This window comes from Dromiciops gliroides, chromosome 3 (assembly GCF_019393635.1).
Source record: "Dromiciops gliroides isolate mDroGli1 chromosome 3, mDroGli1.pri, whole genome shotgun sequence".
NCBI lineage: Eukaryota > Metazoa > Chordata > Mammalia > Microbiotheria > Microbiotheriidae > Dromiciops > Dromiciops gliroides.
In genome coordinates, this window is record NC_057863.1 from 350,798,033 (window position 1) to 350,858,980 (window position 60,948).

General features: G+C 36.8%; 2 protein-coding genes across 2 annotated transcripts; both read left to right on the forward strand.

Moving 5' to 3' along the window:
- The first annotated feature begins 14,214 nt into the window (after nt 1–14,214).
- Nucleotides 14,215–60,384, forward strand: SLC25A36 (solute carrier family 25 member 36). Its single transcript, XM_043992979.1, has 7 exons — nt 14,215–14,568; nt 25,087–25,257; nt 28,200–28,277; nt 41,077–41,177; nt 51,707–51,773; nt 54,882–55,171; nt 56,301–60,384. Exons 1-7 carry the CDS (start codon nt 14,528–14,530, stop codon nt 56,492–56,494), a joined length of 942 nt encoding a protein of 313 aa, XP_043848914.1. The 5' UTR covers nt 14,215–14,527; the 3' UTR covers nt 56,495–60,384.
- Nucleotides 22,406–22,947, forward strand: LOC122746897 (small ubiquitin-related modifier 2-like). The gene is made up of 2 exons (XM_043992980.1): nt 22,406–22,559; nt 22,617–22,947. Exons 1-2 carry the CDS (start codon nt 22,406–22,408, stop codon nt 22,691–22,693), a joined length of 231 nt encoding a protein of 76 aa, XP_043848915.1. The 3' UTR covers nt 22,694–22,947.
- Nucleotides 60,385–60,948: the final 564 nt, after the last annotated feature.

Sequence of the window (60,948 nt, forward strand, 5' to 3'; positions counted from 1 at the left end):
ATATATACTTATTGAACTGTTCGTGAAATTCAAACATCTTCCCTTTCTCAAAATCTGGCCCAAATTTAACAAAATGTGACACAATTCAGTTTGTTAGCACTCATCTCCTCCAAAAAGGTCTCCTAAATTAATTCTACCTGATTATAACACTGTGCTGATTACTACTCTACAGGTCTCAGAATCTACATATTTAAGTGCTACAGATGCCCATCACTTTATAGAAATGTCTTTAAAAGTTGGCTAAAGCTCTTTTAGTGGTGGCAAAGAATAGGAAATTGAGGGTATTTTCATCAGTTAGGGAATGGCTGAACAAGTTGTGGTATATGATTATAGAGGAATACTATTGTGCTGTAAGAAATGAAGAGCAGGCTGATTTCAGAAAAACCTGGAAAATGTTACATGAACTGATGCAAAGTGAAGTAAGCAGAATCAGGAGAACACTGTACACAGTAACAACAATACTGTATGATGATCATCTATGAATAAGTTAGCTTTTCTCAGCATTACAACGATCCAAAACAATTCCAAAGGACTCATGATGAAAAAATGCTATTCACCTCCAGAGAAAGGAGTCTGAATGCAGATCAAAGCATACCATTTTTCACTTTTGGGGGTTTTTGTGTTTTCTTTCACATGACAAAGATGTGACATGGGGGTTGAGAAACTGGCCAACTAGCTATTAGGATGGACACACCTAAGAAATAGGGGGAGATTAAATTCTATAGCAAGAAAGTCAGTTAGGCATGGCTACTACCTGAGCTAGGAGACAGAGATAACTCCGGAGGTCAGGACTACCGTTCCAAAAGAAAATCCCCCTGACTCTCTGGAAGCTTTCCTCACCTCCAAAGGGAACTTTCCATTGTCAGGTGATGGTTACCCCCATCTGAGGTCTATAAAAGCTTTTGTCTTTCTTCTGTACAAGGAGAAACATGTCTCAGAGAATCGTGTCTCTGTGCCATATTCTTCCCTTGAGGGAAGTCTTTGACTTCCTTCTTGGCCCTTTTCTCTAGTGCCTAAATAAAATTATTATTCAATTATTCTAATTGAATTGTGTGCAAGAGGGTATAATTCTTTAAAGAGGAATACCTAAGGATCCTTCACTACCTATTTTCCCCATGACATATTGAAATGTGTTTTGCATGATTGCACATGTATGACCTATATCAAATTGCTTATTATCTTAGGGAGAGGGAGAAGAAAGACGGTGGAAGGGAATTTGGAATTCAAAATTTTTTAATGTTATGGGGCAGCTAGGTGGTGCAGTGGGTAAAGCACTGACCCCTGGATTCAGGAGTACCTGAGTTCAAATCTGGCCTCAGACACTTGACACTTACTAGCTGTGTGACCCTGGGCAAGTCACTTAACCCCCATCGCCCCACACACACACAAAAAAAGTTGAAAACTTTTACATGTCATTGAGAAATAATAAAGTATTTTTAATTGGTTAAAAGAATTTATATAATATAAAAACCACTTTTCCACTAACTTCCATTTTTAAAATTTTGTAAATATTAAATTCTATATAATGGGGTTTCTTAAAGTAAGGCATTCTTCTATATTAATTAGTACTTGTTTTAATGTCACCTTGTTTCTAAATTCTCATATGTATTTTCCATCTTCCTTCAAGTAGTTCTCTGAGCAGCTAGGTGGCACATTAGATAGAGCACTAGCCCTGAAGTTGAGAGGACCTGAGTTCAAATCTTACCTCAGACATTTACTAGCCGTGTGACCCTGGGCAAGTCACTTAACCCCAACTGCCTTAAACATTTGGGGTCATATCCAGTCATCCTGATATATATCTTGCCACTGGACCCAGATGGCTCTGGAGAAGCGAGTGAGGCTAGTGACTTTGCACAGCTCTTTCTCGCTTAAATCCAATTTGCTGTAAGTCATGACATCACCTCCCAATGTCATGGTCTTCTTCAAGAATGAAGGACAAACAACAAGCTCTCTGAGATAACTGAACAATCTGAAGGACTGAAATTTCCACTGTATACTGCAAGTTTCTCAGGAGAGAGGATCCAGCTTTCCTTTTATACTGGGAGTTTCCTGAAAGGAGGAGTTGTATCTCCTTCCTAAGAATTGGGACATCATGAAGTAGGTATCTATTTGATTAGATTAGCAAGACCCTGAAAGTATAGCTGATGTTCCCCTGTCAGATGTAAGACTATTTTGGGGTAAGGCATCATTTTTACTCCATTAGTCTCAAAGTTCCTGAGGGGCAAAGGAAATATTTCTTTAATCAGACCATGGCTTCTTCAAGAACAGGAAACCCATTATACTAGGAGCTCCACACAGGTCAAAAGAGATATTTTATTTTTCTTCTATAAATATGTATACATATACATATACATAACTTTTCATAATATATGTACATTTCTATAGCTATATTTTATCTGCTTCTTATATCATCCAATATAGCAGTCTACATACAGCAGTCACCTAATACATAATGTTATTTGACTATCTTTCAGTTCCCAAGTAAATGTATGGTTCCGGACACTGGTGTTCTATATAGAGGAGATGGCAACATTTATTACATCAAAAGTAAAAAATAGCAACATGCTCTGTTCAGTGTGCAGAGATGACATTATTCTTTCCAGCTTAAGTGCTAATCCTCCAATGTTGATCCTGGCCAGAGAGAATCAGTTAGGGACTGTGGTGAATCATAGGAATTCAGGGTGTGTTTGGATTGACCCACTTGGTGGTAATTTGCTTCCTTCAGCACAAAGATAGCCTATTATGGAGCTAAGCCTTTCCCATTGCACAATAGTATGGTGTACACAAACATTCTCCTTATACCAAAATGAAGCATTCAGGGCAGCTACCGCTGACCCCAATCTCTCCTCATATACCCCAAATTTCTGAGTTGCCAAATTCCCCTTTTCCCATTATAGGTTTCTTTCTTCCTTTCCCTTCAACCCTAGATGGATGATAGATATATAAACAGACAGACAGACAGATAGATATGTTTGTATACATTATATACACGAATATACATACACACATTTCTTTGGGTCTCAATGTGTATGTATGTGTATTTAAATATATATACATATATTTATTTTTGAAATTTACAGTGGATTTTCTTAGAAAATTAGAGATTAGAAAAAGGAAGAATGGATAAAATGCTTTGGGTAAAGGTATATTATCTGTAGTGGAAGACAGTGAGGGGAATTCAATTCATAATATGAAGGGACTGGGAAACAAATTGTAGAGCAGCAGCTTAAAGATGGGCCATAAACCAAAGCTATTCAATGCTGCCAACTTTGTCTTAGCAAAAGTTCATGATTAATATTTCATGGAGAAAGAATTAATAAAACATGCAATTAAATGTTTCATTTTAGTAATTGCATCTTATTAAGAGCCACATGAATAATGTGGGCCTTGTTCTGTGGTATTAAGCTCCCACTGCTTTATAGACTCTAGATCAGGGAGATCAATTATTTCATCAACATAGAGGAGGCTGGTGGCACAAATCAGACTGAGTCATTTACCAGCATGATTCTTTTAACCAGATTAATCATTATTTCAGTGCCAGTAATTTATTCCTGGAAAAGGTTCATATTTTAGAATCTTCTTGTTGTCTTTGCTGACCAGCTGTTTGTAATTGGAATCAGTTATGGTGAAAGGTCTTTCTTGTACATATCCTGTACATATCTGCTGATCATCCACCCACCTACTATCTCCATTCCCATTATATCACTTATGCACAATGCATTCTCTCTTGCCCACCCTCCAACACAACCAACAAATGTTTATTGAACAACTAATGTAGAGGAACCCTACAGGAGATGCTTCTTTATCAGCATAAAATTGAGGAGGGAAGAACTGAATCACCAAAAATTACCACTGTATAAGAGATGAAATTCCATGAAATGAACCATTATGTCTCCAATATAAACTGCTCCCCTTAAGAAAATGTTTTCTGACTCACTCTGTGTTGACTCTTCCAGCTTGGAACCACTGCTTTAAGCTCCTTCTCATACCTACCTAGTCCTTGGACTTGCTTACCTATGATTCTGGACTGACATCCTTATTACTCTTCTAGATCACAATATAGACCACATACTCTTTCTCCAAGAAAGTTGAGCCCTGTTAATTGCCCTTAATCACTAGCAAATCCTGCTCAATCTGCTCTAGTAATTGGAGATCTGATAACTATGTTTAGGGTATTGTACTAGGCACTATGAGGAAATAAAATAGAAGAATAAGGCATAATTTTTCAGGAGCTTAAAATCTAGTTAGGGAAACTACTTATACATATATAGGAGGTAGCTAGCTACATGACACAGTGGATTTGGGCCTTCCGTCAGGAAGACCAGAGTTCAAATCTATCTTCAGACATTTACTATGTTACCTTGAGCAAGTGACTTAACCTCTCTTTGCCTCAGTTTTCCAATCTGGAAAAAAGGGATATTATGAGCACTCCCCCCCTCAGGTTTGTTGTGAGGATCAAATCAAATGAGATAATAATTGTAAAGCACTTAGCACAGTACCTAGCACTTAATAAGCCCTATATAAATGTTAGCTATTGTTATAATTATTATCATTAATATTACTATTTACATGTACATATATTCACATATACATACATGTATGTATATAAGTATATATGCGTGTGCACATATCTTTTTGTATTATAATGATTGGAATGATGCCACCTACTGGAGACTTGCTGTGGGAAAGCTCCACCATGAGGAAAATGCCTCAGAGGCATTGTGGCTTTTCCTTGGCGTCAGGAAATGATTTTTGCTCATGGGTGCTGTCTATCAAGGCTACCAGCCAATCAATTTGAGGAGCCTCCTATGGTCTGGGAGGAGACAGGAAGGAGGAAAGGGAGCCTGCACGGAGAGCTCTCGGGCTTTTTGGGTTCCTGACTGGATGGTGGTGGCGGTAGAGGACTTCACAGGAAATTTGAAGAAAGATAGGAATGCCAGGCTGTTGGAATTCTGTTCTCAATCTTTTTCTTTCTATTTTCCAATAAACCCTTAAAAACCTAAACTCGTTTTATCAGTGATTTTAGTCAGTTTCCCCCAAAACTGGGGGAACAGATTAGAATCCACATTTAGAATCTTAAATTACACAGTATCTATATGTGCTTATGTGTATATCTACATGCATATATGCATGTGTATCAATATAGACAGATAAACGGAGACAAAAATATCTCAAGCAATACAAGGCAGCATACAGTTAGTGCCAAATGAGTTAGGAAAATGATATGAAGCAATGTTAAAAGATGAGAATGAATCTGGCACTTGTGAAAGATAGAAATTCTATTACTAGGCAATACAGGGCTTTATGCAGAGGAGGCACTTAATAGACATAGGTAATAAAGATCATGTGCAAAGTAAAAAAATAAATTCTACCAAATTCTACATATCTCTATGAAGTACTCGCTCTTTGCAAGGACTTATACCTTAGAATTGGAGAGATAAAGATGAAAGATGAAGGTCTTACCCTCAAGAAGCTTTCCTTTTCCTAGAGGGGCTATGATATGTACACTGCTAAGTTTGATTCAAAACAGAGCATGATTGGGGCAGCTAGGTGGTGCAGTGGATAAAGCACCAGCACTGGAGTCAAGAGGACTTGGGTTCAAATGTGGCCTCAGACACTTGACACTTACTAGCTGTGTGACCCTGGGCAAGTCACTTAACCCTCATTGCCCCACCAAATAAATAAATAAACAAAATAGAGCATGACCAAGCATTTCTTAAGCACCTATTATTCTGTTAAGCACTATACTATGATGGGCAAAGAGATCTAGGAAAATTTAAGGAGTAAGAGAATATTTTCAGCTAGTAGGGGGAGATAAGAAATCAGGGAATGTGATTCAGAGCTAACCTGTCAACACTAAGGGCTATTAGAATTCAAAGATCATACATGCAGGAGAGGATTTTGGTCAAGCCCATAGAGAAAATGGCTTGCTTGGTTACAAAGAGTTCACATTTCTTTTTTTTTTCTTTCTTTCTTTTTTTTCTTCAGGGCAATGGGGGTTAAGTGACTTGCCCAGGGTCACACAGCTAGCAGGTGTAAAGTGTCCAAGGTCGAATTTGAGCCCAGGTCCTCCTGACTCCAGGGCCAGTGCTTTATCTACTGCACCACCTAGTTGCCCTCAATAGTTCACATTTCTTAAAGCATTTTTTTTTAGTGAGGCAATTGGGGTTAAGTGACTTGCCCAAGGTCACACAGCTAGTAAGTGTCACGTGTCTGAGGTCAGATTTTAATTCAGGTCCTCCTGACTCCGGGCTGGTGTTCTATCCACTGCGCCACCTAGCTGCCCCCTCTTAAAGCATTTTTGAGTTTTATAAAGTGCTTTCCTCAGCAACCCTGTGAGAAAATAATGCCCCTTTTATAAATGACAACTTTTGCCCGTGGTAACACAGCTAATAAATGTCAAAGCCAGGGGACTTCATGGTGCCCACCTTGGCTTCCTTGTGATGAGGAAGGAGCAATCACTAGAAAATTGCTAGGCAACCTCTGCCCTGCCTAACAAACCTGCATTCTATGTTCTCAGATGCCAAGAAGATTGATGGAACTCCCATAAAACAGGACATTCTAGAACACTCTAATATCAGTGAGGGGCAGGATTTGGGATGGTGGCATAAATAGGTGAGATGTAATCAAAGAGTGTTCTAAGGCAGGAAGGGTTTGAGTTGGGAGAAAACTAGGAAAGAAAGAAATTAGGGGAAAGAGCTATCACCTCAACAGGGTGATAATTAAATAATAATAATGATTTACTAACACTTGAAAGACTCTGCTGGCATCAGTGAATGCCCCAGGATGAAAAGATTGAAAACCTTTTCTTCCCTATGGTATTTTTAGGTAGAGACGTGTTTTAACACCCACACACACCCACAGGTTTGAATTCCTTAAGTGTATAGCCAGGAAATGGTATCTCCTACAACTGAACTCACCTCATTCTGTAGCTCTATGTGGGCAAATTGTGACTGGTTTTGTGTTAGCTACAGGCTTTGTATTAAATCTTTACCAAGCAACCTCAGCCCTGGCACCACATTTATTTGAGTATCAGCAAAGACAAGTACCATTCTCCCAGGCACCCTGGCTTGAAATCTCAGAGTAATCTTTGACATCTTCTGTAACAACTCATTTATATGATTTTTTTTTTTTGGTCAGGCAATTGGGGTTAAGTGACTTGCCCAGGGTCACACAGCTAGTAAGCGTTAAGTGTCTGAGGCCAGATTTGAACTCAGGTACTCCTGACTCCAGGACCGGTGCTCTATCCACTGCGCCACCTAGCTGCCCCTATATGATATTTTAAAGTTACAAGGTGGTTAGCTCATTTAAAAAAATCTGTGGAGTAAGTAGTACAGTTATTACTATCTCCATTTTTAGATGCAGAAACTGACATTCACTGAGGCAAATATGGAGTTAAATTGCCTGGAGTTGGTTATGCAGCTGGTAGAGTGACAGAGTTAGGACTCAAAATCTGAGAAAGTTGCATCTGCACTTCAGGGAGATCACTTTGACAACTAAGAGACTTGAAGCAAGACTTGAGTCCAAGAGACCAACCAGAAAGGCAATTTCATTAGTGTCTAGCACACAGTAAGCATTTAATAATTGCTTGTTGATTGATTGCTTCTAAGGTCAATTTTGAGTTCTTGTTTTGCATTCAAAGCCATTCCCAACCTGGCCCCAACCTACCTTTCCACTAAATATACTTATTACACATTCCTCTCCTTCAAGCACTTGGGTCTAGCCAAACAGGCCTTCTGGCTATTTCTCACACATGAATGTCCATCTTTGTCTCCCTGCCTTTTCACAGACTCAGTGTCTAGAATGAATTCCTTCCCCACCTTCTACTCCTAGAATCCCTAGTTGACTTCCTACTACTTAATAAAGCCTTTCCTGATCATCCCAGCTGCTAGGGCCATCCCACAACAAAACTAACCTCATTTTCATCTTGCTTTTACTTACAAATACACATGTTGTCTCCCCATTATAATATAAATTCCTCCTTGGCAGGGACATTTTCATCTCTGCTTTGAATCCCCAGTACCTAATAGAGTGTTTGGTGGAGGTCACTTGATACAATGGAGGGAGCACTAGGCTTAGAATCACAAGGTCAGAGTTCCTATCCTACCTCAGATATCTATTACCTAAGTGAACTGAGACACTTAGAACCTAGAACTTCCCTGGGTCTCCATTACCTTAATTATAAAATGAGGGAATCCAACTGAATGGCCTTTGAGAGTCCTTCTAGTCCTTACATCTATGATTCTAAAGTAGGCACCTGATAGTTATTGAGGGGCAGCTAGGTGGTACAATGGATGGAGTGCCAAGCCTGGAGTCAGGAAGACTCATTTTTGTGAGTTCAAATCTGGCTTCAGACACTTACTAGCTGTGTGATCTTGGCTAGGTCACTTAACCCTTTTGCTTCAGTTTCCTCATCTATAAAACGAGCAAGAGAAGGAAATGTCAAACCACTCCAGTAACCTTGCCAAGAAAACCCCAGATGGGGTCACAGAGAGTCAAACATGACTGGAAACAAGAACAAAAATACTTAGTGATTAAACAATTTAAGAGAATAGAACCATGGGATATCAGAACTGGAAAGGATCTCAGAGATCATACAATTTATCTCCTTTATTTTACAGATGAGGACAATGAAGTTCAGAGAGATAATGACTTGTTCAAGGTCATAGAGGTAGTCAGGAGGCAAAGCAGGCATTCAAACATAGGTCCTTTGACTTGAAAACTAACATCAACAATAACAGATGACATAAGTAACACAGGTCTAGAGACAACTATCCCAACTTCTACTCACAGTGATGAGTTTGGGTTCACAAAGCTTGGTTAGCTACATCTCCCCTTAGAGTTCCAGGGTTATTTACTAAGGTCACATAGTTGGTACAAAACATTTCCCCAAGTCTGTAACATACTCTTTACAGTACACACCCTTTCCAGGGAACATGGGCTTCAGTTTAGATAGCACACGTGGCAAAAGAGTAACAACTCACAAGTTCTGAGAGTCTTTTTTGCTATATTCCTCAAAATGTTTCCTTGAGATCTAGGGTAGTAGCCTTTACACTAGGTTCTTTGTAGAGCCTTGAATCTGTTTTCCTCATCACAACCAGTCTGTTCTTGGCTCCGATGCAGATATTGCTGTCATTGCATCATTCTGCTACTAGGATACTGAAGAAAAAGGCCAAATTCCCCAGACCTTTTTAATGGAATGCTCTCTCTTCTCTGCCAAAAGAGACCTGATTCCCTTGGTTCCAATTAGCTCAGTGGTTCTATACAGGCCCCAGAAGATGTCACCAAGTCCCTGCATCAGTCTGAACAGATTTCATATCTAGACCTTGTTCACACCTAGCCAATAATCAAGATATATTCTGACTTAATAAATGTCTCAGGCCTAAGTGGGGACTGTGATTTTGATCTTCCACGTTTTAATATTCACTGTCTTATGTGAGATTTAAAATTGGATATTAGATCATAAATCTCCCCTACTTAACCTTTCCCTTAATTTATCTCCCAAACTAGTAAATGGAAGAAGCTTTTGGTTTTCTAGATAGACCTTTTTATTTATAGTTATGATAGTCACAAGGTGATGTTGATTAGAAGGATAGGAAAGTAGAAACACAATACAAATCATCTTAAGTCTAAGCTCAGTCTATATTCCTTATAAAAACTCACCAAACCGAAAAGGCCACCTTTGGAGAGAGAGAGTCTGTGCCGCGCCCGAGTCCCGCCAAGCAGGCAAAAGGCCTACTCTCGTTCTCTCCACCCCGGAAGTCAAAAACCCGGCAGGCAGTCTGACATGCGCAGCAGGCGGACTGTTCATCTCCTCCCCAAAAGGGTGGTCCTTGAAAAACTGGCGTCTTTCAGTTATCCTAACCAACTGTTAAAAACTTTCATATTTTACCACACTTAGCAATTCTACTAGAGTGTGTTTGACAAAGTCCATAGTGCCAAATCCTGGATAACTCTTAGTGACTTTAGTAAGTTTAACACTTGCTTTTTAAATGTCTTATCTAGTGTTTTGTACTAGGGAAAACCTTGGGGAAAGTATGTAGGACAATTCATAATCAAATCCTACAAAGTAACATTCTTTTATACTTCCAAAAGGATGGTGATACAGTTTAATAAGCCAATACCATTTTACAAAGTTCTAATAGGTTATGTTCATCTTGTTGCAAAGAAAAAAGATGAGAAATCAAACCTCCCTTCTCGGAGGGAAAGCCTGATCCCTTATAGAATTACTTAAGAGTGTAGGAGGCAGGTAGGTAGCACAGTGGATAGAGCAGAGTATTAGACCTGGAATCAGGAGGACCCAAGTTCAAATTTAGCCACAGATACTTACTAGCTGTGTGACCCTGGGCAAGTCACTTAACCCTCATTGAGAAGGAAATGGCAAACCACTCCAGTATCTTTGCTAAAAAAAAACAAAAAAAAAAACAAAAAACAAATGGGGTCTCCAAGAGTCAGACAAGACCGAAGAGCATTAACAAAGCATATAGGGCTCTTCCTACAGGGATTTGGGACTTTGGATTAAGGGGAAGACATCTGATCTTTCGATTGAGAATCTAAACCTATTTGGCTTGGTGCTTGAACACTGGGGAGGAGGGTGCGGCCAGGGAGTCCTCATTCTCTCATTTTCTCAAAAAGGGACCTCTCTTCTCTGGACCCACACACTTAGGCCAGATTTCATCAATGATTAGCTTTAAAAGGAAAAAAAAAATTAAGCTTCCTATATAAGAAGGGAAGATTAGTCCCTACAGACATCCTAGAGCAAGTAGCTTTCCCCCCATGCATTAGGGACCTGAAGCAACTGGAAACCACCTTCACCCACAAGTGAGCATCCAAACCAATTTGTCTAGATGCTGGCAACCTAGCTCTGGGCCTGGAGATAGGAAGGGAGTGAGAAGACAGGGGCACTTTGCCCTTTCTCTCTTCCACTAAGTTGCCCTCCACCTCCCACCTTCCCACCCCCTGCAACTCAGTTGTCATTGTTTGTCCCTCATTCTCGAATAAGACCATGACATCAGGTGATGTCATGACTTGTACTAAATTGTTCTCCAGAGTCATCTGGGTCCACTGGCAAGATAGATAAAGAGACAGACAGACAGACAGACAGACATGGATATCAGGAGGAGTGATGCCCCCAGATGTTTAAGGCAATTGGGGTTAAGTGACTTGCCCAGGGTCACACAACTAGTAAATATATGAGATGATGCCACCTAGCTGCCCTCCAACTCAGTATTCATACTAACAGAAAATATTTAATGTCGAAAAATTCCTCTGGGTCCCTGAAACATAGGGCTTCCTAATTTTCTCCAGGAATCCCTGAAGCATATAATCCATTAGTGCCCCTTTCTACACATGTAGGCCCAAATTTTTCCAGGGGTCCCTGTACCACGCAGAACTTTTCCCAACAGATCCCTGACACTATCCAAATTGAGTTTCTAATTCACCTTTCATAAGGATAAATAGGTTAACCTTTAAAAAAAAAAATGGGGAAAAGTCCTCAAAGAGTTGTGGAACTCCCAAAAGGGGATTAAGCACTGGATACTTTGGGGAGGGGGATTCACAAATAGGAGAGAGGGAATTTTCTAAGCAAGCAGCCAAATCTTTTTCCTAAAAAGGAACAGTCCATAAAGAACTCAGACAAGTTGTCTGGATAGAGGTCACAATAAGAAGAGCATTTTAGATCTGACTAAAAGTAAAAAAGAAAAAAAGTAAATATTTTTGAGCTATCATAGCATGCTCTAGATGAACTTCTAGGCACTAGTATTTCAGGGATACAAAATCCATACTCATAAAGGTAAAGCGATACAGATATTAAAATTTAAATAGCCAAATAGCCAAAGGTTATCTCAAAAGAACTGAGCCTATTTTAAAGAAAACATATTGGAAACACTAACTGTAAAATACATTTTTAAAAATGCTAACTCTTCTTTAGTTGACCTTGAAAACTAGGGTATCCAATAGCAAAAGAGTTCAGATGGAGAATCTCTCAGTGGGTCTTCAAAAATGTATACAATTCAGTGTTTATCTTGCATGATTCCCCCACATACAGCTTATCCTCTGGAGGTACTCTCTCAGCCCCAGGTCCAAGTCTCTGTCCCACCTAGTGAATAATTGAATTATATTCTCACCCAAAAAATATTAAAAGGCTGAGAGGTCTAGACATATTACGGCTGGTGTGAGATGGATTCCCACTCTACATATATATGATTGCTTAAAAATAGCCTAAACTTTGTTCACACATAGGCTGTCATTCTTTTTTTTAATTTAGTATTTTATTTTCCCCAATTACAGTTAAAAACAATTTTTAGCAGCCATTTTAAAAACGTTCTGTTCCAAATTCTCTTCCTTCCTCCCTCCCCATTCACCCTCTTTAAGAAGGCAAGCAATTCAATATAATTTATACATGTGTAGTCATGCAAAACATTTCCATATTAGTCAGGTTGTGAAAGAAAACACAAAAAACCTCAAGAAAAATAAACTAAAAAAAATTATGATTCAATCTGTATTCAGTTCTTTCCATGGAGATGGATCACATTTTGTACTGCTGAGAATAGCCAAATTATTCACAACTGAACATCTTACAATACTGCTGTTACTTTGTACGCAATATATTTCATTTTGCATCAGCTCATGTAAGTCTTTCTAGGTTTTTCTGAGAGCATGCTGCTCATCATTTCTTATAGCACAATAGTAGTGCTCCATCATAATCTCATCCCACAATTTATCCAGCCATTCCCCAACTGATGGGCATGACCTTGATTTCGAATTCTTTGCCAACAGAAAAGAGCTGCCACAAATATTTTTTGTACATATAGGTCCTTTAACTTTTTGGTTTTTATCTCTTTTTGGATACCAACCTAGTAGTGTTATTACTAGGTCAAAGAGAATACATGGTTTTATAGCCCTTTTGGCCATAGTTCCAAATTGCTCTACAGAATGTTTGAATCAGTTTACAACTCTACCAATAGTGTATTAGTGACTCATTTTCCCCACATCCCTTACATTTGTCATTTTCCTCTGCTGTCCAATCCAATAGGTATGAGGTAGTATCCCAGAATTGTTTTGATTTACATCTTTCTAATCAATTGTGAGTTAGAGCATTTTTTTTATATGGCCTATAGATAGCTTTGATTATTTCACCTGAAAACTTTCTATCTTTTGATCATTTATCAATTGGGGAATGATTCTGATTTTAGTATTTTAATTTGACTCAGTTCTCTACTTTTTGAGAAATAAGGCCTTTATCAGACGAACTTGCTTCGAAAAAATTTTTCAGTTACTGTTGCTATTTCCCTCCTCCTATTCCCTCCCCATACCATTTACATTATTCTCCTTTCACTCTTTTCCTCCTCAAAAGTGTTTTACTGGGGCGGCTAGGTGGCGAAGTGGATAGAGCACCGGCCCTGGTTCAGGAGGACCTGAGTTCAAATACGACCTCAGACCCTTGACACTTACTAGCTGTGTGGCCCTGGGCAAGTCACTTAACCCCAATTGCCTCACCAAAAAAAAATAAAAAAGAATAAATGGAGCTAAGTGGTTTTAACTCTGCTCTTCCAGAAAAAAAATGGAAAAAAGATCCGGGAGTTTTAAAACGTTTTTAGTTGCCCCGAGAGTTTTCTGACCCCCTCTTCGGAGGGTGGTTTTGGTTTTTATTCTCCCTAGCCTTTCCGTTTTTAAAGTGTAATAGCCATTAGACCCCAGGAGTCAGTGAAGTCAGATGGAGCAAGGTCAACGTGAGAATAACCCACTGCCCAGACTTCACCCAGCCCTGCTAAAATGTAGGGCACGGGAAGGACACCAGACGTTCACTGTGCCACTGTGCTTACAACCTTCCCCTCCAGCTCCCCCCCCCCCTCCCTTTTGCGCTTAGCTGCCAGGGCTTCCAGGCTCCGGATCTGTGGCCGCCATCCAGCCTCTGGCGTGAAGAACCTGGATCGGCGCCTGCCCCAGAGGCACGCGCTCTCCCACCCGTAGGCCACCTCGGTCCCCACCACCCTCCTGCTTCCCTCCCGACGCCGCTTTCATTGAGAAGACGCTTAATGATCACGTGAAAGTGGCGTGCGGGCGGTGTGACGCCAATGGAGGACACGAGCCAATAGGAGCCTCTGTTTATGTCGGGGTTATTTGAATATTCAAGATTGGGGGGGGGGGGAACGTTCCGCCCGCCAGCTTTCCCTGAGGTCCGCTTTCCGGGGCCCCAAGCCAACCTGGAGGGAGGCGGCGGTGGCAGCGGCGGCGGCGGCGGTAGCTGCAGAGGTAGCGGCGAAGGCGGAGAGGGCGTAGGGGCTGCGGGCGCTGGGAGCCGGGGAGCCGAGGAGCCGAAGTGCGGGCTGGGGGAAGCAGCCGCGTTGCGGTTGCCTTGAGCCCCCACCCCCCACACTCCCCGCGGCCACCCTTCTGCTACCCCCTCCCCCCACACCTTCTTGACGTCTGAGCTGCGCAGCTCGGGCCTGCCTGGGGAGCCAAGCCAAGCCGCCGCCGCCGCTTCCCCGTCCAGCCTTCTGCTCTCGGGGGACATGCGGGAGAGAGAATGAACCAGAGCGACACGTTGGTGCATCTCTTTGCTGGAGGGTACGGACCGGGCCGGAAGAGGGGGGTAGGGGGAAACGGAGGAAAAGAAAGGAAGAGGGGTGGGGAGGTTGGGGGGGATACAGAGCCGGGGAAGGAGGGGTTGGGGGAGAGGGACGGCTTGGAGACGCCGTGGGGCGGGGGGGTTGTTTGAGGCTAGAGAAGTCACCCAGTCGGAAGGGATGGGGGAGTGGGGTGTGGAGCGCGCGGCGGGATTGAAATTTTAAAAGACCCCCCAAAATAACAATAATGAACAACTTGTCTACTACGCTTTGTCAAAATGCTCCCAGCGCATTCCCTCATCTGAGATCCGGGGTGCTGGGGGATAGGGTGGAGTGGAGGATGGGGGTCTTGGTGGACCCTAGGAGCAGGAGGAGGGAGGACGAAGAGGCAGGGGCCAGGCCTCGCTCCCGGGGCCGCCTGGCCTCCTGTAGGCTCCGAGGCCTGGCAAGTGACGACTCTTGGAGGGAGAGGAGGATGAAGAAGAGAGGGGAAGGAAAGCCCAGAAACTGCGGGGCTGAGGAGAAAACGGGTGCCCTTGGGGCGGCCCGAGGCCTCCGGACCTGCCGAGGCTCCCCGCCTCGCCTGGTCTGGGTCCCGAGGAGGCTCTACGACCAGCACTAGGGGAAAGGCCTCGGATTCTAGCCTCAGCCAGGCTGCTGCAGACTCACTCTGTGATTATGGATGGGGAGAAATACTTAAGAGCCTACTGTGTGCGTGACCTGGGGCAGAGCTGAGACCCTAAAGTTGGAAGCAACCCACCACCGTCTCCACCTCCTCCTTGGGCCCAAATGTATTACCTAATGGAAAAATCGTAATGAATTTCTCTGTAGATAGGTTACGTTCCCTTTTGTTTTAATGGAGTAACTGGGGGCTGGAGAATATGCCAGTAGTTTGCCCGTGTTTACAGAAACTGGGACTGAAATCTCAGGCTTTTGATGGTCTCTCCACCTTGTCCGTTATCTAACGAATCTTACTATAATGTCATAGAAGACTATAAGTAAGGCCCTTTTGCATATTACTTCTTTCCTTAAACTAAATTCCTTTAGACAGGGTCAGAGAGTCTTTTATGCTAAGTTGTATGCCACATAATTATACAGTTAAGACTCTATGTTGTCAGCTTCATAAGGTTAGAACACTATTTAATTAACTCTTTGTACAATGCTTAACACAGTTAAGCACCTTAAAATGCCCTTTGCTTAGTTCACTTTAACCTGGGGTATTATGTTTTCTGTATCAATTGGAAGTAATAAAACTTTTTAACATTTATTTTGGCCAAGAATTTTCCCCCAAAGAAATGTGTTGGGTTAGAGAGAGGCACTGAATTGTCAATTAGACCCCAAAATAACCTGAGGACATTTTTCCTTTTAGCTAGTTAAACCTATATATGATCTTAGCATCATAAATTTAGAACTGGAAAAGACCTTGGAAATCATTTTACAGATGAGGGTGAAATTAATTGCCCAAATCTAGTCACATTGTAAGCTGTGGAGCTATGATTTGAACCTAAACAGTTTAATATTATCTAATTCTCTTTTCACTAAACTTGTGCCTCCCTTTTTGCAGGATCTATGAGTTTCAAAGAAACAAATTCTTAAGAATCTATTATCTTGATAACATCAGTCATTTCAAATAAATTAGATTCTGAGTTCATTTTAGCTTAGGATCACGGGTCAGTTGTTTTGTCTCTATAAAGAAAAATCCTTCACAGTTGTTTTTTGTTTTGTTTTTTTTTTTAATTTGGGGATGGGGTTTCTACACTTCTAGTTTTATCATTGTGAGGTCTCCTTTTACATCATGTATATTTTTTAGAGTCCCATGGAGACAATGAAAGAGTTAAGTGACTTGTTAGAAACAGGATTTGAAATCAAGTCTTCCTGATTTCAAGACTGGTCTTTTCTCATACAAACTTTTTTTTTTTAAGACCTAGAATTGGAATCTAACAGATTTTTCAGGAATCAGAATTGTAGGAATAGAAGCAGGGTAGTACATTGTAAAAACATACTAGGAGTAAAATGATCTAGATTTTAGACCCAACTCAGCCATTAAAACACCTTAGACAAATCCTTTAACAAACTCATTGAGCCTCAGTTTTATAGAATCATTGACCTGCTGGACATTAGGCAAGTCTTTAACTTTCTTTCTATGCTTCCTGTGTTATCATTACAAAGTGAGATAATCAAATTCAATATCCTCACTATGCAACTACAACCTGGAAGACTAAAGAGACTGAAAGAGATGCCCAATATTGAGGAGTTCAAGTTGGACCTAATAATTTTGATTTCATGGCTGTTGAACACTAAAGAAATGATTTATAAATCCTTTATGGGAGAGTGGATTTAAATTTCATTCTTTTTATATTCTGATGAAAATGTGATGATATAAATTTGGACTTGGGAATTCTGAGATCTAATTCTTCTTTTCACACTAACCACATAGGGAAAAGGAGAAATGTATCACTATTCTTATGGTCCAGGGTTTAGTAAGTTGGTGGTTAAAATTGTGCTGACCAGCTTAATTTTGTAGGGTACAAACTGATATCCCTACTGTGGGGGAGTCCTAGTGTTGAAACTTCCCCCACTGGTTTCTGTCAACAACCTCTTTGTTAAGTTACAGTCTTAGTTACCTGGGACCCTGAGAGGTTTGAGGGACTGCTCGAGGTGACACAACCAGTATATGTCAGAACCAGAACTTGAACTGAGGACTGCTTCTAACCACTACACAGAGGTGCTGTGGTTATCATATGGATTAAATTATTAAAGGTCATACATAAATGGTGTTTTTTGTTGAGTTGGGTTTTTGGTGTGTTTTTTTTTTTAAGTGGACAGGGGCTAAATTTTATGGATAAGGTAATATTTCACAGTAATGTTGAATTTTATCATCAAGGAAATTTTAACATTGGAGTTTTCAAACTGCTTGATGCTGTATTTTGTGTGTGTGTGTGTGTGTGTGTATACATATGCTTATCAGTATCACAAATTCAAAGATTTCTAGTAACAAGCAACATTGTTAAATAAGAAACATTTGAAAGCTGGCACTGTACCTTGTATTCATCTGACTTACTCACATGCATACCCCGTGCTTCCAATAAGACACCCTTTGGTCTCATTTATTGGCAGAGTTAATATTCAGAGTTGTTTGTAAGATCTGTCTGCGTTATTCCAGTTTTAGAGACAATTGACTATAAATTAACTGTTACTGCCCCCCCCCCAAAAAAAGATGTGACTGATACAGGCTTCACTATAATTCAAATTTCGTGTCACTTTTGCAGTTTTTATACAAAAAAAATAAAAGAAACTATTACATAAACTAAAATGGTCTTTAAAATTTTTAAGAGTCAAAGTTCTAGTAGTTACTATGATATTGACTGTGCCTAGCTTTACATCATTTAACATGAATGGGAAGAGGAATTTTCCATACTGGAAGAGTTTGAAAAGAAACCAAAAATTTTGTGGCATATTTTAAAATTTGGTAAGCTATTTCCATTTTTCTATATAGTTTTTTCCTATATTGAAAGAACTTTATAAACGTTAACAATATAAGATATTTCTTCATGATGAACTCTTTGGGGGGGGGCAATGAGGGTTAAAGTGACTCGCCCAGGGTCACACAGCTAGCAAGTGTCTAAGGTTGGATTTGAACTCAGGACCTCCTGAATCCAGGGCTGTTGCTTTATCCACTGTGCCACCTAGCTGCCCCTATAATGAACTCTTTTTTTTTTTTTTTTTTTTTTTTTAGTGAGGCAATTGGGGTTAAGTGACTTGCCCAGGGTCACACAGCTAGTAAGTGTTAAGTGTCTGAGGCCGGATTTGAACTCAGGTACTCCTGACTCCGGGGCCGGTGCTCTATCCACTGCACCACCTAGCTGCCCCTATGATGAATTCTTAAGGAATTATCCAAATTATATGACTATTATTATAATGTTATTATATCAGAAACTGCTCTATTAAAAGAGTCATCTTAGGAATTGAAAATTCTGGTTGTGCTAATATTTTCATATGAATATGTGTTATGAAGCTCTATATCTTGTAAATACACAGAGTATTCTGGCATTTATGGTAATTTTTACATTCTTCCATTTCCTCTTTAATCTCCCTTTAATCTCTTTATTTTTCTCCTTTGCTTACTTCTTTTCCCTTCTAAGTCCTTTTCTTTCTCCTTTTTCTATCAGCCCTTGAAAGAACAATTTTATTCTTTAGCACCATTCATTGATAGTACTTAGGACTGAAAAGGTTGCTGACCTTGTAGAGTTTTTATAGAAAGATCATTTTTTTTTTAAAGTGAGGCAATTGGGGTTAAGTGACTTGCCCAGGGTCACACAGCTAGTAAGTGTTAAGTGTCTGAGGTCGGATTTGAACTCAGGTACTCCTGACTCCAGGGCTGGTGCTCTATCCACTGTGCCACCTAGCTGCCCCGAAAGATCATTTCTTAATTGTGGTACATTAAAAATAATAACCAGTGGATATTTGTCATTATTAATATAAACGTATAAATATTCTCAATCGCAGTCTTTATAGACATTCACTGAATCTATGATGTTACTATGTGGATATTATATTTCCTTCATTAGTGCAGATTGCATCTCATCTGTACCTTCTGAAGCATCCTGTGCCATTCTTGTCCATGTTATCCTTCATAGAGTATCTGCCCCACATGTTGGAGGGTACCTAAGAATAGCATATTTTTTAGACAGTCTACAAACATTTATATACATTTTTAAAAAACTGAAATAAGTATGTTTGTGTTGTTTTGCTCTAGTAAAATTGTAAAAAAAACAACAACATTAAAACAGCCTTAAAAATAAGAATATACCTGAAGAAAATTGGACAAGAGGTACAAAAAATATGTTTTTGCCTGTATTGTAATCTGTGTAATTTTTTTAGGTTATGTTTGGAGGAATGAATTATGACCATATTTAACTACAGGTAGGCAGTCATTTCCTTAACATAGTGATGTTGGGAGAACAATAAGTAGTGATAAGTCTACTAGGAAAGTGTATAAATACAAAAAAGTGTAAAGGCTAAAATTCTAGCTGTGGTATTTAAAATCTAATGTGTGGGGGCAGCTAGGTGGCGCAGTGGATAGAGCACCGGCCCTGGATTCAGGAGGACCTGAGTTCAAATCCGGCCTCAGACACTTAACACTTACTAGCTGTGTGACCCTGGGCAAGTCACTTAACCCCAATTGCCTCACTAAAAAAAAAAAAATCTAATGTGTGGTCACCTGACCTGACCCCAGTGTGGTGGGATAAACTAGCTAAGATTTACTGATCAATTCAGCAAGGGTCAGTTTAGGCTTTTAAGTATTTATTAAAGTGTATTGAAGTTAGTGAAGAGAGCGAGAGAGGAAAAGCCGATTTTACCTATCTAAGAGCGGAAAAAATGCCTCCCACCAACAGCCAGTTCTCAAACCAAAAGACCCAGATTCTTAGCTGCTTCTCCCAGAAGCCCCCTGTGAAACAGGAAGCAGGGCCATCCTCAGACACAGCTCCAAGCTAATTGACGAGTAGCACTGATTCACAGGACCCACAAGTGTTAGACACAACTTCCAAGCGCCATTCCAACCTTCGAAACCCCAGAAAGGTCACTTCTAGATGTCGAAGTCATGTTTTCTTTTCAGGCCTGATTCTCACAAAAATATATAAATATAAAAGATTATGAAATGGTAGTGCTAAAAGGAACCTTACAGATCATCTGATAAAGTCTTCATTTTTCACATTGACACTAAAGTAGATTGACACCAGTGAAAATTTTGTGTGTGGGAAGATTATTTTGAAAACTCAATCTAAGACTTCCTTTTTTTCCCTTTAAATATAAAATTTTCTGTCTCTAATGTTACTGGGGATAATTTGGTTCTTACTGTACTTTTGTTAGCTATCCAGAACCACAGAATGGCATGTCTTTAGATTTTGTCTTTGATTCTCTATCCCCCATTCACCCTCATTTCTCTTCTGATGCATCCCAGGACAGATCCAGTCCTGCAGCTTTGGATTCTACTTAAAGACAAAAACTCTTGAAAAGACCAATCAAATTCATTGCCTGCTGATCACATCTTATGATTTTGGCCCCTGCATGGGCCAAGAAGCTTAGAGTAATAGTAAAGCTCAAAGCCACTTACCTTGTACATGCCCAATAATCATTTTTGCACATGAAATTCTGACACTTTTTCATCACTGAAGCATATCTTTCCTGCCATATAATTCTTTTAGAATTACTAAACAACTCAACCAATTACATTTGAAAGCTTCCTCCTGGCTAAATAAACTTCAAGAAAACAAGCAGTCCTATTGGTCATCAATGTTCATCTACAATTCTTTATTCCAGTAGTAAATAGCTCTAAGAGACCATGTTTTTCGCATAAGTGGGCAGCTAGGTGGTGCAGTGGATAGAGCACCAGCCCTGGAGTCATTAGGATCTGAGTTCAAATCCAGCATCAGATGCTTGACACTTACTAGCTGTATGACCCTGGGCAAGTCACTTAGCCTCAATTGCCTCACACACAAAAATAATAAAATAAAAATTCCCAGGCAGCTAGGTGGTGAAGTGGATAAAGTACCAGCCCTGGATTCAGGAGGACCTGAGTTCAAATCCGGCCTCAGACATTTGACACTTACTAGCTGTGAGACCCTGGGCAAGTCACTTAACCCTAATTGCCTCACCCAAAAAAAAAAATTTTTTTTAATAATAAGTAAAGGAAACAGTTCAAAACCGATAGGGGGGGGGCTTATCTTTACTCTTTCATCAAGCCTCCAAACTGTCATTAAACATTTCTTATTTTACATGGGGATAGTGAAGAAATTTTCATTCTCTACTATTAATAGATCACAAATGACCATGAATTCCAGTGTACTAAACAGGGATTGTAGAGTCTTGTATATAGGGCCATCTTTGGAGTTTAGATGACCTAGGTTCATATTCTACCTCTAACAGATCATGAACATGGCCTCACTGGCTATGTGACCCAGGGCAAGTTATTTAACCTCTCATGGTCTCAGGCAACTTTCCAAGATTATAAATTGCTGAACAGTTGCCAGTTTACATTGGTAGAGAGTTTATTAACCTAGAAATCATAAGACCAAAAAAAAAAAATAGGTAGCTGGCAGGTATAGAAAAGTCAGACTACCTATCACAAATTAGGTTGCTTCAGGAAAGTGACAACCATTCCAGAGTCCAGTTTCCTTTAAATTCTAGGACTTATGTGATGCCAGATGATTCCTCTTAACTTCAAAATGCTAAAAACCTTATAGTCAGGTCTTTAAACAGACAGACAGATATTTTGTTAACTCATAGCCAGAATAAATCTTCTACTTTAGGCAATGATCAATACAATATTAGTATTTAATCTACTGTTATATTATGCATATTTTACAGGTGAACTGGTCATAGGACAAGACCTGTAGCTTCCTTTTCTATTTAAATGTCTCCCCAGACTGTACAACATAGATAATATTTGATTTTGTACAACTATATTTTTCATGTACTTAGCTGTTAGACTATATAAAAGCATAACCTTTTATGCAAGTAAATGTTTACTAAACACTATTCAAAGATAAGAGGGAAGCTATAATTAGGATGTACATTTGAAGAATGAGATATAGGATCAAAAAGCACAATTGATTATATTCTCCCTACAAATGGTTGAGCTAGACAATACTTAGAGTTTTAGGAGGATATATTTTTTTTAAGTTGGTTTTTACTTGTCGTCCTCCTCTTCCTCACCATCATCTTCCTCCTTCTCCTGCCACTGCTGCTTCTCTCCCCCCTCCCCCCAATTCCTTTGGAGCGGACCATCCTGGTGCCTCTTTTGTGAAGCAGCGGCTGAGGAGACCCCCGGACTCGCCATGGCCAACAAAAAGCTGAAGGAAGGAGTCCAGACTGAAAACAACGACCACATTAATTTGAAGGTGGCAGGACAAGATGGTTCGGTGATGCAATTTAAGATTAAGAGGCACACGCCGCTTAGTAAACTAATGAAAGCCTATTGTGAACGACAGGGTTTGTCAATGAGGCAGATCATATTCCAATTTGATGGGCAACCAATCAATGAAACAGACACACCTGCACAGTTGGAAATGGAGGATGAAGATACAATTGATGTATTCCAGCAGCAGACAGGTGGTGTTTACTAAAAAGAGAACCTGCAACTCTACTCCAGAACTGTGCTCCCAAGGAAAACAATACATTCACAATTAGAAAACCAAGATTTGGTTCATCCACATCCTGACTACTGCAGTATAGTTTTCTCTCTTCTTTGATTCCCTTCCCCCATTCCTTTATTATACATAAAGTAACTGGTGTATGTGCACAAGCATAATGCATATTTTCTTTTTTAACTAAATGGCCGATGGTATGTTTTGATCAACATCAAATGGAGATGGGGAGGGGGAAAACCAAACTGGTTCTGTGAAAATATCCTTTTTCTCCATTAGTGGCATGCTCATTCAACTTTTATCTTTATATTCCAGTAAGTTATTTTGCTCTCACTGTTTAACGACAACAAAAAAAAAAACACAAAAAAATCCTTGCATACCTTGCTTGATTGGATAATTTCAATGTTTTTCTTTTATCATTGTAAAACCAAGGACGATTTTATAACTTTTTTGTACATAGCTGTTACATGTAGGGCAATCTCTCAGTAGGGATAAATTACTATAAAGAAATTGATCCTAGATAGTTTTCCCTTCAAGTCAAACATCTTGTTGTTTAAATAAACTTCTTGTTTAAAATTTTAAAAAAAAAGTTGGTTTTTAATAATTAGTTGTAGTTGCTAGAATGGTCTTCTGTCCTGATATTGTAAAAAGCCAATAAGTATTCAAAATTGGCTGACATTTTTACCTCAGTTATTTTTACCTTAAAGCATACCTGAATAGAGTTATAAACACTGGTAAAGACAAAGTTTAACTAAAATAATGAGACTGGTTCAAAAAGCACCACAAATATGGTGTCTTTATTCCTCAATCTATATTAGACCATAGCAGTGTTCCTTGAAAATTCATGGCTGTGATTAAATCTACAATATTATAAATTGCAATGTGTAATTTATAGCCCATGTGAAATAAGCGGACAATTTGTAAATAGGCCTTTTCCAATTTTAAAAAGCTATTTAAACCTTTCATTCTTTATTGAACTAAAAGCAATAAAAATTTTTGAATGCCTATTTAGCAGAGCAGTTCCACTGTTTTCCTTTCTATTAAAATGGAGTTCTCATAACTTGAATGCCTCAAATGTCTTTTAATGAGTTTTATTTGCTATTTTGTTCTATATAATTCCAGTCATAGGTAACTTAGAAATCTTTCAAATAAACACTTAGTTGGTTTTGAATGGGCCCATGTTATTCCTTTGGCTGATGTACAGGGGCCTGTCTGGCCATTTTTAAGTAAACCAGTGTAGAAATTGGTGTATTTCCATACATGAGTCTAAATCTGTATTCTGGAAGTACTTGAATTGTAAGGAAATAAGTATAATTAGACCTGGAAATAATCATAGTTCACATTGTATATAGTACTTTGCTCTCAGTAGCCTTTTGAGGTAGATAGTACAACTCTTACTTTTACACAAGTGTGAGGAAGTTGAGGCCAACAGATTTAGGTGAATTTTCCATTGTCCTGCAACTTCTGTCAGAGCTCAGACTAAATCCCAGGTGTTCTTACATCATGGCTTATTACAGACACTTTCTTAAAAATCTGCACAGTGCAGTTCTTAATTCTTTACTATGTTCTATAAACTAATTGGGAGCTTTCATTTAATATCCTTATTGCAGATATTTGTACTATTTTTTTAATTGGTTTCTGTTTTATTCTATGTCCCCTTTAAATAACATTTCAAAAATACTGACTATAATTTGGGATTGTTTTTTGAGACTGAATCTCCTGTCTCACCTGAGCTGGAAGGACATCTCTGACCCCACTACTGATTGACACAGAACTTTTGACCAACCTAGGCCAGTTTTCTCCTTTAGCAGTTTGGTGCCTCCACCCCCACTCCTATAAGGCTCACTCCGTTGGTGCCCGACTTAGAGTGTAGATACCTAATTAGTTTTAGCCCTACTGCATCTCAATTCCCAAGCTCGGATGATCCCCCAGCCTCGGTCTTCCTGGTAGCAAGAATTACAGGCATAAGCCACCTCACTAAATTTTTAAATACTCTGCAAACTAACCTATTTGGGCATTTAGTTATATTTGATGGGCCTAAGCAGTACTATCCTTAGTGACCTGGTTTCATCTCTATATATTTCAGATGTTCTCATTCTTTTCCCCTCACTACCTACCTAAAAATGAAGAGAGCTTTCTCAAATATAAAGAGATTTGAATCTTTTTGTTCCTCCAGGAGCTTTTCTTCAATACAGATGAGAAATGTGACCCAAAAAAAATTAAAATGACTCACCTATTTCTTTCATGCTCAGAGCTATCTCTTATAGTTGAGCACCTGGGAAAGGGCAAGGTCTACATGTGGGACAGAAGTGAATGTTGTTTTGAGGGACAAGTAGAACAACAATTATTTCTGTGTGTTTTCTTTGCTACAGATGTGGGGGAACTGTTGGTGCAATTCTAACATGTCCACTAGAAGTTGTGAAAACAAGGCTACAGTCCTCTTCTGTGACACTTTACATCTCTGAAGTACAGCTGAACACCATGACTGGTGCTAGTGTCAACCGGGTAGCTAGAGTCTCTCCTGGACCTCTCCATTGTCTAAAGTAAGTGTGATACTCACGTATTTTCCTCAGTTTGTCAATAATACTAAGTAGATCTCAGGATGTTATTTGTAATTTACCAAATTTGAAACATTTTGAAACTATTTAAAAAGCTTAGAGAAGCTGTTGGGCGCATTCAGATTATTTAAGATAGTGGTATTGTAAATTTCTTGTTGGCTTATGTAGATGGAACAGGGGAACTGTGTCATTCTTAAATCATGTATATTTGAGTTCTATTTCTCTACTTAGAGGAATAAAAATCTCTTTTGTATCTCTTCCCAAAAAACTAACAGTGATATTATATGCCTTAGATTAATGAGTTTTGTAATGTTTATTTAAGGAATAATAGTACCAATATAATCTTTTTGGTTAATACTTTAGCTTTTCAAAACAGTTACTAGATTGTGAGCCAGATAATTTAAATTGATACCAAATTTTGCATGCAGATAGATAATACATAATTACATGTCTACATATTGGTATTTTAGTAACAGAATCATTTATTGATCTGAAAATAGTATTCATTGTTTTTGCCTCCTGATAAAATGTGTTTTGTAGTAACAGAAATAAAATCATCCAATGTTAACCTTTGCTTAAAAAAATTTAATAGACAAAAACCAGTAGTAATCTTTTTTTGTGCTTCAGAATAGCTAGAGCTTAAAAATTAGAAGTTAGTTTTCCTGATAATCAATAAAAAATTATTAATTGCCTACCTACTATGTATTAGGCAATGGAAATACAAATACAAAAATGAAACATCTCTTTACTCAAAGAACTTTCAACAGTCTTGTACGTTTTTAAAATAGAAAGATCATTGAGGATTAGCATTTTCCAGGCTTCTTATGTAACCAAATGTTCTGTGTCTGAGTTTATCAGACATTTGGGACTAAATCTATTTGAACTAAGTTCAATGATGTTTACTTTTTAGTAGCAAAATAAACTCATCTTGTGTTGCCCTTTACCACAAGAAGATTAAATCTGCTTGTCCTTTCCTTTATTAAATTGGCTAATAGGGGCAGGTAGATGGCGCAGTGGATAGAGCACTGGCCCTGGATTCAGGAGGACCTGAATTCAAATCTTACCACTGTGTGACCCTGGGCAAGTCACTTAACCCCAATTGCTTCACCAAAAAAAAAAAAAAAGTAATAAATTGGCTAATAAATTTAAAAGGGCTCCTTCTTTTCTTCCCTTCCCCTCTCTCTCCTCTCCCTTTATCCAAACAGGGCACAGGGAATCATACCCTTACTTGTGGGTGTTCTGCCCAAAGGAATATGAATTTTGATCACTGAAACCTTGTAAGATGTCTTGGGGTTGACAGGCTAGATTTCTTTTAAGGACCAAGCCTTAAACCCAAATTACTCAGGCTCTCATTGATTGGTCAACCATGGGTCCCAGCCCAAGCTTCCTTTGGCCTTTCTTTGGGCTCTTGATGGTTCCAAGTGAGTGTAAATAGCAATTGTTTCTGTTTTGGCCCTAAGCCTTGACTGTTTTCCCCTCCCAGATTGATTTTTTTTCTACTAGGTAAAAGAGGTCATTCTTTGTCTTGTTCCTTAACTGGCCTTAATCACTGAATGAGCATTGGCTCAGGCAAACTGAGACCTGTGTGTGATGAATAAAATCTAATGTGTGTGTCCCCTTTACCTGTCTCTCCCTCCCCCCCCCCCCCCGCCCCCAGTGTAGGGAGAGAACAAGTACGGTTTACTTATAAATTCAGCTGGAAGTACAGCATCCTCATGAGCCCATTTCTAATGCTGAACAGTAAGGAAGCTTTAAACCTGCTCCATTTTTCTGAATTGGACCACTTAGCCCCTTCTTAAGTAGCATTAGAGTCCTGGGGCTCATAACAATTAATTCCAGACCCCAGACTCAATTGATCCATCAGCTTCAACTTCCTCCAGTAGTATAGAGATTACAGACATGTACCACCAGCCACAAATAATATTTTTAAAGGGGAAAAAAAGATTTTAAAATAATTTAAAGGAATAAAAATAGCAAAATGAATTGCTACATCAAAAAAAATTCTGAAAATGTATGAAAAATACCACATCCATGGATATCCCACCTCTATAAAGAGATTAAATGAGTGTTTTCTCATCCTTTTTGGAGCCTTATTTTTTCTTTGTAATTTTGCAAGTCACTTTTTTTTTTGTTTTTTGTTTTTTGGTGAGGCAATCGGGATTAAGTGACTTGCCCAGGGTCACACAGCTAGTAAGAGTTAAGTGTCTGAGGCCGGATTTGAACTCAGGTTCTCCTGACTCCAGGGCCGGTGCTCTATCCACTGCGCCACCTAGCTGCCCCTGCAACAGTTACTTTTGATTGTTTTGTTGTTCTATGTTGTATTTGCATTGTACACATTCTGTATGCAGTTTTCTTGTCTCTGCTTGCTTCATTCTTTGTCGGTTCTTTCCATACTTCTCTGTATCCATCACATTCAGTTATATCTTAGAGCATGGTACTTTTTCATTATATTCATGTCCAACCTTCCCCCAACCATTAGACATCTACTTTGTTTCCAATTCAGTGGTATCACAAAAAGTGCTACTATAAATTTTTGGTATATATGGGGACTTTTTTCTTATCAATGGCTTTCTTGGACTATAAGTTTGGTAATGGAATCTGAGTCAGAGGGTATAGACATTTTAGTCAATTTATTTGCATAACTCCATAATGGTCATACTGATTCCGAGCTCCACCAACATTGTACTAATGTGCCTGTCTTCCCATAACTCCCCTTTTCAGAAGGAATATGAAACCAGTATATTAGTCTTAACATGAGGTAACTAAATGAAGCCTTCTATAACTTTTCAGATTGTTCTTGGAAAAGAAAAATTGATAAAAAAGAAAAAGAACAACAACTGATTAAAGTATAAATATATACTATGTTATTTACAATATTTTTATGACAAACTACATTCCTTATGAAATCTTTCCTTTTTCTCTTTCAGGATGATCTTGGAAAAAGAAGGTTCTCGGTCTTTGTTCAGAGGATTAGGCCCTAATTTAGTAGGAGTGGCCCCTTCCAGGTAAAAAGTAAAAATAATCAACAAAAATATTGTTCTTCACATTTCAAGATAAATGAACTTTAACAACTAAATGAACTAAAAAACACTGTACAGAAATGTTTTTAGGGTCTTTGTTTTATTTGCTTTAAAAGTAAAAGAATATTTTTATACCATATTAAGTTTGGGGAGAGTGAGTTTTTTTGTGGTCATCTTTATCTTCTCTCTTTTTTTAACATGATCCACTTTTCATTATTAATACTAATAAGAACAGTCATTTAGATTAACAATTGAAAAAACACATAATTTGAAATACAAAACATAAATTCTTGGTATAGGGGATCCAGATACCAGTGCAGAAATTGTGAAACAGAAGTCCTTGAATTTTTACACCATCCAGCTAAAATCCTATCTTTACTGTTCCCTTCATAATAGTACTTCTTAAGAAAATTGGTCTATTACCAATGTCTCCTCCTTACCTGACCTAACCCTTTCTCCCCTCCCCCCCCATCCCCTTCTTTCATTTAGCTACCTATAATCTGGCTTCTATCCCTACAATACTAATGAGGCTGTTTTCTTAAAGTTCCTCATCTTACTTGATCTCTTTACTGCATTTGACACCATTAAACACTCCTTCCATCTAGACAGTATTCTCTCTTTCCTTTGCTTCAGAGATGCCATATTCTTCTGGATCTTGTGAGTGAGATTTTCCCCATCCCTTAGTTATAAGAGATTTACCATAGTTATAAGTGATTTGATTAAGATAACAATCAATATATTAACTAAAAAATTGTGATTTATTATATTTAGATATTATTATATATAGATTGCATAAGGTCAAAATGTTAAGTCTTTTCTCATATTTCCTAATTTTCCAATGTCAAGTATTAGGTAATATCACAAGATCTAGCAGTCAGCAATGCTATATTTTAATAATCACGAGTGACATACTTTTCTATAAAGAGCTCATGCTGCTGACCAGTGGCCTGACAATGACCCACACTATTGTTATCATAATGCTGTCATTTATAGTCATTTAGGTAGTTCCTCATATTTCCTAAGAATATGTTTTAATTTTAGAAGCACAACTAACGATATAATACTGTACAAGTGTAAATTTTGGAAGGGTATATAAACCCATGGATTTTGTAATTCTGGGTCTTTCAGGTGCAATGCCTGGATGACCGGATTTATTGGGAGACTAAAACCCTCTCAGTAAACCTATTGGCTTTGTTGGGGGACTAACCCTCCCTCAATAAACCTATTTGCTTCAGCCTGGAAACTTTGTTGTTTTTGTTCTTCCGTCGGACTTAAAAAATTTTCCCGACAATCTCCTAACTCTAATTCAAGGGTACATGGATAGATTTCAAGAGGTCCAAGAACTTGGATGAGGAGAAATTACATCTTTCTGACTGATATCTAAGTGAAATTTAGCATTTCCTTCAACTTTAATTGTAGGCAACAAAACATTATTCTGAGAAGAGGTCCATGGTTCCTCATCAGTCTGACTCATAAAAGGTTGAGAACCCAGACTTTAATTGTTCCCGTGTGCTTCATGCGTTTTTCTATTCCTAATTGCTTATAATAACTATTACCCAAGGTTCTGATCTTGACATATGTATATACGTTCCCACTCATTTGCATGCTTCCTTCCACCTCCTCTTTTATCTTTCTTCTTTGGAAACCTCCCTGTCTTTAGCTATCATTCCTAGGGAGATAAATCTTACCATCATTCATTCATTCATTCATTCATTCATTCATTCATTCTCCCATACCTGAAACCTTGATATATTTTACTCTTCCCTACTTCATGTCCTTTGGATTCTACTTCTTCGGCATCTCTCAGATTCTTCTCCTTTTCTATTTCTACTACCCTAAAGTAGACTCATTAACTCACAAACTTTAGCTTGATTTTTCAAGGCCCTATCTTTCCTTTCTATCATATCATTTCTTCCCTTGTAAGCTAAGCTCCAACTAAACTGAATTTCTTTGCCCTCCATTCATACCTGATATTTTTCTGCTTCTGTGCCTTTTCTTTCTTTCTTTCTTTGTTGTTGTTGTTGTGGAGCAATGAGGGTTAAGTGACTTGCCCAGGGTCACACAGCTAGTAAGTGTCAAGTGTCTGAGGCCAAATTTGAACTCAGGTCCTCCTGAATCCAGGGCCGGTGCTTTATCCACTGCACCACCTAGCTGCCCTCTCTGTGCCTTTCTTAATACTATTTCTTCACCTAATATCTCCTCTGTCACATTTCCTACTGTAATCCTACCCACCTAGCAGGAAAAGAGTACTATAGGAGTTTAGAGAAGAGCTGTAAACCCTTTCAGGTGTCAGAAAGATCCGAGTAGTACCATATGTGATTTCATAGGAATGCAAATAATTCACAAAGTATTGAGATAAAACATGTTAATTGCTTTCTGAGTTGAAAAATCTAAATGATGTAATTCCAGTTTTTAAAATTTGTGTTTAATGCTACACATCCATATGTGGGTATCAGAAAGAAAAAAAAACTTATTTTCTTCCTTACATAATTTAATTAGAAGTCAGTGGTGGTTTTTTCCAGGACAGACCACTGAAAGAAAGTACATGCTGAAAGAAGCATATCAAAATGTATAAGGATACACCATAGGTAGATTTAAAATTTTGATGGTATCATTTCAGAGGATCCTGTTCTAATTCTTAGATTTAAAAGAAATAACTTTGTCATTGGATTGAAACACCATGGAACTGGGTAAATCCATAAATTTTAGCTATAGACCTTCATAATTTTTAAAAATCTGAATTACATTGATCTATCCAAAAGTGCTTTCTTTAAGTTTGAAGAATCACAAGCATTTATTATGCCCTTACTATGTACAGTTGTTCTTGTTCACTTATTTTCAGTAGTGTCCAATTCTCTGTGACCCCATTTCAGGTTTTCTGGCAAAGACACTGCAATGCTTTGCTGTTTGTTTTTTTCTCCAGCCCACCCCCCCTTTTTTTTTTAGCAGGGCAATGAGGGTTAAGTGACTTGCCCAGGGTCTCACAGCTAGTAAGTGTCTGAGGCCGGATTTGAACTCAGGTCCTCCTGGATCCAGGGCCAGTACTTTATCCACTGAGCCACCTAGCTGCCCCTCCAGCTCATTTTAAAGTTGAGGAAACAAGGTTAAGTGACTTGCCCAGGGTCACACAACTAGTAAGTGTCTGAGGCCAGATTTGTACTCAGAAAGATGAGTTTTCCTAACTCCAGGCCTTCTTCTTTATCCAGTGTACCACCTTGTTTCCCATTTATGTGTTGGGCACCATGCTAAATACTAGAGACACAAATAAAAAGTTGTCTCCCTGCCCACAGAATATTTAAAACATATATAAAAAGGTATGTACAGAGCCAGTACAAGATAAACTGAGAAGGCAAGGCATAAGCAGTCAAGGGAACTTGGAAAGTCCTTCTCTAGAAGTTGGAATTTGAACTAAATCTTAAAGCCAGGGATTCTAAGAGGCAAAAGTGTAGGAGAACATTCCAGCCACAGAAAACAGCCAGTACAAAGGTAAGGACACTCACTGGAGATAACAAGGACAACAAATCAGTATGGCAGCCATAAAGTGAAGAATAACATAGAAGACTGGGAACCTAACTAAGAAAGACCCAGGTTGTAAAGGACACTAAATCCTCCTCCCTCCCTCCCCCTCAAAAAAAGGGAGTTTGTATATGACTATGGGTAATAGGGAATCGCTGGAGTTTGTTGGACAGGAGGCATGCTCAGGCCTTCACTTTAGGAAAAATCATTTTGTCAGGTGTGTAAAGGATGGGGGATGGGGCAGAACTTAAAGCAGGGAAGTTAAGAATAGTGAAGAGAAATATGAAAAAGATAAGAAAAAGAATTAGAGTGATAGAAATTAAATAACAAGAATTCTAAAAGCTGAAAATCTTCAGGCAGTTCATTAGTGCAAAGTTTATATCGTCGTATGTTGATTATAACTAATATTGCACAAAACTTATTAAGGGGTGATGTTAAATTCAGTACTGTCTTCTTGTTTGTGTTAATACAGTCATCATTTTATTGTAATTCTTATGTATTTGTTAAGAATAAAGTGTTCGATTTAAATTTTACTTTATGAGTTTAGAGTACAGTAATCTGTCCTCTCTAGAAGACTTAACTTTGAAGGAAACAAAATTTAGTTTAAAACATTTGTTTTCATAAGATTTTTACTTCCAAATTTTTCTCCCTCTCCCCAAGACAGAAAGCAATCTGATATAGGTTATATATGTACAATCACATTAAACATATTTCCTCATTTGTCATGTTGTGAAAGAATAATCAGAATAAAAGGGGAAAACCTCAAAAAAAGAAGAAAAGTAGAAACAGTATGGTTCAATCTGCATTCAGATTCCACAGTTCTTTTTTCTGGGTATGGAGAACATTTTCCATAATGAGTCCTTTGGAATTGTCTTGATCATTGTGTTGCTGAGAAAAGCTAAGTCTGTCACAGCTGATCATCACGCAGTGTTGCTGTTATTGTGTACAATGTTCTGGTTCTGCTCACCATCCGTCCACTTAAGTTTATCTGAAATCTACCTGCTTATGATTTCTTATAGCACAATAGTATTCCATTACATCCATATACCACAACTTACAAACAAAATTTACTAATCTAATTTGTGACTAGTAAATGAGAATAAAGTTTTCCCCATTTGACTTTGGAGTTTAGGATCATAGATCTGGAGCTGGACTAGACTGCCATATAATCTAACCTCCCCTTCATTTTACAGTTAGGGAAACTCAGGCCCAAAAGAGAATTGTCTAAATTTATACAGGAAGTGTGAGAAGCAGGGTCTTGAATGTTGTAATTCCTGTGACTCTAGAGTCTGTTCTTTTCATTATGTCATGCTATAAAGGCAAATGTGTGGACTAGGTCAATATACATATATAACAGTTGCACTTCAAAATTTTCAGTTAAACTAAGTATTTAGTAGTTTTTACAAGAATCAAGTAAACTAACTTTGTTCCTAACTTCTAAGTTAAATGATCCTTTAATTACAAGTCCTCTTTCCTTCCTATTTCCTACATAAAATCCAGATTTAATGAAACAAGATGGAAGATTTGGACAGGGGAGCTTTCAGAAGTCTTTTGGTCTTATACTAGACTTAGGGAAAAGGAAGGAAGCTTGAAAGTGTCATGGGTTTCTTATCTCTGGAAGAGGAAATCACGGGGGTCCAGCAGTAGAATGTAAGGGGAATAGGGAATCTAGACTTAACTGAGAATGGTAATTCCATAATATCCATTGTGAAATTCAGTTCAATATGCTGTGTGTTTTTTTCAGGGTGATGGTGGTGGTAGTGGTGGTGATGGTATGTGTATCTGTATATTTACAAATATCAAGGTATCTTAGCAAAAGGACAAGATTCGGGGACACCAGATTCAGAAATGTCAGAGTTCAAGAGCAAAGAATGAAAGGAAACTATCAATAGGGAGGGTAAGAACACCATAGCACAGGGGTTATCAAGCTTTTTGATCTCAGGACCCTTTTATACTCTTAAAAATTTCTGAGGACTCCAAATAACTTTTAATTATATGGATTACAGTGCCTGGCACATAGTAAGCGTTATAAAAATGTTAGCTATTATCAGCATCATGATGATGGTGTTTACTATATTAAAAAATAAAATGACAAAATTTTAAATTATTAACAAAACCACTAAATCTTAAAATAATATTTTTATAAAAAATAACTTCATTTTCTATGACAAAAAAATTCATGAGAATAGTAATTTACATGTTTTGGCAGATCTCTTTAATGTTTTGCTTAATAGAAGATGGCTGGGTTCTCATATCTGCTTCTACATTCAATATGTTGCCATATATTGTTTTGGTTGAAACTTGAAGAAAATACGGCCTCAGATATGTAATTGGAAAAGAGGGGAATATTTTAATAGGCATATAACATCTTAGTATTATTATAAAAATAGGTTATAGACCCCTTGAAGAGATCTTAGATCCCCCAAGTAACCTCAGACCACATTTTGAGAACTGCCACTAACATATAGTTTGATAGGAAATTGCAAATATAAATTGGTTTCCTCAAAAAGGAAAGAAGGAAACAAGCATTTATTAAGTGCTTATTATATGCCAAGCAGCCAGGTGGTACACAATGGTTAAAGTGGTAGGCCTGGAGTCAGGAAGACCTGAAATCACATTAGGCCTCAGACCCACACTAGTTATGTGACCCTATGACTTAACCTCTATCTGCCTTCCTTTCCTCAACTGTAACATGGAGATAATAATCGTACCTACCTCCCAGGGTTGTTGTGAGAAGCAAATGAGATCACAGTGTAAACCACTTACCACATAGTAGGCACTATTAATGTTTGTTCTCTTCCATTTCTGCCCCCAGGCACTGTGCTAAGTATTAGGATATAAACACAAAAGATACCTTCCTCTCTAGGCTATACTCCTCATTTTCTGGACCTTACTCTGCCACAAAAACCTCTTTACTCTAGAACTTTAATATACCCCTGGACTTCTCACTTTGGAAGTTCCTCTCCATGCCATGGCCTTTCTCTGATTGGCTAGTCTCTCCCAGAACCTCCATTTAGAGGAGGATACCAAGGCCAGCTATGTCTGTCTGCATTTCTCTCCAGCCTTCACTAGTGACTCTCGTCTACTAGGTTCCAGAAACCTTTTTACTATGCCCTTCTCACACCTAACAACTGTGTTTTAAAAAGGATGCCTGGTCCTTTATGTACTCTTCCCACATTAGAATGTAAGATCCTAGAGGGCAGGGACTGTCTTATCTGTTTGTACTTGTATTCCCAGCACCTAGTGCAGTGCCATGAACATAGTCAGTTCTTAATAAATGTTTATTGACTTGACCTCAAAAAAAAGCAGAGGCAGCAAGGTATAATGGAACAGGTATTGGGATTAGGAGTCAGAAGATCTGCATTCAAAGCTCAGCCCTACCATTTGCAATCCAGGTGACTTTGGACAAGCCACTCTACTTCTTCAGGCCTTTGAGATGTGAGGATTAACTAAATCTATGATATAAAATCCTTAATCCACTCATTCATTTGATACTTTATAATTAATTTAGATTACTCTAACTTCCCTTTAAAAAAAAAATGGGGCCAAAATTTCCATTAAGTGTGAGGACATACTTGATATTCTGTAGCCAGAGTATCTACACAGTCCACTATATGTTAATTGATATGCTAGATGTGTGACCTGGGGAAAATTACTTTGCTTCCCTGAGCCTCAGTTTCCCTATCTATAAAAAGAGGCATAATGCTAATACCTACATCAAGAAGCTATTTTTAAGTACAGTGCTTTGTAAACCACTTTAAGGTAAATATTACCTGTATTTGTTGCTACATGGCTAAATTTTTTGGTTTGGTACAGTAGAACCCATATAAGCCACATAGACATGAAGCAAGTTACTTTAAATGACTAGATTTTTCCTCAGTAATTTTTTGAGTGACCTGCCAAGCCAGCTAACTTAATGATTACCCATTCTAACCATTATGGAATAGAGCCCCTACATAATAGTAAAACAGTACTATATTAAAATAATAACTGACTGGATTAAAATGATAGGTTATTGGGGCAGCTAGGTGACACAGTGGATAAAGCGCTGGCCTTGGATTCAGGAGGACCTGAGTTCAAATCCAGCCTCAGACACTTGACACTAGCTGTGTGGCCCTGGGCAATTCACTTAACCCTCATTGCCCTGGGGGGAAAAATGATAGGTTATCACTATCATCATCATGCTAAAGGAATAGTGTAGATTAAATGCACAGTTACCCCCAAAACAGCAATAAAACAAGCCCTGGAGTGGCAAAACCCACAAAAAAGACAGGCTGGGATGATTTTCCAGATTAAAGGGGGACATACTGGGCTGCTAGCAAAGTCCAACCTTGCGATCACACCTACACAGACCCCAGACATGCTACACAAGAGAAACTTATCCCCGAGTCTTTGAATCAGCTACGGCACCAGCATCTTCTGAAACTAAGCTTATGGTCAGGTAGGGGGGCTGAATGGCTGACCATTGGGGAAATTTCAGGGGTATCTGTGGGACCTGAGGAGGAATTCGGCTATCCCACCTTAGCAGGGAACCAGGAAGAAATCCTGAGAGGTGGGAGGCCCAGGTGGGGGAGGGGCACAGGCTCGTCAGAAGCTAAGAACCACCACAGCACTCTGCTGGCTGGTTAACTAGCAAGTTGGCTTAAGGTTATCTTTGGACCAGAGAACAGGCCAGGCAAGAGAAAAACCTGCTTTCCCTCAAACAGAAACACCTGGGACCCTCTGAAACTTGGAACAGTGTAACTTAGAATTAGGGCCCCACTGTAAGAGGGAGTTAAAAGTCAAGTAAAAAATGGCAAGATGAGCAAGCAAAGAAAGTTGAGAACAATAGAGAGTTTCTTTAGCTACAAAAGGAAGATTGAGGTGCACCCTCAGAAGAGGATAGCAACCTCAGGGCCCCTACATCCAAAGCTTCCAAGAAAAATATGAATTGATCTCAGTCCATGGAAGTGCTCAAAAGGGACTTTGAAGAGAAAGTAGGAGAGATAGAAGGAAGATTTAGAGAGGTGGAGGAAAGAATGGAAAGAGAAATGAGAGCAGTGTAGGAGAGTCACAAGAAAAAAGTCAACAACTTGAAAAGCCAAATGGAAAAGGAAATAAAAAAGCTCTCTAAAGAAAATTGTTACCTAAAACTAGGATTGAACAAATGGAAGCTAGTGACTTTATGAGAAACCAAGACACAACAAAGCAAATCCAAATGAATATAAAAAATAGAGGGTAGGGGCAGCTAGATGTTGCAGTGGATAGAGCACCGGCCCTGGAGTCAGGAGTACCTGAGTTCAAATCCGGCCTCAGACACTTAACACTTACTAGCTGTGTGACCCTGGGCAAGTCACTTAACCCCAATTACCTCACTAATAAAAAAAAAAATAGAGGGCAGTATGAAATATCTCCTTGGAAAAACAGCTGACCTGGAAAATAGATCCAGGAGAAAGAATTTGAAAATCATTGGACTACCTGAAAACCATGACTAAAATAAGAGTTTAGACAGCATCTTCCAAGAGATTATCAGGGAAAATTGGCCTTATATTCTAGAAGCAGAAGGCAAAATAGACATTGAAAGAATCTACTGATCACCTCCTGAAAGAGATCCCCAAAGGAAAACCTTCAGGAATATTACAGCCAAATTCCAGAGCCCCCAGGTCAAGGGGAGAATGTTGTAAGCAGCTAGAAAAAAGGAATTAAAATACTCTAGAACTACAATAAGGATAAAACAAGATCTATCAACATCTACCTTAAAGGACCGGAGGGCATGGAATATGATATTCCAGAGGGCAAAGGAACTGGGACTGCAGCCAGGAATCATGTACCCAGCAAAACTGGGTATAATCTTTCAGAGGAAAAAATGGGACTTCAATGAAAAAGGGGACTTTCAGGCATTTGTGATGAAAAGACCTGAACTGAATAGAAAATTTGACTTTCAAATACAAGACCCTGTAGAAGCATAAAAAGGTAAACAGGAAAAAGAAATCATGAGGGATATTAAAAGATTAGACTGTTTACATTCCTACATGGGAAGATAATACTTTGAACTCATAAGAACATTCTCAGTAAGGAATACACAGAAGACACAGGTCTGAACTGAATATGAAAGGATGATATCTGTTAATTTAAAAAAAAAGAAGGTTATGCCCTTCTCAGAAGAAAAGATAACACAGATAGCCAGAATTATTGAAGGATATAAATTCTTTCATCAGGAAGAGCTGACAGGAGGATTTGGGTGCATAAAAAAGGCAGGAATGATTTCTTAGATTTTGAGGAAATTGTTTCGCATCTTTAAGCAAGTTCATGGGATCAAGTATAGATTGACATCTGTAGGAAACCTTTTAGGAGCTTTAATCCAATCCCCTCATTTTATGGATGAAGAAACTGAGGCCTTGAGAAACTTAAGTGACTTGTCCAGAATTGTACCATTGGTAAATATCCGAGATCCTCCAAATCTAGGACCCTTTCCACTGCACCATACTTTATGTAAGTCAGGTAAAGCAGTCATTCCACTGACCCCTTCAAGTTCATACATGCATCAACTTCAAAATAATGTGCAACATTGTTATATCCTCACATATAACTCTCTCAATTTATAAAGAATTTTAATAAAATGTATTATTTTCTTTTAATGTCATTGCATTTGTTTAATCATGTTAATTTTATCCTTTGTGAATATTCTAATGCTTAAAAATACTTCACACATCTGTATGCTGCTTTATCACTTTTAGAGCATTTTCCTTATAATAATTTAGTCAACTTTGGAGTGTTGGTATTAGTCTCCACATTTTGCAGATAAAGAAAATAAGTCTTGGATCGAATGACTTGCCTGGTGTCACATAGCACATGGCAAAACAAGACTTCAGACCAAAATTTTCTTGTGTTAGGTCCATTGCTCTTTACATTGCCCCATGAAAAATGGTACTTCTGAAATTAAAGTTAGGTTTTTCTATGAAATGTTCAGTTTACCACATTTTATTCCCTGACCTTTGGTTACATACTGGCATATATAACCAAATACATATGTATTTTTGTCTATCTTTTATAGCTTGATAAATATGTTGTATCATTTAATAATTATTTTGCCTATTACATTTTTTTCATTATTTAGGTCTCATACCTTGTCTATTTCCATAAGGATTATGGTATTTTAAAATTAAGAATGCCTTTATTCATACAGATATTTTCTTTTTTTCCCATATCATTTGGTATATTTAACGTTCCTATTCTCTATGGGTCATTTCACTACCATATCATCAAAACTATATCTATTTTCAAGAAACTGCACCCTGAATGGAGGAATGTTCAGTGCTTATGGCTGGGCCATGTCAGTATTTTTAAAGCAATGATAGTACCAAAGTTAATTTAAACTTTTAATGCTATACCAACCAAATTACCAAGAGGATACTTTGTAAAGTTCTATAAAGAACCTGATGGGGACAGCTAGGTGGCAAGTGGATGGAGCACTGGTCCTGGATTCAGGAGGACCTGAGTTCAAATCCAGCCTCAGATACATGACACTTACTAGCTGTGTGACCCTGGGCAAGACAGATCAGTGAAAAGACTAAACAAGGGAGAATCAGAATAATGAAACTCAGACCAGTATTCAATTTTGTGATAGCAGAGAATTAGAAACAAAGCCTATACCAATCAGTTGGGGAATGTGTAAAACAAATCGTGGTACATGAATATAATACAATGTTACTGTGAATATGATAAATACTGAGATCTATATGAATTGATTGCAGAGTGAAGTAGAGCCAAGAAAATGGTATACTCAGTGATAAGATTGTAAATGTGTAATTACAGAAATATAAATGGAAAAAAACCACAGAAATCAGAAATGGATATTGCAAAAGTATTAAAAGAATAAGTGTGGGGGGCAGCTAGATGGCACAGTGGATAAAGCACTGGCCCTGGATTCAGAAGGACTTGAGTTCAAATTCGGCCTCAGACACTTGACACTAGCTGTGTGACCCTGGGCAAGTCACTTAACCCTCATTGCCCTGTTTGTTTGTTTTAAAGGAAGAAAAAAAAAGAATAAGCATGGCTCAGAAAGAGGTATAAGAGAACACAACCCCAACCCATCCCTTTGCAGAAGTGGCAGGAGGTCCACAAATCTTGTGCATATTTTCAGATTTTTTTGATCTATTAATTATTTGTGCTGATTTTTTCTTTTAAAAAAAATTGCTGTATGAAATAACTCCAGGAGAGAGAAGGTTACTGGGGGAAAGGATATTGAGTGTGAACTATGGTCATGTAAAAAAAAAAAATCAATATAAACGTTAAAAATAAAAACTAAACCCAAAAGGAATGTAAGGATTGACTTTATTTTTTAAGCTGGTTTTCACTGCTAAAATTATTTGTCTCTTAGTTAAAAATGTTGCCTATCAATCCATTTACAGAGAAAGAACTGATGGTATCTGAATACAGATTGAAGTATGATTTTTGTGTGTGTGTTAGTTCCTGTTTCTAAAGTTATTTTATCTGTTTTCTTTTATAACCTGACTAATGTGGAGATGTTTTGCATGACAACACATGTATAACATTGAATTGCTTGATTTCTTAGGGAGGGAGAGGGGAAGAGAATTTGGAACACAAAGTTTTAAAAAATCAAATGTGAGAATGTGTTTTTACATGTAACTTGGGGAAAACTTTCAATAAATTTATTATTATTTATTAACAAAAAAAAGTCGCCTATCCTCAGAGTAACAACATTGCTTTTCACATCTGAATTCATATTTTTAAATGTGCAGAGAAAGTAATTCCTAAATCAGGATTTCTGTTGGTTCTTGTTTCTTTAGTTAATGCAGTTAAATAAGTTTACTCAGCAATTTTTTTAAAAATCAGTTTGCTTGTTTTCCAGTGTCCGTACTACATTTGTACACCAGTAAATATATTTAACCTTAAAGTTAGCCCATTCCTCGTTTTTCCAATCATCCGAACCTTATTCAAACACTTTTTTTTTTTTAGTTTGGCAATTGCTAAATAGCCCTTACAGCACTTTTTTGTTTGATCAGGTTGAAAACGTGGTAGCAATACAAAATCTATCATGTCCTAAATAGCATTCAGAATCCTTTTTTTTTTTTTTTTTAATTTTAAACTAGACTATATAAAGTGCTTTGTCATTTTCCTAGGGAAGAAAATATGTTTGCAGAGTTAATAGTAGTAAACTAATGTTAGATGAGGTCGTGGGTATGCCTAACTAAATTTTGTTTATTATTTTGAACCAACAGTTATATTCAGCTATAATAATGTAATTCAAATTTTATTTTAATTTTAGAGCAATATACTTTGCAGCTTATTCCAATTGCAAGGAAAAAATGAACAATGTATTTGATCCTGATTCTACCCAGGTTCACATGATCTCAGCTGCAATGGCAGGTAAGGATCTGTAACTTTGTTTTTTTAACTTAACTCTAAAGCCCTGATTTTAAATGAACTATAATGAATATAAATTGGAAAAGTTAAGATAATTTATATCTATTTTGCTTTGTTTCATGCACATAGTTATAGACTTTTACGTTAGCCAATTATCTGATGAAGAATATTCAGTGGCATATCGGTATGCTTTTTTTTTGCATGGGAGAGTTGGAGAAATTTGATCAAGTTAGGCTAATGGTAAACATTTGTATTGTCTTAAATATTCTATTAGCACTTAAAACTCAGTTTTACATATATTTTTAACCCAAGTATCACTTGCATTATAAAACTATGTAGCTGTAATTCATTCTTCTCTCCTCCTTGATTTTTATTTGTTAGCACATTTTTTTCCCTATGCTGCATGTTTTGGCTTCTGCCTGAAATGTGCCGGCAGTTCTTGGTAAAGTATTAATTTGTCCTGTGCTTAAATGCTGCAATTTTTTTTTTGTTTATTATATTTCCTGGGAACTGAGATTGAAATGCAAAAATGGTCTGTGAATATGTTTATTGGATTAATTGTGGAAACATATTTTAAACATTTATTTAAACCTGGGTAGCATTTTTTTAAAATAAGGCATGGATTCTTTGTATATGCTTTGCATTAAAATGTTTCCAGGAATTTCCCCAACCATAACTGCTCAGTTAAAATGTTCAATGTGATAGCTTTTACTATTGGAGTAACTAATGTTTCTTAGTCTGTGCAACCACATGGCCTAACAGATGGGCCTTAAATGTGATTGGTGTAAAATCAGCAATGGTTCTGAAACAACTTGTCACTAAGCATGGAAACACAGCCAATGTCTCTCATCTGCCCATAGGATGAGATGCAATACATTAATATTTTATCCCAGATAAAAATATGTTGGGATGCTTCCAGGAAACTTGGAAGTAAACTTCTACAGAAGTTTACTTTTATTGACTGATCTTTTTCTTGTTCATCAGTCAACCAGACAAGTATTACTGAATGCCTACTGTGTGCTGCTTTATCTATTAACTGCCACCTCACTTGTGGTTTTTTGTTGGCTCTTTTTTTTTTTTTTAAGCTAAAGATAGTTCAGTTTGTTTTGGATCATAATGTTACGTATGGGATAGACAATTAGATCATTTTACCAAGAAGTTTAAGTTGGAATATTCACTTCTAAGTTTTTGAATGATAGTCATTGATTGTCACACAGTAAGTCTAGCATATATCTTGCAGAATTTTTAATAGTATTTTTAATAATCATTGAATAATAGAGGTTTGGAGCTAGAAATCTTAAAAGATTATCTTGGCTAATCCCATCATTTTGTAGAATAAGAAACCTTGGACTATTTACTTAATTTTATTTCCCAATACAAATTTCTTCATAGAGTCTTAGAGCTAGCAAGGATTTTAGAAATCGTATAAGTCCATCACTGATAGATTAGAAAACATAAGGTTTACATATGATATTGCTTGCCTTCTTAATGAGGAGTGAGGAGAGGGAGAGAATTTGGAACTCAAAATTGTTTTTAAACGTTAAAATTTGTTTTTATGTATAATTGAGGAAATAGTAATATATTCAATAAATTTTTTTTAAATGTTGTTTGTAAAAGATTATTTGTCCAAGTCATATTTCTAGTTAGTAGTAGCCAGGATTAGAATCTAGATCTTCATGCAAAGTTCTTAAAAGGCTAAATTGCATGAGAATCATAAATTCTAACAGTGACGGAAATTAAATTGTTAGTATTCTCTTGAACATTTTAGCACTTCTGTACACAAAAGCTATGTCTGGAAACAATCATTGCTAACTTTCTACTTGACAATTTTGCTAGTATTTAACCCAGCTGAAGACTTCTAGTTTTATGAAAAAATAGACAACAGGAAAATAAATCAAATATCAAGTTGATCTTTAAGGCCTTTTCCAGCTCTGAATATACAAGTCAATGATTATTAAAAATAAAAGGTCATGAAAACACTAAGACATAAGTGATATTGGTTATTATACTATATATTTAAAAGATCATTTATTATGTACCCCCAACACAAATAGTTATGCCAAGATTATGGATTGTAGACATGGTTTTATTCAGCTAAATTACTTTAAAATAGTGGAGTAATTTTTCAATTGATAGAGATACTAGGTAAAATGTATTAACATTATATATTTTGGATATATTTAGATACTTTCCTTTCTCTTTCTCCTTGCCTGTACCCCAAACACATTTGAGAAAGTTTCAGAAATGTATGGAGAACTATTAACTTATATTGCTTTAGACTATTTATAACAAAAGTTTTTTTCTTGATTACCTGTGTTCTTTTGCTCAGAGAATTATAAAGAAATTTTGAGTTTTCTCTGTTGACATCATTCGAAGTTGTAAAAATGAATTAGTTCTCATTTTTTAAGTATAAGGATCGATTTTGTAATATAATATATCACAGAAGTAGGTTCAAAATAACTTCTCATTGTAATGGCTTAGTACATTTGTTTCACATTACAAAAAAAAAATTACAGTGGTTACTTTGTCCATTTTCCTAGGCGTGAAGAGATGTTGATTCATTATCTGTCAGTGTTCTTTTACGGTGCACTGCAATTATTTCCCAGTGTGAATTCCTTGATCCTTTTAATACGTTGATTAAGATGTTTATACTGTTTTTGGAGATCATTTCATTGTGCACTCATTGTATTCTGAGACTACTACTGTTTGTTTGCAGTTATGTTTTTCTGAGAATTGTGATTCTAGGGCTTTTTTACAGTATTCATGAGCGTTAACATTGAGCTTTGCAGTTATATACTTAACCACATGATTGATGAAACTGAATGGCCCCATGCAGATTCATTAAGGTAGCTTTTTTTTTTCATTCTTGAAATGACCTAGTTCAGTATGCTCTAGATATTCTCCAGAAGCATTTAAAGTTCTATAAATATGAATGGTTTTGTGACTCGAAGTGCTGGAAATAGATTGCTATGAGAGCCATTAAACAAATTAATGTAGCTACTCAAAAAATGCTAACCTTGTCACTTTAGCAATAGAAAATCTATTAAAAGCAATAATTGGTGGTATTGCCTGCAAGACTTTATTTAACAAAACTGTATTTAAGGGCAGCTAGGTGGCGCAGTGGATAGAGCACCGGCCCCGGATTCAGGAGGACCTGAGTTCAGATTCGGCCTCAGACACTTAACACTTACTAGCTGTGTGACCCTGGGCAAGTCACTTAACCCCAATTGCCTAACCAAAAAAAATTTTTAAACTGTATTTAAGGCACTCTTTACTGTATACTGGAATGCAAAGGTGAAAGAAGATATTCTCCCTGCCCAGAAGTTAATAATCTAATAATAGGTTTTTATACACATAAGAAGTAAACCATCTAGTGCCAAATTATTTTTAAGGTAAGGCTTTAGCAAAGCACCATAAATGCCTTTATTGATCTAGGTAACCTGAAATCAAAGTTCATTTTGTATTTTAATTCCTTTCATGAAATTTAGTATCATTATAGATTTCTTGTATTTCCTTGCTTTTATGTTAAATTTTTTAAACCAAACAGCTTATATAAAACAGACCTGATTTCTAATTTTTACAGGAAATTTCCAGCTTTCTAAATTTGAGACCTAAAAGTTTCATGCTATTTTTAATGATGTCTTAAATATTTACATATATTTTTAAAAGAACAGTTAAAATAACAAATACTTGAATTAAAAAACTTCTTTTATAAAAAAATATTCTTGACTTAATTCTAAATTTAACAGATATTAAGCACTTTCTGAGAGGCAGCATAGAGCAGTAGATAAAAGCTAAACTTGCTATCAGGATGACTTGTGTTCAAGTTCTCCATCTGACACATATTAGTTGTGTGATCATCATGGACAAGTCATTTAATCTCTCAGTGCCCCATAAGACCATAAGGTGTAAACAAGTTGCCTATCCACATTTGTACAGGAAAAGTCCTTACATTAATGAAATCACAGGTCCATATTCCTTTTTGCCTCCCCAAAAAAAGCACCTTCTACCTGTCATGTGTTCTCCTAGGTGCCTGTCTTCGAGAAGCTTATAATCTAAGAGTCATTCACATTAGAATATAAGAAGGAAAGGGTGTCAGACTACTCTGAGATGAGATGAATTTAACTTTTTTTATACTGCATAAAACAGCTGTTGGAGGTATGGTTTGGGTGTGTCTGTTTATATTTATTTAAATATATGTACATAGACACTTCTCTGTTTATAGATATAGTAGATATATTTAGAACAACTTTAAAACATTTTTTTAAATCATTTCACTTTTTATATTCATGATTCAGTCTTCTATAGTCCCATTTTGGTAGATAATAAATTCAAATAGAAGTTAATATTTAATGTATAATAAATTTGCAACCATTTGAAGCTTCTTCTACCTAATAGATACTACAGAGAGACAGCCTTCTGCATAAGTCAAATAGTTTTCAAAATACATTTCTGCTTAATTTAAACAGTGAGTGATGTACCTATTATTTTAATTAAAATAAGCTATTTTATCCAGAGACTTAAATTTATACATAAATTTTCTTAATTGTTGATGGCAGTTCATTCGACTGGTTATATTTTTCATGTGTGAATGTATATTAAGTCTTTTATTTGTATTTCTGCTCTCAACATATAAATAATAAAAAATATAAGGGATTACAGTTTGAACTGGTGATTTCATTGATATAGGGAACTCTCAAATGAGAGAATTTATTCTACCAATGTAAGTTGGCATCTTCTCTGCAACTTAGAGGGTTACCTAGAACACTGAGAAGTTAAGCGACTTGTCCTGGGTCATACAGCCAGTCTATATCAGAGGAGATACTTGAATTTAGGTTCTCTTAGCTCTGAGGCCAGCTCCACAGCCTCCTCTCCAGAGGAAAAAAAAAGTAACCTAACATTCTAAAAGCATATATTTTCTTTTAATGAAAGCTATCCCTGATGCAGAAGTTCTGTGGTATTCACAATTACTTTTATAGGACCATTCATTTCATGAAATAATTTTTATTAAAATTAGTTAGGAGTTCACTATTTTTTTTTTCGAGATTTTGTATTGATTCACAAAGCAGGCAGATTTTTTAAAGTGGTTCACCAACTCTACTGATGATGAGTAGTGATATATTGTATAGAATTTTAATGGGCCCCCAGAAAGCACATTTTTTCCTTATTCTCCCTTGACAAGGTTAACATTTTTTTAGTAAATTACAGGTTCCATTTTTCTTTTAGGTAAGTATTTAACATCTCTTAAATGAACTGCTGCAGATGGCAGAAATTTCAGTACTCAGTGCATTTTTTTTTTTAAAAAAAAAATCTGTGGCCTGTTCTGATATTTTTCTTTTCTTTTTTTTTAAACTTTAAAAAAGTTAGATCTCACAGTAAATAATTCTCAAATCCTTTCCAATGGGATTCAATTTGTACACGTGTATCTGATGGAGGTCACTGCTTGTTGTTATGATACAGAAAAGCCTGTGTCTATTTTAGGCATTTACTGTACATTTCTCCCGTGAAAAGAGTGAGATCGTGTCATCTCATGCTCCCCATCCGCAGGTCACTTCCTGTAGAAATATGGACTAACTTAAACCTCGTGAGTACTGAACTGAGCGTCTCTTGCAGCCTCTAGTATAAGAAACACACATTTGGTTTTTAATAGTTCTAGAATAAGTAGAATGAAGGCAAACATTTTTGTTTCCTAGATTTATATGTGCATTATCTGAGAATGTGTAAAACAGTCTTAATTTGCAGTAGCTTTTCATTTCAATGAAGTGTTGAAGGATCCAGGTAACTTTCATTAGTTAGACAGTGTATATATAAAATGACAACTTTTGGTACCTCATTTGACCATTGCAGTTTTGATCCCCAAAGCAAAATTTAGGATGCCACATAGCAATACTTGGAAAAAATTTAGTACACCTTAGTAATATTTAATTATTCAAGAGCAAAGGCAATGTGTTCTGATTATCATAGGTGACACTTGACTAACAGAGTACTCTTCTGGATATTTTTTATCTTATAACTAAAATTTCCAAATCAAATGCAGGATAAGAATACCTTGGATCTTAGCTGTTTTATTTCTTAATTATTATTTGTTTGGGGTGAGAAGAATATTTAGAAAAATTTTAATTTCTAACTAGTTTTCCCCTAGTACATTAGCTGTTTATTTTTATCCATCTGTAGGTTAACTAATCCAGACACATATCACTAAAAATGCAGTACTACAGGTATTTCTCATTTACTGAAACAGGTATTTTCACTGTAGTTTGATGTAAAGAATCTTTCTGGGGGGCAGCTGGGTGGTGCAGTGGATAAAGCACCAACCCTGGATTCAGGAAGACCTGAGTTCAAATCTGGCCTCAGATACTTAACACTTACTAGCTGTGTGACCCTGGGCAAGTCACTTAACCCCCATTGCCCACCCCCCCAAAAAAATCTTTCTGTTAGATTCTCCCTTCTTTTTGATTTCCATTACAAAATCAGACATGTTTGTTGTAAAAATATATAGATTGGCCCCTGAGGATAATATAAATCACTCTTTAAGAATATATCAAACACACACACACACACACACACACACACACACACACACACACACAAAAGAATATATCATGGGGGAAGCTAGGGTGTGCAATAGATAAAGCACCCGCTCTGGATTCAGGGAAGACCAGGCTCAGACACTCGACACTCATTAGCTCTGTGACCCTGGGCAAGTCACTTAACCTTCATTGCCCCCCCCCCAAAAAAGAGTATATCAAACCTTTTAACAATATATATTTAAAAAGAAAAGTATATAGTCAAACATTTACCACATATTACCAGTTTATTCGAACTTTACAATAGAACTTTACTATAGAACAGAATGCTAGGTAAGATTAATTTATCTTGAATTCCCCCATTCAGTGGGGTTTTGTGAATGAAATAAAAAAAGGTTGGGGTTAACTCATATATCCACAATATCAGTGTTAAAACGAGATTCTTTTGGACTTAGACTATTAATAGTAACATGCTGTACTCAGTAATTCACAAAATAATATGGCTTAAATAGCTTATAGTATCAGAAACTACCGAGTACATTCGTGTGTCTTTTGTGTTGTGCAAGGAGCTAGCACTTTGGCTAAGGCTTTTTTAAACAGTTTCCAACCACCTTTAAACCCTCAGAATTCAGCATTCCAAGGTAATTTTTGTACTTTTTTGGTTTGTTTTCTTTCTTTCTGAACATCTTAATCCAATAATACTTGTCCAGTTAATTATATAATCTTTGGACAGGAAACAATAATTCATAAAGCTAAGGACTGAAATCCATTCCTAACAGCATTAGAGGCTCACTTTAATGTTTATTAGTATAGTTTGTTCTCCAAAATTTGACTAATTTCCAACAATGATCTGAAAATCAGTGGATCTTGCCTGCATTGATCATTCTGTTTCCCACATGATGGTTGTTAACTGATGGCTAGTGTCCTCATTAGGGGCTGTTCACAGATCAAGATGTTGTTTGTTGAGCGTGGCAAAGTGCTGATTGTTATGAAAGTTGGGCAGTCCACCTGACAGCAGCAACAGGGACAGTATGACAGCATGGGACTCCCCCACATTCCGTAAGTTTGGTGGGTGTTGTTCCTCAGTTAATTTGTGGCTTAACAAAATTCCCTAATTTTGGAATTTCAGTGAATTTCAGTTAAGTGAGGAATACCTGTAATTTGCTTCATAACTTTTAAGTTTACTGTTACATAGAGGATGTGTTTTAGATTAGAAAGCTTGCAGTTCTTTTTTAAAGGTTACTTAATTCTGAGTAATGAAGGGAGGCAGCATGTTAAAAAAGGAAGACCACTGAACTTAAAGTCATAGGACTTAGAGTTCAAATCCCAGCTCTGTCACTTAATATCTGTGTGACTTTGGGCATATCTCTTCTCTTCTCTGGGCCTTAGTCTTCTCATCTCTAAATAAAATGAGGGGGGTTGGATTATATGATCTCTAAGCTCCCAACTCTACATCTACTATTTCACCTTACTAATCTTTTAAAATCTTTATTTTTATGCTTCCAGACCCTCTATATACAGAAATTTGTATCTTAGAACAATATTAGGAGTAGAAACTTGGATATCAAGCTCACATTTTTAGAAATAGGTTACAATTTGCATAGTTTGATATTTAATTTTCAAAATTGTGCTGATAGGCACTAGCAAAATATTTCAACTTAGCCCATTTTCAATTAAATGCACTTATGTAGAAACAATATGAGGGTAAAAGTATTTTATTTTGGAACAATGATATGAAAATTTTTGTGGTACAAGGGGGTCCCATTTTTCATATAAAGCTTCAAAAAGAAGAAATTGTTATCATTTAAATCTTTAAGAGCAATTCCTAAAAGCCATAATGAGCAATGCATAATGCTTTGTTCGTGAATGCTGCTTGGCGGTTTTAAACTAACAAATCTTTGATTTTGCTGTGTAGATATTTAGTTATGCAAATAAATAAATGAGGAAATGATTAATCATTAATTTGGGATGAAATTAGAAAAGGTGTTGGTATCTAAAACTTACTTCAAAATATAATTCTGGTATGTTTAGTTGGTCCTTTGCACATAGGAAAATGGGATTCAAAAAAGGAAAAACTTTGAAACATTGACAGTTACAGTTAATAAACAAAATGTTTATAAACAGCTTGGAATGATTGTTTCATATTTTCTCTTCTCTTTCCTTTTGCTAAGATTATTTTTATTAAAGTTTCCCATTTGTAATAAAAATAAGTATTCCTGGCAACTTCCCAAACACTTAAAAATATTTATTATTTTTAATATAAGCTGGTGTTTTCTAGAGTTTCTAACCCCATATTAGTTTTATGTACATATATTTAGGGATTAAAAAAAATACTAGGAGCATCCAAAAAAACCCCCAAAAAGTACTTATTTAGTACTTAAAAATAAGTACTAAAAATAAACTAGAATATGCAACCTGTTCTGAATTTGTCATTATATTCTTATGTCACTGAACCAATTTTTCTCTCTCTTTTACCCCCTTATCCAAGAACATTTTCCTTTTTGCTAAATAGAAGAACCCTATGGGTGGTCCTTAGCTATGTTTACAATGTTAAAAGAATGGCTTGAAAGTCTTAACTGGTTATTTGGCATCATGGGGGAGACAGGGCTATTTGAATTTGACTTTTTAAAAACTAAATTGGTCATATCATTTTGAATATGATAGTCATAGACATGCTGACTTTCAAAGCCTAGATAGGTTTATAGGAGGATTTTTCAGAACACTACCTACCTACAGTTTTATGTTGTAGTATCCAAATATGTCACAGCACATCTTATCCCAAAAGTACTCTCTTTAGTGGTACTATATTATATTATATCCTAGTGGTACTATAATTTTAAAACAGTTAAGATCCTTAATAATTTTTGCAAATGGGTATTCTGATATTTTATTTAAATTAAACATTGATTAAAAAATGGCAAATAATTCTGTGAAATTTGTGTAGCTGAATTTTGTTATTTATATGTCCATCAAAGTTCTGTTTTACATAGACATAAAGTATGCTTTGTTAGGTGCCCTTTCATTATACTTGTATTTCACCAGTTCCCTTCTTTCCTAATTCTGGGAAGGTGTCAAATAATAGGTGTGTGTACATGCACACACACACACACACACACACACACACACACACACACACACACTGGTGTGTAACATCATAGATTTCAATTTACTGCCTAATAACTCATTCCTCACAGGGAACCCCTATATGTTCACATTAGTTAATGTATAGTATTGTAACCTTAAAGTTAACTACAGCAGTTAACTTTACCCTGAGCTTCTTTTTTCATTGGTTGCAGAAGTGAGAGAAAAGCACTGATTTTGTAGGTATGTCTTTAAGCAGTTGAAAAAATAAATGATTGTATTAACCTTAACATAAAGCATAGTAGTTTGTATAAATAGCAAATAACCTATTATACCATTATTTTAACAATATTAATATTTGTATGCTTATACATGTATTCATGGAGCCAAGCAATAGTCCTTACTTTTGCAAGCCCTGGTGAAACAATGGAATATTAGCAAATATTTGACAGTTAATGCAGTAATCTTGGAAATAGTAATTTATGATGTTTATCTGAACCCAGGTAGCATCTGTTCAGTTTGCATGCTTTTTAAACTCCAGACTAAATTTCAAGTAAAAGAATGTTTTTAAATAGGTACAATTGTAGCTCCTTTTTAAAAAAAAACCATTTTTTTAGTACAAATTGCTTCCTGAATGAATTTCAGTTTAGAAAATAGAAGATACTCTCAAAGAGAGCTCATTAGACCTGGAAAAGAATTTACATGCATTTATATTTTGCCTTTTAAAGACTTATTTAGCTGAGATCTGAATTGGAAAAATGTATTAATATAAAATTTAAAAAACGGAAAAGTTGTTAAATAGTCATTTAAAGATTAGCCTCCATCAGCAAAAAGTTACTGTCTGTATTTCGGGGTTTTTAAAAATTCAGATTAATTTTAGTGTTCTTCATTGTTACAAGAACTAATTTTAACACATTTGTTTAGGTTTTACTGCAATTACGATGACCAACCCCATTTGGCTCATAAAAACTCGGTTACAGCTTGATGCAAGGTATGTAATCCATTAAAAAAAAATGAATTTGTTGAAATCACTTTTCAGTTATTGTCTAGTTTTATATAAAAGTCAGTAAAAAGTGGAGAGGGCTAAATAAAATTAATTCTAAAGGCACTTAAGAGTCTATTCTAAGTTTTATTCAACATGTTTGTCAGTTTTATTGGTTTACTTACAGATAACACAAAATTTGGAAGGATTGCTAATTTCTTTGGATGGCAAAATTGAAACTAAGAAAATAAGCTTCATAGGGAGAAATGTAGAATCTTTTATTTAAATTCAGAAAATCAACTATACAAGTATTAAGGGTAGAGAAAAAGGTGCTTCAGCAATTCATGTTTTGTTTTAAACTAAACAAAACTGAAGTGTTTTATTTGGCTCAAAGTTCACTGAGTCACACAACCACCAAAGCTAACTAACTAATCTGACTAAATTAACATACTTCACACTATTTGGCAGAGCACTTCTGGAGCATTGTTTTCATTTCTAGTTGACCATGGGAAAGCTGAAACACTGGATTTGGGATGAAAGGACCTGGGTGCCAACACGAGCTCCACCACTTCCTGTGTGACTGAGCAAGTTGCTTACTTACCTTTCCTGGGCCTTAGTTCCCTCATATGTGAAAGGAAGGTGTTGGAATAGATGACCTCTAACATCCCTTTCTAGCTCCAAACCATGATCCTGTGATCTCCAACGTCCCTTTCAGCTCTGATTCTATGTTTGAAAAGTAGGTAAGGGATATTTAGCCTAGAAACAAGAGGTCCCATGATGTAAATATAATCATGAGCACAAAGGATTAGATTTACTTTTTGTAGCTCCAGAGGAGAGAACTTAGGACCAATGACTGGAAGTTGCAGAAATGCAATTTCATTTTAATATTTGAACTTTTTTCTAACAAATTAGAATTATCTAAGAAAAGAAATGGACTTCTTTGTGAGAAACACTGTAAGTATTCACACAAAATCTAGATTACCTAGAGACGTAGAAGGGATTTCTTGCATTAGATTAAAATATAGTAGGAGTCAGCCTGTAAATTCCTTTGCAGCATAAGTTTCCCTAGTATAATAGGAGCCTATAAAAACTTTATTCTGCATCTTCTGATATAGCAGAGTAAAACTGGACATGGACATAGCCCACCATTGCATTCTTTTAGTCACTAGCTTGACCATGCAGTTTCTATTCTATATGTTCCTACTAACAATTCCAGAGCAAGGGAAAAATTCACTACCTTTGCCGTTTTGGTAGCAATGACTTGCTTAGGCCTATAGCAGGTCTTTGGGCAAGTAGAATACAGAATAAAATTGGTGCTTCCACTGCACTGGTAACACTTTTCTGTTTTGCTCTGGCAGCAGTAGTTAAATAAGAGAAAAGTCACTTGTGAATCAGAGTTGTCCAGGAGGAATTTTATTTTAAATGGAAATTGTAATGGATTGATAGTATACCATGCAAACTGCTTCCAAAAAAGCAAATCCCTTGGGGGCAGCTAGGTAGCGAAGTGGATAAAGCACTGGCCCAGGAATCAGCAGGACCTGAGTTCAAATCTGGCCTCAGATGCTTGACTCTTACTAGCTGTGTGACCCTAGGCAAGTCACTTAACCCCAATTGCCTCACCAAAAAAAAAGAAAAGAAAAGAAAAGAAATGATCATTGAACCTGTGAGAGCTGATGAAATCATCAAGTGAGGTAATATTGAATGAAAAGAGAAAAGGGCACAGGATAGAACTCTGGGACGTTCACCGAGATTGCAGCATAAATGAAGAACCAGCAAAAGAGCCTGAGCAGTAGTCAGCTCCAATGGAGGAGAACCAAGAAAAATCAATGTCAAGGAAACCCAGAAAAAGGAAATTATCCAAAGGAGGAGGTGATCAGCAGTGTCAGGTACTGCTAAGATCAGGAAGAATAAGGACTGAGAAAAGACTGTAGATTTGGTAATTAAAAGATGATTGGTCACCTTGGAGGTGTGGTTTCAGTTGAATGATAGGTTCAGAAATCAATCAAAGAGAGGTAAAGTAGAAGCACTAATTTTAGATGGCTCCTGGAAGTCTGAACCATACTGCTGCTACTTGCTTCTGAATATGTTCTTTCTTAGTACACTGCCTGAGGCCATTCACAGCTCTGTATTCTGAAATGCCACCCCTGGGCACAGGTCCTTTCCTCAGGCCACCCTGAATCTATGACCTAGAACTAAGTAATGGGCTGTTTCCTTCACAGTGTCATGGTATGGGTCTGGGACTTCTCTTAATCGGGTGCACAGGCTCTCTATGCTAGAATGCTCTGGATATAAAATGCTCCTGGCCACATCCTGTCCCCAATATCTGCGGACCTCTATGCTGATCTGGCCTGGGAAATGGGAAAGTGACTTGGTGGGTTGTTTTGGGTTTTTTTGGTTTTTTATCTTGAATTTCCCCATTAGGATTCAGTCTGGTGCTTTTAATAGGGCTATTTGGAGGAATTTAAGGAAGGAGCTCACTGTACTGTTTCCCCATACTCTGTCATCTTGGCCCTCCCTCTCCCTAGGTGGTATACTTTTCTAGAAATTTTAGGGATATGGAAAAAAACAGGTTAAAATCTAAAGGGAAAAAGAATGGCATATGTGAAATGCATACACAACAGAACATAAACAAATAGAAGTATCTAACCTCTTCTTTAAGGCCCAATTGAAATCTTCCTCTCACATTCCCTGACCATCCTAACCCTCAATAAAGGTATATTTTGGTAAGGAAGCAAGGTTAGAATGTTTCACATAGATACCACATGTAGAAAATGTGAAAATTGACCAATAATTAGTATTTACATGTTAAATGCAAAACAAATTCACCATAATACTATTCCCCGAGTGTATTTGGTACAGGGTCTTATGTCTATTTGGACCTGTGAGCCCACAGCAAGACTCATAATCAGGCACATCAGAGTGTGTGTGTGTGTGTGTGTGTGTGTGTGTGTGTGTGTGTGTGTGTGTGTGTGTGTGTAGTGTTCAAGAAAAGATTTCTTTGTTAACCATTTGGAATATGGAATTTGAAATAAACTATGTTTAAATTTCTTTTTTGAAAAAAATTATAGACTCAGAATTTTTAAGTTTATGATAAGCCATTTTCATTTTGTTTTTCAGAAACCGTGGAGAAAAGCGAATGAGTGCTTTTGAATGTGTCCGTAAAGTGTATCGGACAGATGGACTTAAAGGATTTTATAGAGGCATGTCTGCTTCATATGCTGGCATATCTGAGACTGTTATTCATTTTGTTATTTATGAAAGTATTAAGCAAAAGCTACTGGAACATAAGACTGCTTCTAATATGGAAGATGAGGAAGATTCTGCAAAAGAACCTTCAGATTTTGTGGGCATGATGATGGCTGCTGCCACCTCTAAAACTTGTGCCACATCAATAGCGTATCCACATGGTAAGAGAATTTTAATTGATTCATATTGGTCCAGTACTATTTACAACAGAACTATACAGAAGGCCTTTCAGCTTCAAGCAATGAGTTCAGTTTTAATTCCAGAAACTTGACACTTACTAGCTGTGTGACTCTGGACAAATCACTTAACCCTCATTGCCCTGCCAAAAAAAAAAAATGAACTAGGAACAAAGGGGATTACCCATCATGAGACATATTTTTGGACGTGGAAACTGTGTAGATTTGTTTTTCTTGGTTATTGGTTATAACAGTTAAGGAATTTTTAGGAGAGAAGGGAGCTCACAACTTTCGGCAGGGAGGGAGAAAGAAATGAAACAAGGCCATTGAAGCATCTTTAAAACTACATAGGGGCAGCTAGGTGGCGCAGTGGATAGAGCATCGGCCCTGGAGTCAGGAGGACCTGAGTTCAAATCCAACCTCAGACACTTAACACATACTAGTTGTGTGACCCTGGGCAAGTCACTTAACCCCAATTGCCTCACTTAAAAAAAAAAAACACAGCTACATAGAGGAAAGTACAAACATACTGTTTTGAAGTAAAACGTATCATATGTATTTTTTTTTTTAGTGAGGCAATTGGGGTTAAGTGACTTGCCCAGGGTCACACAGCTGGTAAGTATTAAGTGTCTGAGGCTGGATTTGAACTCAGGTCCTCCTGACTCCAGGGCCGGTGTTCTATCCACTGCGCCACCTAGCTGCCCCCATATGTACTTTTTAAAAAGCAAGTTGTGGGGCGGCTAGGTGGCGCAGTGGATAAAGCACCGGTCCTGGATTCAGGAGGACCTGAGTTCAAATCCGGCCTCAGACACTTGACACTTACCAGCTGTGTGACCCTGGGCAAGTCACTTAACCCCATTGCCCCGCAAAAAAAAAAAAAAGGCAAGTTGTACATAATAGAAATTCATGATTTCTCAATGAACTTCTTTGTTCTTTTTATATATGGAAATATTTTCTCTTTTTCAGTCTTTAAATTTAGATTTTTTTTAAAGAAAAATAATGTTAGCAATGGGGAAGATACTAGCATAACTCCAGAAAGTGTTTTAAAGGTGACTTCTTTATATAAAATAATAAGTAGTAAGATGTCTCTTTTTTTTTTTTCTTCTTCCCACAGAAGTTGTAAGAACAAGGCTACGTGAAGAGGGAACAAAATATAGATCTTTCTTCCAGACACTCTCTTTGGTTGTTCGAGAAGAAGGATATGGGTCTCTCTACCGTGGTCTAACAACACATCTGGTCAGACAGATTCCAAACACAGCTATAATGATGGCCACCTATGAACTGGTAGTCTACTTACTCAATGGATAGCAGTATTTTGCCTCAGTCCTAAGAAGGGGGAAGACCAAAAGATTGCAGTGGACCATAGAATGTCAAAGCCAGCTTGGTGGACAGAAGAAAAATCATTCGGGAACATATAGCTATGCCCTAAAAGGATGATTGGTGTAGGAATCAATACAGTCCTGCTACCTTATTTGGCCTTTTGGGGCAATATAACAAAACCTGGGCCAGCTCTTAAGGGAATGCCTTTAAATAGTCCATTTTTCAAAATTGCCATTTTCTCTAATGTGCGCCCAAAACAGTTCAATTCTGATCCCTGGTAAGGTGGGAGTGTCTAATGTTTTTACTCCATGAGTACTTTTCCAAGCAATGCCTCCAGTAAACATTAATTGTATTATATTCTTATCAAAGATAGGGTTGGATAAAACGTGGATTTCTACTTGTATGTGTTCAACTCTATATTAAGTTTTGAGTTAAATTTTTAAAATTAAGCTTCTGAGTACCATTTCCATGTCATCTTTAATAAGGTCATCGTATCTTCTGGCCTAAAGTGAACTATTTCTCACAATAGTCCTATTTATGGTAACTGGTAAAATGTCCGAAAAGGATATATTGAATTCTTTAATATTTAGTTTTTTATTTCCATTTGTACCAGCTCTTGATTTTGAGCAAAATGAGCCTTTTAAGTACCTCTTTAGTAAATACACTTCAGGTTGGAGGTATGCTTTCTTGCAGCAGATTATGGATCCACCTAGGTTGATTTTTTTTTTTTAATGAAACAGAAAAATTGATTGTTGACTATTTTAGTGACTACATTATGTCCTGAAATCTTCCCTACATTGTAATATATGAAGACAGGAAGTAAGATTCTTTCAAAAATAATTTGCTGTCTTTTTAATTCAAGGGGGAAATATTTTGCCACTTCTGAATTTTGTTTATTGTTTTTATAGCTATATCCCTACATGTTAAGAACTTTGGTTTTTAGCACAATGCAGTCTTCATGCTGTTAATGGAGAAAATGGTAATTAAGAATGTTTTAAAGCATTTCCCTTACATATTATATCCCTTCTTTAAAGAGCAACATTGTATTAAACTGTGGCAACACAAACATTAAAAAGGGGCCCCTAACATCTGACTTGCCGGTAGTAATTTTATTGACGTAGTTTTGTAAATGATATTTACAAATTGCATTTGAAAAGAGAAGTTCATTCTGTGATAATTTACTAAGTGACAAATCATAAGACATTAAGGTAAAATGTGCTAACAGTATGTAGCTTTTAACATTACTATTAGACTTCTCAATTGCACCTTTTAATACTTAAATACGGTTCATATCTATGTGGCCCTTAACAAAGATGTTTACTATAATTGTCAGTAGACTTCTCCATATGGATGTTCCTACACTGGTTTACAGAAGAGTGCAATTAATTTCCAGTGTGACATTTCAGTATACATAGAACTAAGTTTTGTGCAATGGCTATTATCTTAAGAACGACTCCTTATGCACTTTGTGGCCTTTTTTGTGGGCTGGAAGGGGGGGAAGCTTGTGATTTTTTTTTCCATGTTAAGATTTTAAAATATTGGTAATGAGTATTAGTCAGTGTTCAAAACATAATATAAATTGTTCACAAAGTATTTTTTTTCTGATTCCCATATACTACAGGAGAAACTATGTCCCATCTAATTACTCATGGATTGTGTTATATCTTGTTTTGGAGTTGTATGTGTTATATATATAGTTTTTCTTGTGTACTCTCTTCATTGGTAATGCCCTCCCCACCAAGCAGTTTCAGTGAGCCATTGCAAGGTTCAACATAGAAATATTTTATAGCAGTTTTCCTCTGCTGTCAGCAATGAAGCACAGTGATCTTCTAGTTTTCCTTTAAGAACTGGATGTTTTTGAGGTGCTTTGATTGGAAATAGAGTATTCCAGCCAATTTGGAAACCAAAAGTGAATTAAATGTAATAACAATTGATACACTTTCAACTAATTTTTACTTTGATGTATTTATTGAAAAACACTGAAAAAGAGGGTTTTCTAACTCCGATTCATAGACGAGTCTACATCATGAATGTATTCTAGCCTTTCTGGTGCCACATATGCTACCTAATTACAGTGCCATATATCCTATGAGTGACTCACAAACATTAGTTGAATTGAATGTGGAACAGAGGCTCCTCCCATCCTAATGGGATTCAACAAATACCTAATTGATAGTGACAACAAAACTAATAGCTAAGCAAAACTTTACTTAGTTACTTCGAATTAAGAGAAGAGTGCCGTTTAATGGTTAAAAACAGGTATTCTAATCCTGTATAAATTAATTTGCCTTTAAATGCATGCATACATACCACATTTAAACATTAGTATTGTGTATGTAATAAAAAAAGAAGATAGTGTAACCTTTTGCTGTGTTGTACTACTAAGAGAAGAGCAACAATGAATTCTAATTCTAATTGACAGTTGTTATTGTCAGATTCTCCAAAGCAAAATCTCCAGGTCGGTTTATGTGTGGAGGTCTGTTAGGTTAAATTATGTATGAAATATGTATAAAAACATTCTGTTTACCAAAGGCTTGTTAAAAGATTCCACCTCTTTTGGTTTTTATTGATTTTAAATGCGGAAACAATTTGTTGTGCTATCAGAGTGTTTAAATTAACCCTTCCCTCCCCTCCCCCCCCATTTTACCATGTCTTATATTCTTTCACATGTTTGCCATTAGATCATAATATATAATTTCTGGGATACAAACAGCCAATTAGCATTCTTCAGAATATACCTATTTATATGTAATCCTCATGGAAATTTATTATATATGTGATTACAGGTGAAACATAAGTCCTGAAGTAACATTCTGTAATACTCTAATAGAACAGTAGGTGGGACTCTAGTACATGCTGGGTCATAGAAACAGATGCCTGAATGTTATTGTCCAAATTTGAGCTTTATTAGTTATGATCATGGTATATAAATCCATGAAAAAACTGTACCACCAAAGCCTTTTATTACTTCTCATTATGGATAAGACTTTGTAGAACAAACATAACAAAGAGTAGCACCTCAAAAAAATTATAACTTGAAACCACAATAGAAAGAATATCAGTGGGTTATGTAATGGCATTGTCTCCTTATAAATCCTAATACAAGGTATGAAATAGCATTGCTATATTAGGACCAGCAGAGTTTGGGTGTTACAAAGAAAAATGGTATATAATCTACCTTTAATTGAAGTATAAGTATTTCTTAAAGTTTTTAGGATGGCCTTAAAACTACTTTAAAAAAACCCAATTCGTGTATTTTATGATTGATTATTAACTTTTTAAGTTAATCCAGCCAAGGTACCTCTTCATCTTTTGGCATTGTTGGTTGTTTGCTTGACCCTCTCATATTCTGTTAGGGACTCCTTTTGTGATAGCACACTTCATCCCTTTCCCATTCCGGTGTTGATCATGAATTTTAACATTCCTGAGACATTACTTCCAAAGAATTTAAATTGGAAAAAGACATTTTGTATAAAACTCTTTAAAATGAAATGCCTTTGAGTAAAATGTACTCTTTCTTTCTGCCCACCCATCCCTTCTTGTCTATCCTTCATGTTACTTACCTCTGTGCTCGTTTTTATACTAATCCTTCTAGGAACTGAAAATTCTAAACTTATGAGTTTGTGTAGTGTTTTTTGGTTTGTAGTTTTTTTGTTTTTACCCCACATATGTGAATTTTAAAATTATGACCCCTCAGTCATACCTAAATAGTTTACTCCCTGAAAGTTGAAATACTTTGACATTCTTGTGAGGTTTTCTATTCTTGCATCTATGTGAGTGGCTGTAAATTGTGTGCATATGCCCTATATTTATGTTATCTAGCTGACTTTTGTTGAACTGTTAAAATTAAAATTAAAATGCTTATGCAAATATGGTAACTTGTTTTTGCTACTATGTTGTAAAATTCATCATTTGGTATTTTGAGAATTTAGTTATAAGGGGCAGCTAGGTGGCGCAGTGGATATAGATCACCGGCCCTGGAGTCAGGAGGATCCGAGTTCAAATCCGGCCTCCAACACTTGACACTTATTGTGTGACCTTGGGCAAGTCACTTGACCCCAATTGCCTCACCAAAAAAAGAGAGAGAGAGAGAATTTAGTTATGCTTTCTTAGGATTTTAAGTAGAACAAATAGCTGCTGTTCATTTACTTCAAGAGACTTTAGGTCTCCAGGACATTAAGATTATCTATTATGATGAAAAGAAGAAACAATATCATAGCACTTAACATTAAATCCTTGTATAGCATTTTTTCTTATTATTATCCTCTTACTTTCATTGATGATAAATATTATTTCCAAAAACTCCAGAAGACTTTGGTTTAGTTTTAAAATGAATGAATCCTTGGGGCAGCTAGGTGGCGCAGTGGATAGAGCACTGGCCCTGGAGTCAGGAGGACCTGAGTTCAAATCCAGCCTCAGATACTTGACACTTACTAGCTGTG

Bases quoted from the DNA above. Each gene is read 5' to 3' on its own strand.
- SLC25A36 (XM_043992979.1), top strand. From the start codon at position 14,528: ATGAACCAGAGCGACACGTTGGTGCATCTCTTTGCTGGAGG. The intron at 41,178-51,706 runs GTAAGGATCTGT...ACATTTGTTTAG, and splicing joins GATCTCAGCTGCAATGGCAG to GTTTTACTGCAATTACGATG. The intron at 55,172-56,300 runs GTAAGAGAATTT...TTCTTCCCACAG, and splicing joins ATCAATAGCGTATCCACATG to AAGTTGTAAGAACAAGGCTA.
- LOC122746897 (XM_043992980.1), top strand. From the start codon at position 22,406: ATGGCCAACAAAAAGCTGAAGGAAGGAGTCCAGACTGAAAACAACGAC. The intron at 22,560-22,616 runs GTTTGTCAATGA...TCAATGAAACAG, and splicing joins AGCCTATTGTGAACGACAGG to ACACACCTGCACAGTTGGAA.